The sequence below is a fragment of the Leptodactylus fuscus genome, chromosome 1 (assembly GCF_031893055.1).
Source record: "Leptodactylus fuscus isolate aLepFus1 chromosome 1, aLepFus1.hap2, whole genome shotgun sequence".
In the NCBI taxonomy this organism is placed as follows: Eukaryota; Metazoa; Chordata; class Amphibia; order Anura; family Leptodactylidae; genus Leptodactylus; species Leptodactylus fuscus.
In genome coordinates this window covers 125444656-125516744 of record NC_134265.1, presented here as the reverse complement: position 1 = coordinate 125516744, position 72089 = coordinate 125444656, and the positions used below count along the sequence as shown (strand labels likewise).

At 43.6% G+C, this 72089-nt stretch overlaps 2 protein-coding genes across 2 annotated transcripts in view; one reads left to right on the top strand and one right to left on the bottom strand.

Annotated features, from left to right (window-relative positions):
* Nucleotides 1-7358, top strand: part of RASL10A (RAS like family 10 member A) — a 7405-nt gene extending 47 nt beyond the window's left edge. Inside the window, exons 1-4 of the mRNA XM_075263004.1 lie at nt 1-36; nt 885-1203; nt 1650-1771; nt 6725-7358. The exon at nt 1-36 is cut by the window's left edge and continues 47 nt beyond it. Coding sequence (XP_075119105.1) covers nt 976-1203; nt 1650-1771; nt 6725-6986 — 612 coding nt within the window. The 5' untranslated portion in view covers nt 1-36; nt 885-975 and the 3' untranslated portion in view covers nt 6987-7358. The remainder of the gene's footprint in view (nt 37-884; nt 1204-1649; nt 1772-6724) is intronic.
* Nucleotides 7359-41413: 34055 nt separating this feature from the next.
* On the bottom strand, nt 41414-69848 carry GAS2L1 (growth arrest specific 2 like 1). Its single transcript, XM_075276591.1, has 6 exons — nt 69179-69848; nt 67537-68191; nt 65691-65798; nt 62601-62697; nt 61630-61876; nt 41414-42845 (listed from the first exon to the last, which is right to left on the bottom strand). The coding sequence occupies exons 2-6, from the start codon at nt 68158-68160 to the stop codon at nt 41789-41791; spliced, it is 2133 nt and encodes a 710-aa protein (XP_075132692.1). The 5' UTR covers nt 68161-68191; nt 69179-69848; the 3' UTR covers nt 41414-41788.
* Between the last annotated feature and the right edge of the window lie 2241 nt (nt 69849-72089).

Genomic DNA, 72089 nt, shown 5'->3' with positions numbered 1-72089 from the left:
TTGCGTCTGAGATTCTGCTGCAAGTGGACGCAAAGGGTAAGTCCGGCCGGTGCACAGGACAGCCGGGGTGAAAGGGCTGTGAGGTCATGGTGTGCTGTGTGATATGTCATTGATCTCATGTCACATAAAACCTGCAGCATCTCCTCCATTCACCTGAAGGTGACCTTGCCCGGTGGCGCTGTAATCTGCTTACCTGTCTGCAGCCAGCTTAGTAAAGTCTTCCCTCTGCCTTGCTGCTTGTGTTCTCTCTATATGACTCTCTACAGTCTTCCATGCTGCTTGTGTTCTCTCTATATGACTCTCTATAGTCTTCCATGCTGCTTGTGTTCTCTCTATAGTCTTCCATGCTGCTTGTGTTCTCTCTATATGACTCTCTATAGTCTTCCATGCTGCTTGTGTTCTCTCTATAGTCTTCCATGCTGCTTGTGTTCTCTCTATATGACTCTCTATAGTCTTCCATGCTGCTTGTGTTCTCTCTATAGTCTTCCATGCTGCTTGTGTTCTCTCTATATGACTCTCTATAGTCTTCCATGCTGCTTGTGTTCTTTCTATATGACTCTCTATAGTCTGCCATGCTGCTTGTGTTCTCTCTATATGACTCTCTATAGTCTTCCATGCTGCCTTGTGTTCTCGCTATAGTTGTATGTGTGGTGGTTTCTCACAATCCCTATGTGACTACATCTGGTTAAGGATATAGGTGACATACAGCAGTGATCATGGGGTTAGTCACTGTCAGTAACCTCTGTACAGCCCACCTTTTTCCAGCCTGACATAGAACAATAGACCAAACAATAGGCTTTTGTATGTTGCAATATTTTGTATTCCATATAGTCATTTTTTGTCCCACGTGGATCTTTGTGTCATTTTGCACTTTACCATTTCAGATCTCAGAATGAGAATGCCACTTATCTTCATGATGCTAAGGTAATAGCGGCCTATGGCGTGAGGGGATTTCTGATGGAAATGTGTATGTAAATGAAAGATCAGATGGTGCAGACAGTGCAGGTGGCAGTACTGGGGGCACCTGGAGTAGGGAAAACCGCCATCATCCGGCAGTTTGTAGCCCAGGAGTTCAGGGACGAATACACTCCAACAGAGAGCAGACAGCTGTACCGAGCCTCTGCTGTGCTGAGCGAGAGGATGTATGAGCTCCAAATCCTGGATTTACCCAACCTGCTCAGATACCCAGGCTCTGCAGGACAGGTGAGAACTGCCAGACTTCAACTCAATCCTAAAATTGTCCATACAGTGCATTCTTTCTGACAATTACATGAACATGTCTTCCCCTAATCTTATCACAAGTATTATTACAGTTGTGTTATTAAGGATATGCAAACATCACTTCATGCATAAAAAAATACACTACAAAATATAAAATATACCATTCATATACAATTTAGCAACGTATGTAGGACTATTTCTCGTGAGGTATGTCATATGAAATTACTGCACATTTAGGTACAACCTAGTTTTTCATAAATAAGAGCCCATCAGGGGAGAAGCAGAGAGGCCATGTGGAAATATTTGACAGTCAATACATTTTAATGGAGTATGGAAATATACACAACAGGCTGTCACTGTATCTTACCATGGAGGAAGAAAATACCTTCAGCTCTAATATTTATTTTTCCTACTTATCTCTTTTCCAGGAGTGGTTAGATCCGCGATTTCGAGGTCTCCGGAACAGCAGAGTTTTCATTCTGGTCTTTGATATCTGTAACCCTGAGAGTTTCCACCATGTGAAGCAGTTAAGGCAGCAAATCATAGACAGGTCAGATTCTCATTACAATACAATGAGCAACATTTATGACAAATCGTGTCAGTGGAAAATATGGGTGTATATATAGATGTAAACTGCACATTGTCATTGTGGCCTATGGCTATCTGGAATACACAGTGAATCACATGTCTCCTGCTCATAAAAGCTGAAAGAGCAGTAAGGCCGGGTTCATATAAAGCAGTTTTGAGGATTTTTTTTTTACAATTTTTTGCTAAAACAAGGAGTATATCCACAAGATATTCCTGATTTGCTTGTGTCCAGGAATTGTTTTATATGCAATTCCCAATGTATATAATGACCACTTGAATGAGCTTTACTCAAATTTTCTAGTGAAAATTATTACGATTAAATTTTTCATGGTCCCATATTTAAGGCCATCGTGTATTGTACAGTGATGTTAAAGGAATCGCCACTTGTCCAGCTGTTCTCTTCTCTGACAACAGCTTTTGCTGAGGAAATCTTTGTCCCCTTACAAGTTTCCTTTAATGTATGTAAGCGCAGAATTACATTGAACCCACTGATATTTACTATATAGAACAACAGGACGGAAACATATGTTCAGACAGGACAACCCTATTCAAAAGCAAAGCAACAGGGGAGGGTATCAACAATTACTCTATTACATTATGTCATGCTCATAGCTAGAATTACTGCTTTTGGATGCCCATCCTCAGATCTTCCCTTGAAAGATGCACTGTAAAAATCCTCAAAATGAACCTTGAGAACAGATTCCATTCACTGGTCTGAACCACACTAGAATGTAGACTTAGCACTATGTGTAGCAGGTGGAGATAAACTTTCAGGAGAAGGACTTAACAGGATTTTCTAGTTTCAGCTATTTATGGCATACCCACATAATATGCCATAAATGACTTATACATGTAGGTACCACCTCTAAGACCTAGAATAGAAAGTTAGGCACCCCGCCTTATGGTCTCTGTGGATGGAGTAGTGGTGGTGCACTTGAATCAGCTGATATGTAAAACTAAAAATATTACTAAAATATTTCATGGTCCCATATTACGAACCAGGGGCGTAACTATTGGGGTAGCAGCAGTAGCAGCTGTCACAGGGCCTGGGACATTAGGGGCTCGACAACAGCCGCTACCGCTGTGTTTTTTTTTTTCTTAATAGGTTGTTACGGGCCCTATTTACTTACCGATACTGGCAGGGCCCCAGTATAATGATCGGAGGCCCGGCAGAGGTAAGAGAACATGAAAAAAACAGGGTTACTTACCTCTCCGGGGTCTAGACAGGCTTCGAGCCCACTTCTCTGACTTCCCTGACGTCACATGACCCAGGCCTGCGTCCCGGGTTATCTGACGTCCCGGACATCATTGAAGGTGGCCTACACCACTGAGGACTGCAGCGGAGATGGGGGATAGGTAAGTAACAGTGGTTTTTATGTTGGTTTTCCCCCTCGGTCTCCAATTATTATACTCTGGGGTCTGTGAATTTCTATAAAAACAATATCAGATCAGTATTGATTCAACTCTCAGCACCCCAAATGAACAGCTCTTCTCTTGAAGAGTCCACAGCATCCGTGCTCACATTGTATGCTCTTCATTGTTTACAAGCATGCAATCTATAGCTGCTGCTATGCAGACCGCATGCCGAACAGTATGCAACACTCGTACAACCCGGCAGTCCCTTTAAACAGCTGTTTATGTCTATATCTACGCGTACGCCAAGAGTCAGACCTCCACTGATTCAATATTGATGACCTATTCTGAGGATTGATCATCAAAATTCTGAATCTAGAATACCCCCATGTACATATGGAAAATATTGTCCCAAAAATCCATTCTAAATACAGTATGTGGAGCCAAGAGGAGGCAGGGACTACTAGCATCATAGATCACTATACTACAAGGTGTCTGGATCTCTGGAACAAATTCAGTCCGGGAAATGCATGATTTTCCAGACAATATTTAGCCATGTGCATGGGGCCTTAATGACAGGACAGGGTCCGAACATCTATTAGTTTTGATTTCGGATTATGATAAACAGATAAAGTTCAGGGTGATAAATTGTTTAATGAAGATAATCCGCACATAGTTCAGAATACTTTTGCATTGCTCGATACTCAGGAAGAGAAGCTGCGAACAACAATATAATACATTGATCACAATCTGCCTTTTACACTGGCCAATGCAAAGCACATGGGAGAAATCTCATTGAATGTCAACAGCAACAGCATATTCCTATTTACAGAGGGCAATGTGTTTCTAACAATCCAGAATCTTTTATACTGCATCTGCTCATTTGTGAGTTATAATAATAATAATAATACATTTTATTTATATAGTGCCAACATATTCCGCAGCACTGTACAATTTGTAGGGTTCAAATACAGACAGAAAGATACATTACAAAGAAAATCATTTCACACAATGGGACTGAGGACCCTGCTCGCAAGAGCTTACAATCTATGAGTTGACCAGGAATGGGCGTTCCTCTGAACACTTGAAGCCTGATGTCATATTCTAATGCAGACCTGGGCAAAGTCCGGCCCCCAGGCCATATCCGGCCCTCTGACTTATTCAGTCCGGCCCGCACAGCTTTGACTAGGGGGCGTGTCTTAGTGCCGGCCGAAGATGGAGATGTGGAGCGTGTCATAAAGTACTGAGAGATGTAAGGTGAGCTGCAGGAGGGAGAGAGAGAGGGTGTGTGCCTGTCTATATGTGTGCCTGTCTATATGTGTGTCTGTCTATATGTGTGCCTGTCTATATGTGTGTCTGTCTATGTGTCTGTCCTTATGTGTGTCTGTCCGTATGTGTGCCTGTCCGTATGTGTGCCTGTCCGTATGTGTGCCTGTCTATATGTGTGTCTGTCTGTTTGTCTATATATGTGTGAGTGTGTCTATATGTGTCTGTCTATCTGTGTGTGTGTCTCAGTAACCTAGGGGCAGAGATGGAAGCGGAATGTTATACTAGGGCAGAGATGGCAGATGGAGGGGGGGACATGAAACTGGGGGAGAGATGGAGGGGGGGGGGACATGAAATGGGGAAAATAAAGGGGGATATGAAACTGAGGGAGAAATGGAGGGGGGGGGACATGAAACTGGTGGTAGATGAAGAGGGCACTTAGGCTGGGGGGACATTAAACCATGGAGGTAGGTGGAGGGGGACCTGTCTGCCTCTAGTTGCCCCCAGTTTAATGTCACCCTCCAGCTACCCCTACGGTTTAATGTCTGCTTCCAGCTTCCCGATTTTAATATCCCCCTCTAGTTGCCCTCAGTTTCATGTCCCACTCCAGCTGTCAATTTATTGCCCCCCTCCAACTACCCCACTGTTTAATGTCCCCCTCCAGCTGCTCCAGTTTCGTGTCCCCTCTAGTTTCCCCCAGTTTATACTGAGGCACCAGGTGAGGGACTTAATACTGTGGGGCTGTTGGAGGGGACATTATAATGTGGGGACATATAATGTACGGGTGACTGTAGGAGGATTATATTGTGTGGGGGGGCATGGAAAGATGATTGGGAATGGGCGGAGTCAACATAGAAGTGGGTGGAGCTAAATTTGCCGTGGCGCTGCCCTCTAGCATAGTTTCAATTTCTTATACGGCCCCATGGGAAAATTAATTGCCCACCCCTGTTCTAATGGTCTGTTCACATTTGTCTGCCTTCTAGTCTTTGTGGAGGGAAATTTATCATAAAAGTAACCCTGGTCAGATGCAAAATGCGCTCAACTTTGCAATATTTTGTTTCTGGCAAAGAAATTGGCCTTACAAATGATATATTTTTGAAGGTATCTTGAGAAGATTACCATTCATTTGAGCGATTAGAGGGCTAACAGGGATTGATTTGTCTATATGGCCCATTCATTTTGCATACTAGTGGTTTCTAGAGATCACCCACTTCAGAAATCCAATACTCTCACATGTATATGTGACATTGTGGACCACTTTGAGTGGGTTTCTCAGGGTAGCTGAATTTTCAAGAAAAATTGATATATGTGCAAGGTCTTGCTGGGCAGTCTGTTCTATGACTATATAAGCCTTTATATGTGGTGCCCCATTAGTTTTTCTGCTGAAAATAATCACATTATGGACACAGCACATTTTACATTTGTCTCTGAGACTGTAGGTGTATATACTAAAGAGCAGTCTGCCTCTCTCCCCTAACTATTACTACTAATACTGGTTTATGTACATGTAATTCTATCAGGAATAGCTATACAATAGCAAAGAATAGCTTAAGTGAGCATGATATGGGAACACTGACCTGCAAATACAGCGCAAATACATGCAGGCATAATGCAGCCTATAAGAACCCTGACAAAGGAAAGTAGCACAGTCCGGAAAGCTGCTTGGTGTCTTTGAATAATATCCAATCTGTATTCACATAAGCTTCAGAAGTAAATAGAAGTACATAAGTAGATTTTACGTACATTGTAAGATGTGAGATGTTGCAGAAAGTTCAGTTTCACCAGTTTGAAGATGTGTCTGGAGGGCTGCGAAGAGAATTGGCCCCTCCCATCTGAATTCACATTGTAAGGGAAGTTCACATGATGTAACGTTGAGCATGATCTGGCACGTATACACGAGCGGCTGCAAAATCACGGGCGCAAAATAACGTGGCGTATACGCTCCTAACTCCCATTGAAATCAATGGGAGCATTTTGAGCGCGTCATCTGCCGGCAGGTGTATACGTGCCAGATCACGCTCGAGGTTACATCGTGTGAACTTACCCTTATGAGACCAGATTCTCCCCCTCCACTCATTGTGAAGACACCTTGCTTATCTAATGTATCTATGTACAAGACTTCACAACAAGCAAGGCGTGAACTGCAAGTTAGTTAGAAGGAAGACACATGGTGGTAGTCTGACAAGTTAGTGCCTTTTTAAGAGGCATTTGTACTTGGGTCCACTGTCTGTCTTCTGTATTGTCTTTGCTTATGAGAAATAATTTCACACCAGTGTTTGTGTTTGGCATCCTGCAGCACCAGCAAAACCCCTCTTATTGTGGTGGTTGGAAACAAGAGAGACCAGCAGAAACATCGCTTCGCACCTCGTCATGTTCTGTCTATGTTAGTAAAGAAGAGCTGGAAATGTGGGTACTTGGAATGTTCAGCCCGAAACAACTGGCACATCCTGTTACTTTTCAAGGAACTTCTCATCAGCACCACAACAAGAAGCAGGAGTCATACACCCAGCATCTGCCTGCAGGGTGCGCTTCACAGAGAGCGATGCAGTGTAATGTGAGAATCATATAGAAGTGGCGTCACCGCTTGTACAGTACAGCAACTGTCAACCAGCTGTCATGACAATTTAAAGGGGTTTTCCAAAATATCTTTAGGATGGACCTTCAGTGTATGACTGATGGATGTTGTATGAACGGTGACAATACAAGTGTAGATGTGCCTGTACTAACATATCCATCAGGTGTAGCTATGCCTGTACTGCTGCTCCACCATGGTAGTTATCTTGAATAGGCTGAGCGGCAGTGCAGGCAGAGCCACACTTGTATGGATGTTGCATGCTGGGTAATTATTCTAAGGATAGATTATCAATGCTATAACTTGTTAACCCCCTTTAAATGATACTTGCCCCTGTCTGACTAGTGCAAAATGTTCAATACAGTTTAAAAGGTTATAAACTTTTTACTTCATACAGTAAGTCAATAGTACATGGTAAGAATTTTTGTAATATATTTATTAAAGAAAAATCTTTTTTCATTTATTTCCCTCATCCTGCCCCTGCTCTGATCACTATCTCTGAATTATGAATCAGTTCCATACATGAAAGTCTGTATACAGAAGGACCAGACCAACAGAGAACAAAGCCGAGCAATAACCCAAGCTCCAGCTGTGTTGTGAGATAAAACACTTGCTGGAAACTATAGCTGGGCCTCATTGTCTCTCTGCCCTCTAGAACCCTCTTTTAACTTGTTCTCATCCTCCCTTCTCCTTCATAGACTTCTACTGCCTGCAGTTATAAGCTAATAGACTTCTATTTATGTATTTGATCAGTGGCAGGGGAGGGAAATAAGTCCATAAGGGCGGGTTCACACCAGCGCCTGATCTCCGTTTTGCAGGTTTCCGTTTTCTGTTGGCAGAAGACGGAAACCCGGCATTCAGTGTCCACCGGTGAGCGTCTTCTGCTTTCTGCGGTGAAACTGCTTTTTTTAAACCGGAAACAAAGTCCTGTATGTCCGACTTTGTATCCGGTTACAAATATCCGGTTTTGCTGCAGAGAGCAGAAGACGCTCACGGGCCTGTCGGTTTCCGTCTCCTGTCCAGTTTCTCGGGCAGGACACTGGCAGGCAGGAACCTGCAAAACGGAGATCGGGCGCTGGTGTGAACCCGCCCTAACTAGGAATATTCTTCAAATACATTACAAAGTTTGTAACCTTGACATAGACTATTGATTTCTGAAATTAAAATAAAAAAGGGTTTACTTACACTCCATTCAGATCATGTATTTCTACATGGACAAAGTCAGATTCAAACAGACAGCCATGTTCTTACGTAGACATCACTGTTTAAAAAAAATTGATTGTTTCTGACCATTTTGTTTTTGAAAGACACAAAAGCGTAGCATACCATAGTTTTGTGTCCCGCAAAAAAAGTGGACAGAAACGGATCAGGTTTTTTTACATTATTGTCTTTGTAAATGGATAACCATCCATTTAGATCCATTTGCGTCTGTTTTTGCTTCCTTTAAATGGACCTGCTAAATGGATGTAAAATCTTGATCTGAATGGAGCCTTACTCTTTAACTTGGCGTATACATTACAGTACTTTAACATTGACTGAGCCCAACACTTTTGTGGGATCAGTCAACAACAGTCCAATGTAAATGAGGGCATCCTAATAGTATTCTGTCTATCTTTCTCAAATGAAACAAACATGTAGGCTCAGGCAAGCCAGGCCTTAACTCTATATCGTCCTGCTAATCTGTGTCAGAAAAGTGAAAACAGTGGATTTGTAATTGTCACCATTGCCCAACAAGGCCACTTTCTCTGAGGTCGCTTTCTTACATGAAGGCCAATGTTGACACAAGGTGGTATCCTAAATTCTCCGCTCAGCCTTATGTCCTATGAGGATTCTATAGTATGTCAAACACAAACATTACCTTGTCTATGACAACCTTTGTACAGCAAATGCAAAAAAGTCTCCCTCACCACCTGTCATGTCACAGAGCAATAAAAGGGCTTCTCCATTAATAAAAGTCTTATCATATTAATTTTATTAGTAGCAGACATGAAACCTTATGATGAAACTCTTGTATTGTAGGTCTAGTTTACATGTATGAGTCTTCATTTACTAGAAACATATTTGTTTAGTGCGATTCTGCTGCATACCCCATGGAATAGTGGAGGAGTGGGTGAGGTTCATATATGCAGAGTGTTGGTTTTCTTTCACTGGTGTATACCGATTCATGTTCCACTACAAGTCTTACCAGCAATATTCGAAGTAATAAATGTATAATAATAAAACAAGTTTTCTTTAGTATTTATTGTCTGTTGTTTTTAGTATTTATTGTCTATTGTCTGGTAAGGGGGCGTTCACACTAGCACCCCTGTCCGTCCACCTTTTTTCTGTCCTAATACTTGGAGAAAATGGATTTTTAAAGTGTTCTATCTTTCTCAAATGATGGGATGACGACTTACCCGCGGTCAGTTTTAAAACCCATTCATTTGAATAGGTTTTTAAAGCAAACCGCTGGTGTCCGTATGTAGCCTTTCCGCGGTGAAACTTTTTTTCGCACGGACACAAAGTCGTAAATGCAGGACTTTGTGTCCGTCCAAAAAAAAAAAAAACAATTTCCAGGCGGAGAGGCTGCACGCGGACATCGGCGGTTTGCTTTAAAAGCCTATTCAAATGAATGTGTTTTAAAACTGACCACCAGCAAGTGTCGTCCCCTATCCATTTTCTCCAGGGATTAGGACGGAAACACGGCGGACGGACAAGGGCACAAGGATGAATGCCCCCAAGTCTGTCTGCCTATCTTTTTATATATATTTTTTTTTTTCTTTTTGGATTCCATTTGAAGAAGACATATAAAGTTGGCATACTTTTGGATAAGGAGATACCTCAGATTTCATTCTGTACAATGTTAGGTAAACAGCACCTTAACATTTAAAGAAATACTGCAAATTCCCAATACCCTGTGCAATATCTAGTGTAATACCTTAGTGGACAGCTCTTGATGTCTTTGATATCACGTACCACCCTCTTAGGTTACGCAATAGGCATAACATACTGTAGCAATGGTGCCTGGATTGTTCTGTTAAGGTTTTTAGCTGGACACGTTCCTACAACACCATTGTTGTGCCAGTCTGTGGATCTATAACAACAGGTTTTGTAGTAATATATAAACTGCCCTGGATTAGAAAAGCATGGCTTTCTTCCAGAAATAGCATCCCGCCTGTTCATTGGCTGTGTAAGGTATAGACACTCTGCCCTGTTACAGTGGGACTGAGATGCAATGCCAGAAACTACTTGTGGACAGGGGAAGCACTGTTTGTGCAAGAGAATAAGTCAGGTTATCTAGTCTTGTATAGAGATGAGCGAACAGTGTTCTATCGAACTCATGTTCGATCGGATATTAGGCTGTTCGGCATGTTCGAATCGAATCGAACACCGCGTGGTAAAGTGCGCCATTACTCGATTCCCCTCCCACCTTCCCTGGCGCCTTTTTTGCTCCAATAACAGCGCAGGGTAGGTGGGACAGGAACTACGACACCGGTGACGTTGAAAAAAGTAGGCAAAACCCATTGGCTGCCGAAAACATGTGACCTCTAATTTAAAAGAACAGCGACGCCCAGCTTCGCGTCATTCTGAGCTTGCAATTCACCGAGGACGGAGGTTTCCGTCCAGCTAGCTAGGGCTTAGATTCTGGGTAGGCAGGGACAGGCTAGGATAGGAAGGAGAAGACAACCAACAGCTCTTGTAAGAGCTAAATTCCAGGGAGAAGCTTGTCAGTGTAACGTGGCACTGACGGGCTCAATCGCCGCAACCCAGCTTTCCCAGGATCCTGAATGGAATACACTGTCAGTGTATTCCCGTATACCCGATATATACCCCGATACCCGTTCCAACGGTGTGCCCCCCCACCTTCACCCCAGAAATACCCTGCAAGTCCCCTAGCAATAGAATTGGGGCTATATACACCCACAATTTTTACTACTGGTATACAGTGCCATTGTCTGACTGGGAATTCAAAGAATATATTGGGAATACAAATACCCTCATTTCTTGCTACTGCCATATAGTGCCAGTTTCTGACTGGTAATTCAAAGAATATATTGGGGTTACGTGCACCCACAATTTTTACTACTGGTATACAGTGCCATTGTCTGACTGGGAATTCAAAGAGTATATTGGGAATACAAATACCCTCATTTCTTGCTACTGCCATATAGTGCCAGTTTCTGACTGGTAATTCAAAGAATATATTGGGGTTACGTGCACCCACAATTTTTACTACTGGTATACAGTGCCATTGTCTGACTGGGAATTCAAAGAATATATTGGGAATACAAATACCCTCATTTCTTGCTACTGCCATATAGTGCCAGTGTCTGACTGGGAATTCAAAGAATATATTGGGGTTACGTGCACCCACAATTTTTACTACTGGTATACAGTGCCATTGTCTGACTGGGAATTCAAAGAATATATTGGGAATACAAATACCCTCATTTCTTGCTACTGCCATATAGTGCCAGTGTCTGACTGGGAATTCAAAGAATATATTGGGGTTACGTGCACCCACAATTTTTACTACTGGTATACAGTGCCATTGTCTGACTGGGAATTCAAAGAATATATTGGGAATACAAATACCCTCATTTCTTGCTACTGCCATATAGTGCCAGTGTCTGACTGGGAATTCAAAGAATATATTGGGGTTACGTGCACCCACAATTTTTACTACTGGTATACAGTGCCATTGTCTGACTGGGAATTCAAAGAATATATTGGGAATACAAATACCCTCATTTCTTGCTACTGCCATATAGTGCCAGTGTCTGACTGGGAATTCAAAGAATATATTGGGGTTACGTGCACCCACAATTTTTACTACTGGTATACAGTGCCATTGTCTGACTGGGAATTCAAAGAATATATTGGGAATACAAATACCCTCATTTCTTGCTACTGCCATATAGTGCCAGTGTCTGACTGGGAATTCAAAGAATATATTGGGGTTACGTGCACCCACAATTTTTACTACTGGTATACAGTGCCATTGTCTGACTGGGAATTCAAAGAATATATTGGGAATACAAATACCCTCATTTCTTGCTACTGCCATATAGTGCCAGTGTCTGACTGGGAATTCAAAGAATATATTGGGGTTACGTGCACCCACAATTTTTACTACTGGTATACAGTGCCATTGTCTGACTGGGAATTCAAAGAATATATTGGGAATACAAATACCCTCATTTCTTGCTACTGCCATATAGTGCCAGTGTCTGACTGGGAATTCAAAGAATATATTGGGGTTACGTGCACCCACAATTTTTACTACTGGTATACAGTGCCATTGTCTGACTGGGAATTCAAAGAATATATTGGGAATACAAATACCCTCATTTCTTGCTACTGCCATATAGTGCCAGTGTCTGACTGGGAATTCAAAGAATATATTGGGGTTACGTGCACCCACAATTTTTACTACTGGTATACAGTGCCATTGTCTGACTGGGAATTCAAAGAATATATTGGGAATACAAATACCCTCATTTCTTGCTACTGCCATATAGTGCCAGTGTCTGACTGGGAATTCAAAGAATATATTGGGGTTACGTGCACCCACAATTTTTACTACTGGTATACAGTGCCAATTTCTAACTAGGAATTCAAAATGCGCAAGGCTCCCGGAAAGGGACGTGGACGAGGCCGTGGGCGAGGTCGGGGGAATGGTTCTGGGGAGCAAGGTAGCAGTGAAGCCACAGGGCGTCCCGTGCCTACTCCTGTGGGGCAGCAAGCATTGCGCCACTCCACAGTGCCAGGGTTGCTTGCCACATTAACTAAACTGCAGGGTACAAACCTTAGTAGGCCCGAGAACCAGGAACAGGTCTTGCAATGGCTGTCAGAGAACGCTTACAGCACATTGTCCAGCAGCCAGTCAGACTCTGCCTCCTCTCCTCCTATTACCCAACAGTCTTGTCTTCCTTCCTCCCAAAATTCCGAAGCTTTACAGAACAATAACCCAAACTGTCCCTGCTCCCCAGAGCTGTTCTCCGCTCCTTTCATTGTCCCTCAACCTGCCTCTCCACGTCACGATTCCACGAACCTAACAGAGGAGCATCTGTGTCCAGATGCTCAAACACTAGAGTCTCCTCCATCTCCGTTCGATTTGGTGGTGGATGACCAGCAACCCACCCTCATCGACGATGATGTGACGCAGTTGCCGTCAGGGCATCCAGTTGACTGGCGCATTGTGCGGGAGGAGGAGATGAGACAGGAGTTGGAAGAGGAAGTGGTGGATGATGAGGACACTGACCCGACCTGGACAGGGGGGATGTCAAGCGGGGAAAGTAGTGTGGATGTTGAGGCAGGTGCAGCACCAAAAAGGGTAGCTAGAGGCAGAGGCAGAGGTCAGCAGCTTAGGCGAAGCCAGGCCACACCCGGAATCTCCCAAGATGTTCCAGTTCGTACCCAGCCCCGAAAAACTCCCACCTCGAGGGCACGTTTCTCGAAGGTGTGGAGTTTTTTCAAGGAATGCGCCGAGGACAGATATAGTGTTGTCTGCACAATTTGCCTCTCGAAATTGATTAGGGGCTCTGAGAAGAGCAACCTGTCCACCACTTCAATGCGCCGTCATTTGGAATCCAAGCACTGGAATCAGTGGCAGGCAGCAACGGCAGGACAAAGGCCGCCTGCCGTTCACGCCACTGCCACTGCCTCTGCCTCTGCCTCTGCCACTGCCACTGCTGACTGTGCTGGCGATGCACTCCAGAGGACGAGCCAGGACACCACTTCATCTGCCTCCGCCACTTTGTTGACTTCTACCTCATCCTCCCCTGGTCCTGTCTTATCTCCTTCTCCTGCACCATCAAAGGCACCATCAGGCGTTTCTTTACAACAACCCACCATCTCTCAGACATTGGAGCGGCGGCAGAAATACACTGCTAACCACCCACACGCGCAAGCCTTGAACGCCAACATCGCTAAACTGCTGGCCCAGGAGATGTTGGCGTTCCGGCTTGTTGAAACTCCCGCCTTCCTGGACCTAATGGCAACTGCGGCACCTCGCTATGCCGTCCCTAGCCGTCACTACTTCTCCCGGTGTGCCGTCCCCGCCTTGCACCAGCACGTGTCACTCAACATCAGGCGGGCCCTTAGTTCCGCGCTTTGCACAAAGGTCCACTTGACCACCGACGCGTGGACAAGTGCATGCGGACAGGGACGCTACATTTCACTGACGGCACACTGGGTGAATGTAGTTGAGGCTGGGACTGCTTCCCAAACTGGCCCGGTGTACCTCGTCTCCCCGCCTAACATTCCTGGCAGGGACACGAGAAGAACACCCCCCTCCTCCTCCTCCTCTACCGCCTCCTCCTCCGCCACCGCCTCCTCCTCCGCCACCGCCTCCTCCTCCGCTGTTAGATTGACCCCAGCTACGAGTTGGAAACGTTGCAGCACTGGCGTTGGTAGACGTCAGCAGGCTGTGCTGAAGCTGATCAGCTTGGGGGACAGACAGCACACTGCCTCCGAGGTGAGGGATGCCCTCCTCGATGAGACGGCAATATGGTTTGAGCCGCTGCACCTGGGCCCAGGCATGGTCGTTTGTGATAACGGCCGGAACCTGGTAGCAGCTCTGGAGCTTGCCGGACTCCAACATGTTCCATGCCTGGCCCACGTCTTCAACCTAGTGGTGCAACGTTTCCTAAAGAGCTACCCCAATGTTCCAGAGCTACTGGTGAAAGTGCGGCGCATGTGCGCCCACTTTCGCAAGTCGACAGTAGCCGCTGCTAGCTTAAAATCTCTCCAGCAACGCCTGCATGTGCCACAACACCGGCTTTTGTGCGACGTCCCCACACGCTGGAACTCAACGTTTCAGATGTTGAATAGAGTGGTTGAGCAGCAGAGACCTTTGATGGAATACCAGCTACAAAACCCTAGGGTGCCACAAAGTCAGCTGCCTCAGTTTCACATCCATGAGTGGCCATGGATGAGAGACCTTTGTGACATCCTACGGGTCTTTGAGGAGTCCACAAGGAGGGTGAGCTCTGAGGATGCGATGGTGAGCCTTACAATCCCGCTCTTGTGTGTTCTGAGAGAATCCCTGATTGACATCAGGGATAACTCAGATCACACAGAGGAGTTAGGGATAGCATCCGATCCGTCACAGCTGGAGAGTAGGTCCACACATCTGTCCGCTTCACTGCGTTTAATGGAGGAGGAGGAGGAGGAGGAGGAGGAGGAAGAAGAGTTGTCCGATGATGTGATGGTGATACAGGAGGCTTCCGGGCAACTTCGAATCGTCCCATTGTTGCAGCGCGGATGGGTAGACATGGAGGATGAGGAGGAAATGGAGATTGAACTTTCCGGTGGGGCCAGAGGAGTCATGCCAACTAACACTGTGGCAGACATGGCTGAGTTCATGTTGGGGTGCTTTACAACCGACAAGCGTATTGTCAAAATCATGGAGGACAACCAGTACTGGATCTTTGCTATCCTTGACCCCCGGTATAAAAACAACATCTCGTCTTTTATTCCGGTAGAGGGGAGGGCCAATCGCATCAATGCTTGCCACAGGCAATTGGTGCAGAATATGATGGAGATGTTTCCAGCATGTGACAGTGGCGGCAGGGAGGGCAGTTCCTCCAGTAGGCAACCAAGTTCTCACCGGTCCACACAAACGAGGGGCACACTGTCTAAGGTCTGGGACACCTTGATGGCACCCCCTCGCCAAAGTGCCGCCACGGAGGGTCCTAGTGTCACCAGGCGTGAGAAGTATAGGCGCATGTTGCGGGAATACCTTTCCGACCACAGCCCTGTCCTCTCCGACCCCTCTGCGCCCTACACGTATTGGGTGTCGAAGTTGGACCTGTGGCTTGAACTTGCCCTATATGCCTTGGAGGTGCTGTCCTGTCCTGCCGCCAGCGTCCTATCTGAGAGGGTGTTCAGTGCAGCCGGTGGCATCATCACTGACAAGCGCACCCGTCTGTCAGCTGAGAGTGCCGACCGGCTCACTTTGATAAAAATGAACCACCACTGGGTAGAGCCGTCATTTTTGTGCCCACCTGTGTAAAGCACCCCAACATGAAACTCCATGTCTGTACTCAACCTCTCCAATTCCTCCGCATCCTCATACTCATCCACCATAAGCGTTGCACAATTCTGCTAATACTAGGCTCCCTCCAACATGATTTCCCCCAACTCTGCTGGTTAGAGGCTCCCTCCACCCTGATTTCCACCAACTCTGCTGGTTAGAGGCTCCCTCCACCCTGCTTTCCCACAACTCTGCTGGTTAGAGGCTCCTTCCACCATGAATTTGCCCAAACTGGGCTGTTTAGAGGCTCCCTCCACCATGAATTGGTCCAAACTGGGCTGGTTAGAGGCTCCCTCCACCATTAATTGGTCCAAACTGGGCTGGTTAGAGGCTCCCTCCACAATTAATTGGTCCAAACTGGGCTAATTAGAGGCTCCCTCCACCATGAATTGGTCCAAACTGGGTTTTTTAGAGGCTCCCTCCACCATGAATTGGTCCAAACTGGGCTGGTTAGAGGCTCCCTCCACCATTAATTGGTCCAAACTCTGCTGGTTAGAGGCTCCCTCCACAATTAATTGGTCCAAACTGGGCTAATTAGAGGCTCCCTCCACCATGAATTGGTCCAAACTGGGTTTTTTAGAGGCTCCCTCCACCATGAATTTGCCCAAACTGGGCTGTTTAGAGGCTCCCTCCACCATGAATTGGTCCAAACTGGGCTGGTTAGAGGCTCCCTCCACCATGAATTTCCCAAAACTTGGCTGTTTAGAGGCTCCCTCCACCATTAATTGGTCCAAACTGGGCTGGTTAGAGGCTCCCTCCACCATGAATTGGTCCAAACTGGGCTGGTTAGAGGCTCCCTCCACCATTAATTGGTCCAAACTAGGCTGGTTAGAGGCTCCCTCCACCATGAATTTGCCCAAACTGGGCTGTTTAGAGGCTCCCTCCACCATGAATTGGTCCAAACTGGGCTGGTTAGAGGCTCCCTCCACCATGAATTTCCCAAAACTTGGCTGTTTAGAGGCTCCCTCCACCATTAATTGGTCCAAACTGGGCTGGTTAGAGGCTCCCTCCACCATGAATTGGTCCAAACTGGGCTGGTTAGAGGCTCCCTCCACCATTAATTGGTCCAAACTGGGCTGGTTAGAGGCTCCCTCCACCATGAATTTGCCCAAACTGGGCTGGTTAGAGGCTCCCTCCACCATGAATTGGTCCAAACTGGGCTGGTTAGAGGCTCCCTCCACCATGAATTTGCCCAAACTGGGCTGTTTAGAGGCTCCCTCCACCATTAATTGGTCCAAACTGGGCTGGTTAGAGGCTCCCTCCACCATGAATTTGCCCAAACTGGGCTGTTTAGAGGCTCCCTCCACCATGAATTGGTCCAAACTGGGTTTTTTAGAGGCTCCCTCCACCATGAATTGGTCCAAACTGGGCTGGTTAGAGGCTCCCTCCACCATGAATTTCCCAAAACTTGGCTGTTTAGAGGCTCCCTCCACCATGAATTGGTCCAAACTGGGCTGGTTAGAGGCTCCCTCCACCATTAATTGGTCCAAACTGGGCTGGTTAGAGGCTCCCTCCACCATGAATTTGCCCAAACTGGGCTGGTTAGAGGCTCCCTCCACCATGAATTTGCCCAAACTGGGCTGTTTAGAGGCTCCCTCCACCATTAATTGGTCCAAACTGGGCTGGTTAGAGGCTCCCTCCACCATGAATTTGCCCAAACTGGGCTGTTTAGAGGCTCCCTCCACCATGAATTTGCCCAAACTGGGCTGTTTAGAGGCTCCCTCCACCATTAATTGGTCCAAACTGGGCTGGTTAGAGGCTCCCTCCACCATGAATTTGCCCAAACTGGGCTGTTTAGAGGCTCCCTCCACCATGAATTGGTCCAAACTGGGTTTTTTAGAAGCTCCCTCCACCATGAATTGGTCCAAACTGGGCTGGTTAGAGGCTCCCTCCACCATGAATTTCCCAAAACTTGGCTGTTTAGAGGCTCCCTCCACCATGAATTGGTCCAAACTGGGCTGGTTAGAGGCTCCCTCCACCATTAATTGGTCCAAACTGGGCTGGTTAGAGGCTCCCTCCACCATGAATTTGCCCAAACTGGGCTGTTTAGAGGCTCCCTCCACCATGAATTTGCCCAAACTGGGCTGGTTAGAGGCTCCCTCCACCATGAATTGGTCCAAACGGGTTTTTAGAGGCTCCCTTCACCATGAATTGGTCCAAACTTGGCTGTTTAGAGGCTCCCTCCACCATGAATTGGTCCAAACTGGGGTGGTTAGAGGCTCCCTCCACCATTAATTGGTCCAAACTGGGCTGGTTAGAGGCTCCCTCCACCATGAATTTGCCCAAACTGGGCTGTTTAGAGGCTCCCTCCACCATGAATTTGCCCAAACTGGGCTGTTTAGAGGCTCCCTCCACCATGAATTTGCCCAAACTGGGCTGTTTAGAGGCTCCCTCCACCATTAATTGGTCCAAACTGGGCTGGTTAGAGGCTCCCTCCACCATGAATTTGCCCAAACTGGGCTGTTTAGAGGCTCCCTCCACCATGAATTGGTCCAAACTGGGTTTTTTAGAGGCTCCCTCCACCATGAATTGGTCCAAACTGGGCTGGTTAGAGGCTCCCTCCACCATGAATTTCCCAAAACTTGGCTGTTTAGAGGCTCCCTCCACCATGAATTGGTCCAAACTGGGCTGGTTAGAGGCTCCCTCCACCATGAATTTGCCCAAACTGGGCTGTTTAGAGGCTCCCTCCACCATGAATTTGCCCAAACTGGGCTGGTTAGAGGCTCCCTCCACCATGAATTGGTCCAAACTGGGTTTTTTAGAGGCTCCCTCCACCATGAATTTGCCCAAACTGGGCTGGTTAGAGGCTCCCTCCACCATGAATTGGTCCAAACTGGGGTTTTTAGAGGCTCCCTCCACCATGAATTTGCCCAAACTCTGCTGGTTAGAGGCTCAATCCACCCTGATTTTCAAAACAAATGTTGGTGCCAACCTCAACTTACTACAAGGGCCAAATTCACTGCTGGTGACAAGCTCTCCTCACTGCAAGTGCCAAATACACATGTTTCAAGGTGTTTTCCTACTGTCAGAGAGGTGGTATTGAGTGTGTAAAGTGTGTAGTTGTTAGGCTGTGATGTTGGGGTAATAGAGGGTCTTTGGTGTGTTAGATGCCCCCAGACATGCTTCCCCTGCTGTCCCAGTGTCATTCCAGAGGTGTTGGCATCATTTCCTGGGGTGTCATAGTGGACTTGGTGACCCTCCAGACACGGATTTGGGTTTCCCCCTTAACGAGTATCTGTTCCCCATAGACTATAATGGGGTTCGAAACCCGTTCGAACACACGAACATTGAGCGGCTGTTCGAATCGAATTTCGAACCTCGAACATTTTAGTGTTCGCTCATCTCTAGTCTTGTACAATCCTTTAAGGAAAAATTATAGCTGGGAATATGGAATATAAACCTTCTATAGTCCATTTTATAGAAATGGCTTCCTGATGATGAAGTTCATTGTACATTGGCATAGAGTATAGATGCCAGTTTATCAGACAACACTCCTGCATGATGTTTCTTCACCAAAAAGTGTAGCTGGGGAATATGCTCCAGATGATTGTTGTGAACTGGTGGAAGACCCCCCCCTATTCGCCAGATCTAGCGCCCAGTGACTTCTTTCTCTTTTTCTCGGCTCAAGGAACACCTCCGGGGCAAGAAATTTGACGACGATAGTGACGTGATAACCACTGTTGGGGATTTTTTTGAGGGTCAAGATCAAGAATTTTTTTCTAAGGGAATTCTAAGTTTAGAAAAGAGATGGACTAAATGTATAGACTTGTTAGGAGACTAACAAATTATTATTTTTACTATATTCATTGTGTTTATTATTGATTATCATTACTTTTGGATCACCCCTCGTATTATTGGCTCTTATGACTGTCTATCAATCTTTATGAATAAGCTTCTGTTATGATTGGATGTAATAGTCGATGAGCCGCTAGTGATGTCATCAGAGGTTTCATACACCTCAGTCATCACTATTTCTCTTCATTCTAAGTCCCACATTCCCTGAAGGTGACGGGGAACGCTTTAACTATTAGTATTTTAATGACTAACTAAGCCTAGCTTCTTCACTCCTGTGTACCTCCATGTGTAACTCAGGAGTGAACCTACCCCTTTTGCCGCCCAAGGCGAACGACAGAAAGCCGCCCCCCCCCCTGGAGGAGGGGGCGGAGCGGAGGGGGGCGTGGTGGAGAGAAGGGGGTGGGGCGAAGCAAAAGGGTGGGGCTTAGCGGCGTTCGCAGGCAGAGAGCAGGCATGGAGAGGACCTGCTCTCTGCCTGAGCGTGAGGGGAGGCCGCTGGAGCAGCGCTGCTTCAGCGGCCTCCCCAATCCACCGCTCGGTGCTAAGCCAGTCCAGGACAGCTTGTCCTGGACTGGCTTAGGTAAGCAAAACTGCCGCCCTCCCTGGGGCCCTGACATAGCGCCGCCTGAAGCGGTTGCTTCAGGTCGCCTCATGGGTGGCGCGGCGCTGGTGTAACCACAGATACTCATTGGAGAACACTACAGATTGTCTTCCTCAGAGGAAGTTCTCCTTTAGTGTGCCTTAGCCTAGTCATCTCCTTTAACCATGAGGTGAGCTGATGTTGGCACTGTAAATTTTTTGTTTTCAGTAGAATAAATGAAATATAGGACTTGTCGCGGGTACTGCCCTTGGGCCTACATATGTGGTAGGTGAGTTTTTGTAGGTGAAAAAGTTGTGTATTTTGGAGAATAAGTTGTGTACATTGTATATATTGTATATTGGTGGCTTGGATGTTTGGGATTGTAGCTAGGTGTGGTGGGGGAATCTTGGTCATTTGGACTGACAAGCCTAGTTCACTGGACATTGGCAGAGGACGATGATGATGGGGATCAGGCTTCACTTTGTATTTATTAAGTCAGGGGTTAGTCGTATATTTTTGTATTACTGTTGATGTATTGTTATATTATATTTTTAAACAATGTATATCATTCGGTGCCCTTCACAGCACCTGTATTTCTACTAGGCCTCAGATCACCGGGCTCCTAAATATATGTTACATATATAAAATATATGTTAAATATTATTACGGTACTTCAATATATTTTGATGTTCGCTAGAATTCATGTAGCGTCAAAATGGAGGATTCCTGTTGTCAGAAGTCATCAGATGAGTTGATACCATTATGCTGTTTGAGAAGATTAAAACTACCATTAGTGGGTGTTCCTTTAGACCCTCTTATTTATCTCCTTAATCTTCCCCCAAGGCATTTAGGTAAGAAAATGTCTAAGTTATTTCTTTACTTTTGCACAGCGGCTAAGACGCTTATCGCCCTTCTCTGGAGGAGAGTTCAGTCTCCCACAGCTTCTGAGTTGATAGCATGGATGAAAGATGTAGCAGCTTAGAACATCTGACCGTCTCCCTCAGTCATAAGATGCAATCTGGTCTTATTGGGATGCCTATTGTATTACACATGGTCTCTGAAGTCTACCTCTCCTCCCATGTGTGCGTTCCCCACCTTGTTTATTGTGTTTTCTTTGTTATCTCTTTTTTTTTGTTGCATTGATTTTTATGACTTCCTCCATTAGCCATATGTTATGGCGTATTTTGTTATGTTATTATCGTGTTACAAAATCTCTTACTAAAAACTACAGTTAAAAAAACAACAACAACAACAACAAAAGCTACCATGGATTAACAGTGCATATGCTCCTGGTCTGTCATATTGTTTGAAATAATAACCCCTGAGAGGAGTAACTTTGTTTTTACACTCCTCCCCCATGGTATAATTCATAGTGCAGGAAGCTTTTTTTATGTTGTTGTTTTTTTTAATGAACCATTTACTGCTTGTGTAGTTTCTTTTCTCTGTATCCTGTGTTCATACTTGACTTGCAGTGTATTTAATTGTATTCTTACCTGTATGTTCAGTGCATATCTTTGTCACATATGCTGGCATCTTTGCACAAGTATAGACTACTTTGGTAATTCTTTAACCCCTTCCCACCGATGGCACTTTTTGACTTCCTGACCAAGCTCGATTTTTCAAAACTGACATGTGTCACTTTATGTGGCAATAACTTTGGAACGCTTTAACTTACCAAAGTGATTTTGAGATTGTTTTTTCGTAACGCATTGTACTTCATGTTAGTGGTAAATTTTGGTAGATATGTTTTGTGTTTAAATATGAAAAAATAGGAAATTTGGTGAAAATTTTGAAAAATATGCATTTTATGAAGTCTGAAATTATGTGTATTGCATACAGATAGTCAGACCGCCAAAATTATATCATAAATCTCATGTCCCAGATCTCTGCTTTATGTCGGCATCAAACTTTAGTCACCCTTTTATTTTTTACGGACATTAGAAGGTTTACAAGTGAAACAACAATATTCAAAATTTTCAAGAAATTTCCAAAACCCATTTTTAAGGGACTAATCCAGTTATGAAGGGGTTTTGAAAGACCCTTGTATTAAAACCCCCCCATAAATCACCCCATTTTCAAAACTGCACCCCTTAAATAAGCCAAAACAACATATACCTAGTAATTTAACCCTATAAGTGCTTAACAGGAATTAATACAAAATGGAGGTGAAATTTACACATTTGATTTTATTTTACTAATATTTTCGTTTAGCCCCAGAATTTGCACATTCACAAGGGGTTAAAGGAGAAAATGCATCCCACAATTTGTTATGCAAGTTCTCCCGACTACCATAGTACCCCACTTGTGGGTGTAAACTAATATATGGATGCACAGCGAGACGCAGAAGGGAAGGCGCACCAAGGAGCTTTTAGAGGGCAGATCTGGCTGTGATCAGTTTCAGGAACCATGTCGCATTTACAAAGCCCTTGAGGTGTCAAACAGTGGAAACCTCTAGAAAGCGACCCCCCATTTTGAAAACCGCACCCCTCAAAGAATTTATCAAGTAATGTAGTAGCATTAGTAACCCCGAAGTGAATGTGTAAGCTGTGCAGAGTAAATTGGGTACATCAAATCCCATTCTATTTTCCCCCTAGCTCCTATGCCACGGACGGGGAAGAGGAGCATTCTGGGGGATCAGCGCTGGTGTATTCTCTCTCATAAGCTCTAAATTTGGGGTGTCCCCTGAAAACGCTCGCACAGCTTATACATTTCCTTCTAGTCGCAGCCACTTACATCCTAATGATTTGGCAACTTTTAGGGTTGTTGTCTTCACGTTGTACAAGCTAGATTTTTATTTTTATTTTCTGGCAATGTGGCCATATGAGGGCTTGGTGTTTGCGGTATTAGATGTGCTTTTCAATGCCACCATTTTGGGGCCTGTAACTTATTGACTACATTATATTAACTCTTTCTGGGTGGGATGTAAAAGGAAACATCAATTCTGGCATTGCTTTTTAGCATTTTTTTTCCCCATGCAGCATACACTATAAGTAACATGTTACCTTTATTCTGCGGGTTGGTAAGGTTACGGCAATACCTCATTTATATTATTTTTTACTGCTTTGCTATTTATGCAGAATAAAATTCAATTTAGGGAAAAAAACAATTTTGGTTTTCATCTGACCATTTGATTACTTTTTATTGAACATTTTGTAAGGGAAAGGTGGTGAATAATCATTATTTTGTGCGGGTTTTCTACGGGGTTTTTTACGCCGTTCGGGTTAAATAATGTTTAAATTTTATTGTTCAGGATATTACGGACACGGTGATACCAAATATGTAATGTTTTTTTCTTTTTTTCTTTATTTTACATAATAAAACATTTTATATGGGGAAAAAGGGATTTTTGGGGCTTTATTTATTTATAATTTATTTTAAACTTATTTAAAGAGGACCTTTCACCATATCCGGGCACAGGCAGTGTTATATACTGCCGGAAAGCTGACGGTGCGCTGAATTCAGCGCACTGTCGGCTTTCCCGATCTGTGCCCGGTGTGAAGAGCTTATGGTCCGGTCCATTAGCCAGAGACGTCCTTCTGCCTCGCGGCGCCTATCGCGCTGTGCTGTGGAGCGGGGAGGAACGCCCCCTCCATCTGCTCACAGCGCTCGTCCATAGACGAGTATTATCAGGAGAGGGAGGGGGCGTTCCTCCCCGCTCCACAGCACAGTTTTTGTGCTGAAAAAGCCTCCCTCGGCTTATACTCGAGTCAGCAAAAAAAAATTTATTTTTTTTTAGGGGGGGGGGGGGGGGTCTATGACCAGCCACAATATCAATGTATAGAATCTCCCATTAAATAGTGCAAAAGAAAAAAAAGATTTTAAAAAAATAAAAGTTCTTAATCTCTTCTTTCCCTAGAATACATACAAAAGTTGAAAATGACTGTGAAACACAAACACATTAGGTATCCCTGTGTCTGACAGTGCCCGGTCTACTGAATACAGGGTATCTGCAGTGCTCCTGTTCCGTTGGGAAGGAGTTAATAGGAGCACTGCAGATACCCTATATTCAGCCAGACTGAATTCCAAGTGGAGGAAGAGAAAACAGTCCTCAAGCTCAGCGATGGGGCAGACAGACAACCATAACACCCCCTCCCCTTCCCCAGCACCCAAAAACTCCGACCATTTTAATTTTTGAAATTTTCCAGTAGCTGCTGCATTTCCCCCCTAGGCTTATACTCAAGTCAATAAGTTTTCCCATTTTTTTTTTGTGGTAAAATTAGGGGCCTTGGCTTATATTCGGGTCGGCTTATACTCGAGTATATACGGTAGGTTAGAAATTGCCTTTGACCATAATGTGCCTTTATGTAGTTAAACATCCCTACTATTATATAATGCATTTATAATACAGATATCACCATTTCCATAACAATCCATACAATAAAACTGAAAAATTATACTATGTAACAAATTTTTATTTTTGTTTTGTCTTTGTTTTAATAATGTTATTTTCTGATTATTTAGAGCTGAAAAGAATATTAAACGCTAATTTAAAGGGGCTCTATCAGCAAAATCATGCTGATAGAGCCCCACATATGTGTGCATAGCCTTTAAAAAAGCTATTCAGGCATCGGTAATGTTATATTAAACTACCCCCCCCCCCCCCCCCCCCGTTTTTAAAAAAATAACCTAAAAAAGAATGTGCTCTACTTACGGATCGTGCACGCTGGGCGGGCATTCAGGGTGTGTCTTCATCTTCTTCCCCGCCTCTTCTTCCTCCGATGTCCTCTGGTCCCGTCTTCTTCCAGCACTCGCTCGCGGACACTGATATGAAAAACCGGCCTGGGCGCATGCGCAGTAGCATGCGGCTTCTACTACGGCTACTGCGAATGCGCCCTGGCTATCACTGGCCGTTCGCGAGCGCTGGAGGAAGACGGTACCGGAGGACATCGGAGGAAGAAGAGGCGGGGAAGAAGATGAAGACACACCCAGAATGCCCGCCCAGGGTGCACGTTCGGTAAGTAGAGCGCATTCTTTTTTAGGTTATTATTTTAAAACGGGGGGGTAGTTTAATATAACTTTTAAGATGCCTGAATAGCCTTTTTAAAGGCTATGCACGCATATGTGGGGCTCTATCAGCATGATTTTGCTGATAGAGCCCCTTTAAACTCATAAACTTTGCTTTTGGTACCAGGACATCAATATTTTTAAATCATATATTTTAATTAACAAGCATATCATATGTCTAGATGTTGGTGAAATATTCTAGACTGTTCTGAAAACTTCTAACGTCTACATCATTCTAGCCATGTCTAGATGGTGGTAGAATATTCTAGACGTCTGCCTGTTTATTATATAAGCTTGTCTGCTGGACAGTAGTACTTATTGTAACTGCAGTTACAGTGTTGTCCAAAAGTATTGGCACCCCTGCAATTCTGTCAGATAATACTCAGTTTCTTCCAGAAAATGATTGCAATCACAAACTCTTTGGTATTAATATCTTCATTTATTTTGCTTGCAATGAAAAAACACAAAAGAGAATGAAAAAAAAAGTCAAATCATTGAACATTTTACACAAAACTCCAAAAATGGGCCGGACAAAAGTATTTGCACCCTCAGCCTAATACTTGGTAGCACAACCTTTAGACAAAATAACTGCGAACAACCGCTTCCAGTAACCATCAATGAGTTTCTTACAATGCTCTGCTGGAATTTTAGACCATTCTTCTTTGGCAAACTGCTCCAGGTCCCTGAGATGTGAAGGGGGCCTTCTCCAAACTGCCATTTTGAGATCTCTCCACAGGTGTTCTATGGGATTCAGGTCTGGACTCATTGCTGGCCACTTTAGAAGTCTCCAGTGCTTTCTCTCAAACCATTTTCTAGTGCTTTTTGAAGTGTGTTTTGGGTCATTGTCCTGCTGGAAGACCCATGACCTCTGAGGGAGACCCAGCTTTCTCACACTGGGCCCTACATTATGCTGCAAAATTTGTTGGTAGTCTTCAGACTTCATAATGCCATGCACACGGTCAAGCAGTCCAGTGCCAGAGGCAGCAAAGCAACCCCAAAACATCATGGAACCTCCGCCATATTTGACTGTAGAGACCGTGTTCTTTTCTTTGAAGGCCTCTTTTTTTCCTGTAAACTCTATGTTGATGCCTTTTCCCAAAAAGCTCTACTTTTGTCTCATCTAACCAGAGAACATTCTTCCAAAATGTTTTTGGCTTTCTCAGGTAAGTTTTGGCAAACTCCAGCCTGGTTTTTTTTATGTTTCTGGGTAAGAAGTGGGGTCTTCCTGGGTATCCTACCATACAGTCCCTTTTCATTCAGACACCGACGGATAGTACGGGTTGACACTGTTGTACCCTTGGACTGCAGGGCAGCTTGAACTTGTTTGGATGTTAGTTGAGGTTCTTTATCCACCATCCGCACAATCTTGCGTTGAAATCTCTCGTCAATTTTTCTTTTCCGTCCACATCTAGGGAGGTTAGCCACAGTGCCATGGGCTTTAAACTTCTTGATGACACTGTGCACGGTAGACACAGGAACATTCAGGTCTTTGGAGATGGACTTGTAGCCTTGAGATTGCCCATGCTTCCTCACAATTTTGCTTCTCAAGTCCTCAGACAGTTCTTTGGTCTTCTTTCTTTTCTCCATGCTCAATGTGGTACACACATGGACACAGGACAGAGGTTGAGTCAACTTAAATCAATTTCAATTGGCTGCAAGTGTGATTTAGTTATTGCCACCACCTGTTAGGTGCCTCAGGTAAGTAACAGGTGCTGTTAATTACACAACTTAGAGAAGCATCACATGATTTTTCAAACAGTGAGTTAGTATAGTATAGTGTGATAGTGGATAGTGATATAGTGTTAGAGTAAGTGCAGCAACTGAATAGGACTGAGAAATATAGTGTATAGTTAGATGCAGAGATGCATCAAGAGGCTGAAAGCATTCTGCTGATTTGTTTTGCTACATATGTAGCAAATTCATCAAGACACAATGAGAACATCGGTCAGGATGTGTGAAGCCTATGAGGTATACTTCAGAGTACAGGTTGGGGACCAGTACAAACCCTGGGCACCTCACTACAGTTGTGAAAACTCCAAAAGAACACTTGAGGGATGATTCCGAGGGCAATGAAGAACCATGAAGTTTGCTATTCCAAGAATTTAGCGAGAGCCTACCGACCACTCAACCAACTGCTACTTTTGCATGGTCGATCCTTCCAAACGTCGAAGCAACAAGAACATTTGGGGACTTGTTCGAGAAAGTGACTTACAGTATAATCATAAATCTAGAAAGCAAACACACTTTTAAGTTTAATATCTCGACTCTTACAGTCCTGTATAATGACATTATTTTTCTATGACATTTTGTTATTGCATATGAAGCTATACAGCTGAATATAGTTGTTATTTTTACTAATATCAGACATTTTTATTGTTTTCGATGCCTGGTCATAAAAACAAAGTTGATTAATAATAAATTGTATTTTCTGTAATGCCAGCCTATGCACGGTTAGGAAATAACATTTGATGAACAAGGACAAAAACTCTGTTACATAGTGTTATTTAACCTGCATGGAGAATGTTGGGGGGAAAAAACATTGGAAGTAATGATTTTTCATTATCTTGCCTTACAAATGCTATAAAAAGTGACCAAAAAGTCACATGTACCTCAAAACAGTTCCAATAAACAGCACAGGTCATCCCACATAAAATAAGCCCTATTCAACTCTGTCAATCGAAAACTAAAAATGTCACGCATCGCAGAAGATAGTGATAATGGATCTATGCTCCCAAATTGGTTATTGTTCTACAAAATTAGTAACACATAACAAAATCCTATTAATATTATAAATGTGAAAGTTTGTGAGTTTGTGGGTTTGTGCGTTTGGATGTTTGCATGTTCGGATGTTTGTTCCTCAATCACGGAAAAACCGCTGCACCGATTTGGCTGAAATTTTCCACAAACATAGTCATTACACTCGATTAAACAATAGGCTACTTTTCATCACAATAGCGCACATACGTTTGTGCCAGGACCCCCACAAAACCCAAACTCACACCACTATCTCTGCAATCTCACACACTTTGGACCATAGCAAGCCACAAAATTCATATTGCCCTCTACAGCCTCGTCCCTAACCCCACACAATCACATATACATATACTTTACCACTTTGCCCCTCACCCTAACGATACTCCAGGAGGCTCTCTTTAACGCTCCGGAGCAGCCATGTTTGCCGACCCCCACCACTCTGACAATCCGCGACACCGCCCACACATGTCAATACCCCTAGGCGGTCTAATAAATGCAAAAAACAAAGTTTAAAAAAAGTAAAAAAAAAAAAAAAAAAAATAATAAAAAGGATTAAAAATTCAAATCACCCCCCTTTCCCTAGAACACATATAACAGTAGTTAAAAACTGTGAAACATATACATGTTAGGTATCCCCGCGTCCTAAATCGCCCCCTCTACAAAGCTATACAAATATTTTTCCTGTTCGGTAAACGCTGTAGCGGGAAAAATGGTCAAAAGGGCCAAACCGCCATTTTTTCACTGTTTTGATTCTGCTAAAAATTTGAATAAAAAGTGATCAAAGCAATAACATTTCCCGAAAATGGTAGAACTACAAAGTACACCCGGTCCCGCAAAAAAAGACGCCCTATACATCCCCGTACACGCACGTATAAAAAAAAGTTACAGCTGTCGGAATATGGCGACTTTTCAAAAAATAATTTTTTAACACAGTTTTGGATTTTTTTTAAGGGGTCAAAATGTAAATAAAACCATATAAATTTGGTATCCCCAGAATCGTAACGAAACACAGAATACAGGGGACATGTCATTTTGGTTGCACAGTGAACGCCGTAAAACCAAAGCCCGTAAGAAAGTCGCAGAAATGCATTTTTTCTTCAAATCCACCCCATTCTGAATTTTTTCCCTGCTTCCCAGTACATTATATAGAATAAATAATGGTGACATCATGAAGAAAAATTTGTCCCAGGAAAAATTAAGACCTCATATGGCTCTGTGAGCGGAGAAATAAAAAAGTTATGGGGTTTAGAAGGAGGGGAGTCAAAAACAAAAATCAAAAAATGCCATCGGCGGGAAAGGGTTAACTTCAAATACTTCTGTCCCAAAGTCACTATGTAATGTTTCTCACAACACCGTATATATAGCAGCTCAAATACAAATTAACTTCAACACAAAAGTCTCACGTATTCTCTGAATTACAGAAAAAACAAGATACAAAGTTACATTTCATATCCCATACCTTATACACAGTACGAAAACCTTACCCGCGCCTGTATTTACCCACTTCTACAATCACCGCAGACGAAGTCGCGGGTACAAGCTAGTATATATATATATATATATATATACCGTATATACTCGAGTATAAGCCGACCCGAATATAAACCAAGACCCCTAATTTTACCACAAAAACTGGGAAAACTTATTGACTCGAGTATAAGCCGAGGTGGGGGGGAATCCACCATTGCAGATCAAAAGTCTGGTCATGTGCATTGCAGCTTAGTAACTCCATGGGGATCATAATAATAGCAGTTAACCCCATCATGTCCCTCATATTAACCCCCTGTGGGCCTCACGTAAGAGTTACTGATATGTGAGACATATGGAGGGAATAATTAGGTATCTTCTTAATTAAGGTCCTTCATTAGTCCCCCTCATGTGTCTCACATATTAGTAACCCTTATATGGGGCACACAGGGGTTAATATGAGGGACATGATGGGGATAACTGCTATTAATGTGAGGCACATGGAGTTACTGAAACTAAATGAATAACCCCAAATGCCTGACATTAATAGGCAGAGTAACTAAAGGAAAGTACCTGTGTGTGTCACTTTACTGTAGCTTCCTCTCCTTCATACAACAGAGATCTTCCATAAGACACAATGAATCCTGGCCACTCATCTGCAGGGTAGATGCTAAATCCCAGTGTGCTAAAGGACCTCTGATGACGTCATGACCATGTAATCGGACTCTGGTGTGGATGGAGCTACTAGGATTTAGGGTAGTTCACACGTGAACTGCCCGCGCGGGTTTTGACACAGAGAGAGACGCGCCGAGCCGCGCCTCTGTCTGGTCAAAACCCGCCTGCTGCGACCATCGCGGTCGCGGCTTTCCCCTCCGCTGTCGGCTCAAATGAATGAGCCGACATAGGAGGGTGTTGCCGGGGGCGGAAGCCGCGCGGCTTAGCCCGCGTGGCTTCCGCCTGAAGAAAGGACATGTTGCTTCTTTTCTCCGCTAGCGGCAGCCCGCCGCTAGTGGAGAAAAGAAGCCTGGCGGTCTGCATAGACCACCATTGTAAAGGGGAGGTTTTAGATGCGAAATCCTCTGTCAAAAACCTCCCCTTTGCTCACGTGTGAACGAGCCCTTAGACTCAACCTTATCTGCAGATGTTACATACCAGTGGCTACAGGATCTTTGAAGACATTACAGTTACGTGACCTCATGACAAGCCAATCACAGAGCAGTAGCACTAAAGGACCTCCCCCCTTCCAGGTCCTTCCAGTTTTCTGTGCTCCATGGACCCTGACTCGTGTATAAGCCGAGGAGAGCTTTTTCAGCATGAAAAATGTGCTGAAAAGGTCAGCTTATACTCGAGTATATACGGTATATAAATTAGGTATTGCCATAATATTACCAATCCGTAAAATAAAGGTAACATGTTACTTATGCGGTATGGTTTGTGGAAAAGTAATTAAAAGGTAAATAGCTATGCCAGATTTTTTTTTTTTGTTTTAAATCCACTAAGAAAAGATAACATTTAGCCAATAAGTTATACACACCCAAAAATGGTGTCATTACACCAAACTGCTGTTTGAGCACAGCCAGGCACAGAAGGGAAGGAGTGCCATTTGGTTTTGGAGCACAGACTTAGACTGTTTGGTTTTTGAATAACATGACACTTTTGCAGACCTCCTGAAACTGCAGTAAAGTGGAATTTCCTGACATGTGACCCTATTTTGGAAACTACACCTCTAAAGGATTTTATCCAGGGGTACAGTAAAATTTTTAACCCCTAGGTGTTGAATTAATATATCCTATTAATATTATAAAAGTTTGTGTGTTTGGATGTTTGTTACTCAATCACGCAAAACCCGCTCGACCGATTTGGCTGAAAGTTTCCACAAACATAGTTAATACACCCAATTGCGCAATAGGCTACTTTTCGTCACAATAGCGCACATACGTTTGTGCCAGGACCCCCACAAAACCCAAACTCACACCACCATCTCTGCAATCTCACACACTTTGGACCATAGCAAGCCACAAAATTCATATTGCCCTCTGCAGCCTAGCCCCTAACCCCACACAATCACATATATATATATACTTTACCACTTTGCCCCTCACCCTAACGATACTCCAGGAGGCTCTCTTTAACACTCCGGAGCAGCCATGTTTGCCGACCCCCACCACTCTGACAATCCGCGACACCGCCCACCCATGTCAATACCCCTAGGCGGTCTAATAAATGCAAAAAACAAAGTTTAAAAAAAGTAAAAAAAAATAAAAAAAATAATAAAAAGGATTAAAAATTCAAATCACCCCCCTTTCCCTAGAACACATATAAAAGTAGTTAAAAACTGTGAAACACATACATATTAGGTATCCCCGCGTCCGAAATCGCCCGCTCTACAAAGCTATACAAATATTTTTCCTGTTCGGTAAACGCCGTAGCGGGAAAAATGGTCAAAAGTGCCAAACCGCCGTTTTTTCACTGTTTTGATTCTGATAAAAATTTGAATAAAAAGTGATCAAAGCAATAACATTTCCCAAAATGGTAGCACTAAAAAGTACACCCGACCCCGTAAAAAAAAGACGCCCTATACATTCCCGTACATGGACGTATAAAAAAGTTACGGCTGTCGGAATATGACGACTTTTCAAAAAAAAAAAATTTTAACACAGTTTTGGATTTTTTTAAGGGGTCAAAATGTAAATAAAACCATATAAATTTGGTATCTCCAGCATCGTAATGAAACACAGAATACAGGGGACATGTCATTTTGGTTGCACAGTGAACGCTGTAAAACCAAAGCCCGTAAGAAAGTCGCAGAAATGCATTTTTTCGTCAAATCCACCCCATTCAGAATTTTTTTCCTGCTTCCCAGTACATTATATAGAATAAATAATGGTAGCATCATGAAGAAAAATTTGTCCCAGGAAAAATTAAGACCTCATATGACTCTGGGAGCGGAGAAATAAAAAAGTTATGGGGTTTAGAAGGAGGGGAGTCAAAAACGAAAAACAAAAATCAAAAAATGCCATCAGCGGGAAAGGGTTAACTTCAAATACTTCTGTCCCAAAGTCACTATGTAAAGTTTCTCACAACACCGTATAGCAGCTCAAATACAAATTAACTTCAACACAAAAGTCTCACGTATTCTCTGAATTATAGCAAAAACAAGATACAAAGTTACATTTCATATCCCATACCTTATACACACTACGAAAACCTTACCCGCGCCTGTATATACCCACTTCTACAATCACCGCAGACGAAGTCGCGGGTACCAGCTAGTTATCCATAAATGAATACGCAGCTGATGGTGAAAGGTGAAAATGGCGATATTTCCAGGAATATGTAATTTCAGTGCATAAAATGTTGTGCTCAGTTTGTATCAGAGACGAACGCTCCAAAATTTGTAGTGCTCGGGGTAACTGCTTAATAGTTTTTGGAGCATGACAAACTGGGCACAACATATAAGGCACTGAAATGACATCTCTGGAAAAATAAAAATTTACAATTTTCATTAACATGAAGTATATGATACTCTCTCAGGGCTCTCATGACACTTAGCCTCTGAGCTCTTCGGCATCACTTTGTTTCCCCCTGGAGGCGGTGCTGGAGAGTTCTCTCGCAGCATTGGGGACGCCCCCAGTGCTGTTTGAGCACTGGGGCCCACCCTCAGTGCTGCGAGAAAACTCATTTGCATACCGACAAAAAAATGGGATTTATACCGAACGGCGGTGCGGAGAAGACATCTAAAGGTAGGAGAAGGATAGCGCTTCCTAAGGCTATTCCTACATGTTAGTCACAAAAAATTGTGTTTTAATGATAGGATCCCTTTAAGCCACCAGCCCAAGCAGTAACACTATTCCCATCCCTACACCACTACCAAAGGCAGAGAGTGAATGTGGCTCAGCAAAGGGGGAAACAAAGTGATGCTGAAGGGCTCAGAGGCTAAGTGTCATGAGAGCCCCCCTAAGTACCACTCTACTCCCTAGGCTCCACCACCCAGTGGTAGAGAGGTTTAGCAGGAGAATGAAGAACGGGTAGGGGGACTTCTGTGCAGCTGCAGTACATGCAGAATACATAAGGCTTAGTTCATACGTAAATTACATGTGGCTTATTTTGGCACCGGAAAAAAACGCTTCCTAATTAGGAAGCTTTTTTGGACCTTGTCGCGCTTTTAGGAGCTTTTTTTTTTGTAAAAACAGCTTCAAAAAAAGCCAGGCTGTTTTCCCCTCCCGTAAAGTAAATGGGCTGTTTCAGTCGGGTTTTTTTTGCAAAAAAAAGGCTAGGCTTTTTGCAAAAAAAAAAAAAAAAAATGCTAGCAGTCTACATAGACCACTATTGTAAAGGGGCTGATTTTGAAGCGAAATCCGCTGTCAAAATCAGCCTCTTTGTCCCCGTGTGAACTAGCCATTAAGAAGCATAGTTAGAGGTTTTGTGGACAGGCATGAACAAGCTTCGGTACAGCTTTCCCCTGAAGACATGCTAATGTTATCTATAGAGTCAGAAATTCTGAGTAACATCATTTACTAAGATAGAAAATTATAATATTCCCATGTTAACTGCAGACTGTAGTGTCAGGAGTCTTACATAATAATCTCAATTTCAGTCATTGCTTTATATAGAAGACAAAATTGTAATCTTAAAGTCATGCACTATCAATGTAATGTCAAAATATAGAATACACAATAATTTTTGGTAGAATCAACAATACATTTGACAAGAACAATTAGGAAATATATAACATCTAATACTAGAACAATAAAAAGAACAGGGTGCCGAGCTGACCCTAGTGTAGTATTTTAGGAGAAGGGAATGTACAATACATATAGGCAAAAAATGGCCTCTCACCTTATCAGGTTGTGTGGATCACAACAACCTATATGCATAAACACATGTGACATTCAAAAAGGGTAGAAGCTGGAGTACCGTCAGAAGGACGTGGAGAATTCAGCACATACGGACCAAGCTCTTTGGAAGAGACATACAGAGGCAGCGCTTACCCAAACGAGACTTTATTATATACCAGCACAACGCGTTTCGGGCTCCTTGGGCCCTTTCTCAAGTGCAACAAATTTCCAGGTCCCGTCAGCTTGGTCCGTATGTGCCTAATACTAGAACAGACACTCATAATAGGGTGCTTATGCCCAAGGGAGACTATGCATACAAGCAATGTGACAAAATGCAATATACAAAAATACATTATAAAATATGACATTACGTGTCATTTGTCACATCTCTTAGGCCAGGCTTACATTTTTGCATACATATTATTATGCCAATCACCTTATTCTTAATGTATATGATGGCATTCAGGGTTGTTATGTGTTTTTAATTGTTCTTTATATGTCTAATTCATTTACTTACAGAAATGGCAAAGTGCAGTCCTGACCAATTTCCATTAGCACACTAATTATATATCTTTGTCAATTAACAAAATTAATGAATAAACAAGAGAGAAATCAAATATTTGGTCTTATCCCCCTTTGTATAACGAGCCTTGGAAGTGATATTGTGAAAAAAATCTTTGAATAAAAAGACCACTTGTCTAGGACGAACTTCTTGCAATTTAGATAATCGGCTACCCACGTATGTTGTGAGAGAGTTAACATGATGTTTCACCCAATTAAGAGATTAGGAGACCTCTGGTATCGCTGTGCGGCTCCCTGGTGCCGTATTGATGGTTTAAGTAGGCAGTCGTCAATGAGTTGTTGGTTTGGGTTCTAAGCAGGGGACCCTGAAGGAGATGGATCTGATGGGACAGGGCTAGTAAAATGGCCCTTAGTACCAGAAGATTGATCTTCAGTGAGGCCTTCTAGGAGGAAGGAAGGAGAACTCAACCAATAAGTTAGCCAAAAACAGCTCTTGGAGCTCAAGCATTGTCAAATTTTGGCAAGCCAGGTCTCCTTGACAAACAGCTTTTCCCCACCTGAGGAGTCTTGAGTAGAGCAGACATTCAGGTAGAGGAGGGCTTGGAAATCTTGGAACAGGAATGCTATGCAGGTCTGCCTTTTTAAAAGAGCTTTTTGGAATGGAAATGCTGAGAAGACTACCTGCCAGAGCAGGATGAGTAGCTGCGAAAGGATAGAAAGTGCTTAGGGCTAGGAGCACTGGGGAAAGGGAGAGCTTTTTTTTTCCCTTCGGTAGCCTCAGAGATAAGTTTCTCATGGCCTCTGCCAATGAGCGGTCCCCGTTTATCTCAGTGACAACTACCTTTTTAGGGAAGGATTCCACATTTCACACCCAAATTCAAATGGTACTACAGATGGCTACTGGAGACACAATGGTCTGGGAAAGGAAACGTGACATCTATCTATTTAGTGGGGGGGTGGCTGGATGGAGGCATTTCTTCTTCATCTGATCTCTAAGGTGGATGACGTTTTTTTTTTTTATTTATTATTTAGCTTACTTGTATAGCGCGCCATCATATTCTGCAGTGCTTTTCAAACACTGTCTGTTACTTTCCCATATAGGGCTCACAATCTAAATTCCCTATCAGTAGGTCTTTGGAGTGTGAGAGGAAATCGGTGTACACAGAGAAAATCCACCAAAAAAACCCTCCAAAAAACCCTTTCCTTGCAGATGTGGTGTTTGACAGGATTCAAACCCAGGGCTCCAGAGCTGCAAGGTTTTGGAAATCACAGCATGGCCTCAGCGGTTATTTTATCACTGTGTGGGAATGGGATTTGCTAGAATTCTATCCACTACAGTGACAGTATAGATGAGGCCCCATGTTGCAGAAATAAACCGTTGCATTTTACACTAGCAGCAAAGTGAATGAGATGTACACTTTGCAGAAAAGCAATGTCAATTTTACCTGCTGAACGGTTGCGTTTTCCCTATAGCTTTAATAAGAAAAGAAAAACTGCAGATTAAGAATCCATGAAAACGCTGCAAAAAAAAAAAAATCACAATATATGTTTTGGCTGCATTCTGCAACGTGGGATTGTAGATGGTCATGAGTCAGGACACAAAAAACACCACTAAAGTTTCCCAAAATCTTTAATCAGCAGCAAGAATAATCATTACAGTAGACATTTCTGTTTAACATACCTGTCAACACTCATTCCTGGACACACATCTGTGCACACACTTTATGAGGATTCTGTGCACTCACACAAACAGAAACTTCCCTCTCTTCTGCTCTAAAGCCTGATCTCCAATACAGTCGCTCAACATTTCACTATTCATTCTTGACATATATCATACCTGGAATTTAATTTCACCAGAAAGGAATCAGGGTGGGGACAATGCGGATATGTCACACCTAAGCTACACCTGCAGAGGCTCAGAGATGCCTAATTTAGGATTAGTATCTGATACCTTCAGTCAAGTTCATTCCTGTTTGGTCAAAGCTGGCCAAGTGCACAGTGAATACTACAATAGATTATCTAGCAAAGAAGGGTTAAAAAGCACCAAAATTACATACATGTATATTACACAAAGTAAAACATCAACTCTTATAAAAGCATTCTGCAAACAGTCAAGTCAATGGCTTAATTTATCAGAAGGAACACTTTTCGGTAAGGATTTCTTGTCAGTTTCAAGCTGGCCAACAGGTGCCATTGTTATATGTGGAAGAGCAAAATATTGTTCATGTGCTCCAAAGCAAATAGACATGTATTTCCAACAAGGCAAGGAAGTTCACACAGCAGGAATTACAGGAGGATGGACATGATGGTAAGACCAACATTCCTTTCAGCAGGTAAACTGTTAAGTATAATTCTACATGTCCTCTTTGTCACCAAGAAAACATCTCAAATACATTGAAACTCATTGCTTTGAAGCGGAGTAAAATATTAAAATATTGCATTACTAGAAAAAGAAAGATGCTTTGTTCAAAACTAAATATTTTCTATCTTACACCTCTCTGGATCTTACTTTGGTCTGCTGCATCTATAATAAACACAATAACTTCAGAAGCCTGGTGCTTGCTCTGTGAGAATGGCGCAGAGCCTGGTGCATAGCCTGTGACAGTGACGAGGAGCCTGGTGCACAGCCTGTGACAATGACACGGAGCATGGCTGACAGACATCATTCTGGTTGCTTTAGATTAATGAAAAATGTCTGCAAGATTCGGCCTGACAACCCACATCAGTGTGGAAGGAGTGAAAGGTGCTGAGCAGGAGGTATGACCTCTGTCAGCAGAAGATCAGTTGTGATGTTACCAGTGGTTGTCACAAGTATATAAATATCAGATAATGCAGCAAACTGTCTCGTACCTTGAAATGACCAGAAACTACTCTAAGTACACTTATTTATTACACCTCAAATTAAAATCGGCTACCCCATGGAAATATACAGATCCCGTATAACCTATAAAATCCCATATCCCTTATTGCTCCAAATACATTCCATCTTTCAAGTGCTTTGCATAATATCTATGTCCCATCAGGTCTACCAAAAGTATAAGCCAGGTTCACACTAGTACATACATGTTAAAATGTTCCGATGGACATTAGGTTGGTACACCCTTGCCTAAACTGTGTACTCGACTAGACTTCCCAATAAAACAAGATTATTTTAATCTGAGTTAATATCCTCCAAACATTACGAGTAGTTCCTTCAATGACATAAAGTCCTTGAATTTTAGCTAAACAGAAGAATCCAGTTGCTGAACTCCTATCTCTTATCTTCTTAATTCTACAAATTGCCTATCTATAAAATCCATTGACTAGTAATATTCTCTCTACAACAGCAAGTACTAAACCTGTCATGGTTGGTTTCAGGTGGCTACACTGGTAAGAAGAGCATCAACATGGAAGACCCACTAGAAAAATAAGTAGCGATGAAACATCTGGGTTTTGTTATACCTCTAATATTTGGATGCCTGTTTATTATAATCACCTGGAACACCCTGGATGAACCTATCAATGTAATGCTATAATAAAACTTGGTACCACCTCACTTAACATAGTCTTATTGAAGGTGGCCAAGATATCTCCCTGACAAGATTCTACTCTGCAACATCAGTTATATAAGGTAACATAGTGGGTCGAACATAGACCCATCTGTAGACTATGGGCTCGTTCACATCTGTGCCCGATCTCAGTCTGCTGGGTTTCCATCTTCTACAGACAGAAGACGGAAACCCGATAGACAGTGACCAGCCGTGAGCGCCGGTGAGCATTTTGTGCTCTCTGCGGCAAAACAGGTTTTTTTTTTTTTTTTTTTTTTTTTAACTGGAGACAAAGTACTGCATGTCCAACTTTGCGTTCGGTTAAAAAAAACCTGTTTCGCCGTGGAGAGCAGAAAACGCTCACCGGTGCTCACGGCCGGACAGTTTCCAAACCCATTCAAATGAATGGGTTTGAAAAATGAAAGCAGGTTTCTGTCTCCTGTCCAGTTTCGGGCAGGAAACGTAAACTTGCATAACGGAGGCCGGGGCGCAGATGTGAACCTGGCCTATGTTGTTTTGATCAGTACAATGCATGGTACTGGATAGATGCCTTAGAAGTTGTTGCTACTGGATCTTAAGCAATGCTTTTTAGAGGAAATTAAAAAAATAAAAATAAAAAATTTGCACCAGAGCTGAACCTAAAGCATCTTTCTCGGGGACCAGCACCCTGCTCTGTATTGACAGGGGGCGAGAACCCCAAAACAGCGTTGTCTACAGGTGGATGACATGAGCGACTTCCCCCCTCCCTCTCCCCAAACAGGGTCCCAGAACCAGGACCCATCTCAGCAACATTTGTCATCAGACTTAGTGGTAGAATTCAGTTTAAGCTACAACATAGCCAAATATATTTACAGAATAAAGAAAAAAAACAGGTCAGAATTTTATTCTTAAAATACATTAGACATTCTTCCTGCTATTTGGACCCCACTTCCTGAGAGATTAGGTGAAAGTATTTGATAATGTATAGTCCTGTTCCTTAGTAGTACACAGTAAATACTTGCCTAGCTGCATTATATACTTCCTAGTGACATAAATTGAATGTAACAACAATGTAAAGTCACGGTCTGACTCCTGACATTGTATTTGGGCAGTACCTGTGCTAGCTACTAGTGCAATGGCATTTACTAGTGTTATAACACAGCCTAGCATTTCTTTCACCTGTATGCTGGAGGATATCGTAGACAGATCGTCTCTCCATCTTCACTACTGAGCTCTAAACCTGTAATGCGCTGGAGAGTATAGGCACAAGGAGAGAAAGCTTTCTTGGCAGTATAAGCATAGGGCAGCGGAGTGCTCAGACTAGCGGTCAGCAAATATCAGTCATCCTAACATGCTTTGACATTATTGGAACGTGTTACATTGGTAAAAACAATTACAAGGAAGTTTTAATTTTTCTTGCTGACTAATAGTAGCCATAAGCCTCAAAGAAAAGGTAAGAACTGGGCCCACCAAAGCTGGGATCAATGAGGCAGGCCAGAACTGCATAACTGAATATTCTGGTTTCAGAAAATAAAGTTTACTCATAGAATAATGAAAAGTTGTAAATTTTTTTTAAATGCTTTTTTCCCACATCTCTGATTATAGTCGCTGAATGGGAACCATCATGGTCTAGTAAAGCTGGCCATACACTCCAGATAGCAGTCAGCCAAAGGCTTGTTTGACTGACAGCTATTCCTCCTGAATCCTAAGGGTAAGTTTACATGGAGTTTTTTGGACCGGAACCTGAGGCGGAGAAAAATGGTGAGGAATTTGGTGTGGAATTTGAGCACTGAAAATTCCACACCAAATTCGTCACCATTTTCCTCCGTGTGAATGGACCCTAATACACAGGTATGCTCAGCAATGTGTATGTGATCTCAGTAGGATGAGGGAAAGAGGAATCTCTGGCAGCAGCTTACCCCTTTGAAAGCAGATGAACCCCCAAGTTGACTCCCCCCAAACATCTTCAATTTGGATCCAGTCAAGGCTTGGATAGTCTGAAGGCTCACACTAGATGATCTACCGCTTCCACTGAATTCAGAGTGTTCATAATAAACAAAGTGTATAGACAACTTAAAGATATAGAATCCGGATCTTTACTTCCAATCTGTTCTGGTCTTGTAACGATCACACAGATCACAGAATACAGTAGTAAATTGATGACTTCACACTAGGAATAAGCTTCATTTGAGGAAACCAAAATATATCTTAATCATATTAAACAAAAAATTTCTGTGTTGCTCAGAGCAACAAATCAGATGCAGAGTCTGGCTTAAAAATAGAAGTAGGGCATTAAGGGCTTGTTCTTTTTAATTAAAAAAAAATAAAATAAAATAAATTTAAAAAAAACTTCTGTTTCTGCGATTCCTGGGTAAGCCATGGGAATAAATCACTAAGCATCTATCCATCCACCCTGTACTTCTTACCTAGGAACCATAGATACTAACTGAAAAAGGTCATTGACCGAAACGTCTTATAGTACACGATACAACTCCCCTGGTTGTGGATATCTTCTATAAGATTATGTAGTGATTAATTCCATGTCTTTGGAGTGCTGAGGATTCTTTCTACATTGTGACTGTGACCTTCAATGGCTTGTCCAGGGCAATGTACCTGTGTGCAGGGCATGTCTACACTACATGGGTCATATTTTCAGTCGCAGACATATTTGGAACATATCTGGCACATGTGAATTCACCTCTAATGAGGATTAGATAGGCTCCAATTATATTATCTTTTTAAGTAAGTTAGAAAAAGATATGTTTGTAACTCCATGACAATACCGGTCTGTGTTCATGTACCACATTTGACATGAACAAAATGACTACGGCCGTAAAACCCTGAACATGGCCGATATACAGAATGAAATATTGGACATATAAGAATTCAGCCAGTGCAGACTTTTTTTTAAAAATTGCTATTTTTAAGGCTAAACAAGCCATCAGGACGCTAAAAAAATATGTAAATATCTAAAACCTGAATATTATAGATGTCTCCCACCCAGTAGTAAGTTGTAGGATTGTAATAACAGGAGCTACAACCTTTCCCTGCCGTGCAAATGCTCAGTATTGCTGTATAATAGCAGTCACCTGAAAATGCACATGCTGCAATATTATATAATGATAATCATCTAGGAGTGAGCAAATCTGATTGTACAGCCATTCATATGCAGACTGAAAGGTCATCCTTGATATGGATTTATGACAAGACATGCCCGCTTTCAGAAGTTGTCCAATACTAACTCCTCACTATAGCAGTTTTATAGCTGGATCTGAGTATTAGTAATCCATTCTCATCCCCTGCTCACCCACAGGGATTATCTGCTTGTACTCCAGAATCAGTGAAGAACACAGCTTGTAGAGATCGCCAAGAACGACGGGTAGGTGCAGATTTAGGTGGAGAATTTGCAGTTCTATAGTGAAGTGGAGTGGGTATGCGAGATGGTGATTTATCTGGTTGTGTATCTGCTCGTGGCCGAATCTTTGGCCGCAGTTTAAGTTTATAGATAGAAGGAATTCTGTCTGGTCGTTTTAATGTTTTCTTGGGTCTCAACACCACTTCACTGGATGCTGCATCACCTTCAGGGACTACCGAGGTCTCTTCTGGTTCTGCCTCTTCCTGTAGATCTTCTGCAGCAGGTGGGCAAGAACTATCATCTGAAGAGCTTGACAGGGCTGGAAGTCTCCTCCATGTAGATGTAGGAAGAGTTGTAATATTCCCATCTGCATTCTGCTCTCTTCCACCTCCAGTAATGTAAAAGTTGAGTGAGGAAGAAGATGAACTAGAGGAACAGTATGCAGAGTCTATAGCAGCTGGTTCATTAGAAGGTGGACTAAGTAACAGGGATGCCCCTTGGGCTCCCCCAGGATGTTCAGATGCCCCGAGGAGTCGAGAATTTTCCAAGAATTCTTTCTCAAGACTACGATAAATTTGTTGCTCCTGACGAACATCCAAAGGTACAGGTGCATACCCCAACTGTCTCCGTGCATGAGATTTTGGAGGTTCTGTTTGAGTGCGACTGTTAGGTGGTTTAGAGGTCACAGGAGTTGTCCATGAATGTTGTCCATCTTTATCCCGTGAAATAAGCAAAACAGCTCTCTTGTTAGCTGGAGGTCCTTGGCTTCGGGCCCGTCGAGTCGAAGGGCCAGTGGGACCTTGAACTCTGCCACGTTCAGGCATTACAGGCTGAGATGCCTGTGATCGCCTGGGCATTGGGCCTCTGTCCTGAGACTGACTACGTGTTATAGAAGAGCGAAGTCCCGGTCTCAACACATCAACTGATTTTCTGCCAGCAGGGGCACTCTGAACAGAGGAGGCAGAAGAGTCACTGTCACCAGAATACCGTCGTGGACGAGGAGGCCTGAAACAGAAAGAATGATAAATAATGGGATAACACAAAGGGTAAAATTCAGCTAAATAGAAGGTGGGAATAAAATTGTGGAAAGAATAAGAAAATCATGACTATGTTAGCATTAAGACGGCTCATAAGAGGTAGAGTGTATACAATATGTGATGATGTATATCAGATATTAATTCTTGTGTATATATAACAAACAATTAAATAAGGAAATAAGCATGCAATATCACACTCAGTGCTACAGTCACAAACAGCACCACCCTAAAATCAAACACATCACTATAGCAAAATTCCTTTAACCCAGTACCTTATAGGCTGACACATTCTGGTTTGTTTCCATTACTGCAAAAACCAAGGGTGAGGCCATATTGGACAGCACTGTGGTGGTTCCATAGAAACCTAAAAAGTTGTGTAGCTGCACAATTTTACCAGAAAACATCTGTTTCACCCACAACACATTACGTGGTCACATGCCCTTCAATATTGTAATCAAGTGATGCAGCACCATAGAAGCTGGAAAATATCTTTAGGCTACATCCATAAAGCATATAAAAAGCAGCGGGTTAGCCACTGACAAAGTTACTGACGGCTGAATTGCTGTGTCGTATAGCATTGGTAAAAGGGGATTAGTAGACACTTACTAAAATAAATGAGGGGTGCATGCCCCAAGTAGCTTTTTCACAAAAAGTCCACAGTTTCCTCTGTGGACTTTCTGTCCCTATTATAGCTATATGAAAAAATGCCAGCACATTCAAAAACGGTCACATTTTCCATTATAGAAATGAGACAGTTTTTGAATTAGCCACTTTCCCGCTGCATATATTATTCTGCAATGTGTTACACTATGTGGGGACCCCCCACCTAACAGACAGATTTTGTGGGGTTTCTCCTTTCTGGCTAATAAAAGAAAATGCCAAGCATTGGACACAACTATTTCCATGCATATGCTCTAATACGGCATATGGTAAGGGAAAGTCTAATGCAAAAAAGTCCTTTTAAAAAGTTCTGCATCTGCTGGATTAAAGGAATTTTACTTGTCTAGTAGAAAGCACAACTGTAAATAAAATTAAAGCAAAGATGTACCATGTAATCATTACTACGACTTGAAAGAACTGGTGCGACCACTAAACCTAAAATATAGAAAAGTCCTCACAAAATAATTACAATGAACTAATTAAATGCAAAATCTGATAACTTTAAAGGACTGCACCAAAAAACTATTTTTAATAAGGCTTTTTCATCAAATTATTTGTTCTCAGTCAGCTGTGCCATACAATCTATCATTTCTAGGACACTATTTCATTTTCAAATGAAGAAATATGATCTACTTAATAAGGGTTGGTTCACATTAGCGTATGTATTCCGTCCATGAAGACCCCCCCTGGACAGAATACAATCGCATTTGAAAGCGCTGTGCTGTGCTCTCAAAGCGCACAGACCCCCTAGACCAGGGGTCCTCAAACTGCGGCCCGAGGGCCACATGCGGCCCGCCAAGCACTTCTGTCTGGCCCCGCCGACAACGCCGGCAGGCGTGCATTTATAATGAAGCTCCTGGGGAGCTCGGACCAGGCCATGGAGCGCACTTCACTTTACCTATTGGAGGGCACCGCTCCCGATGTCTGTGCGACCTGCTCTGCCTCCGGCCCACTGTTTAAAAAGTTTGAGGACCCCTGCCCTAGACTATAATGGAGTCCATGTGCTTGCCACGCACTGCCCACATGAATGATTCAGTCTAAGGTGTCCGTGCACTTTGACAGCACAGGACTTGCAAGTACAAAATTATTCCATCCAGGGGGGGGTGTCTCCATGCGGACTGTAACCGGACGGAATACATACGCTAGTGTGAACCAGGGGTTAGCGCAATCACAGAACATCTTTCACTTGTGTTCTGCTCTGGAAAATGATAGCTGTGCTGTGATAGGTTGCTATTGGGGTTTTTTTTTTTTTTTTAAATGTAGATTGTGAGCCCCACATAGAGCTCACAATGAACATTTTTCCCTATCAGCATGTCTTTGGAGTATGGGATGGAAATCCATGCAAACACGGGGAGAACATACAAACTCCTTGCAGATGGTTTTATGCCCTTGGCGGGATTTGAACACCAGGACTCCAGTGCTGCAAGGCTGCAGTGCTAACCACTGAGCCACCGTGTGGCCCCAGGTTTTTCTATAATTCTGATAGCTGCCATCACAATTTGGAGTCCGTGCACTGCTGGTGCTTGTACAATATTCAAGTTGTTGTAGCAATGCAAAAGCCAGTTGAAGATAGTGCTGTCCCTTGGCAAGTCTTTGGAGACTAAAGTCCAAGCAGCCGGGCTTTGACTACAGTAGAACACTTGAAATCCAGTCACAGAAAAGGCAGAAGAGAAGAACTAATGCTGGAAATGGGACACAGTTATGACTGTGCAGGTGGGGGACACTGGGTTGATGTATATGCCGGGTGGGACAGTACTCTTACAAAGCAGTGGTATGTACCAATGTCCCGTGTAGAAGTTCCTATGTGATCACCGCAATATAAGAGATAGTGGCATATTTACAGAGTGCCCCCCTCTCCCTGACCTCTACATGTTAATTGATCCTTGCCCTGCTTTGCACAAAAATCCATATAAAACTTTACTTTTAATACATAAACTACCTTACCTTGATGAAACAGGTTTGTTTTATTTGGATTAATCTTTTTGTTTCTTTCTACTAATATGTAATAAAAGTGAAGTTTTATACTTTATGACTGTGCTGGAGTTTTATAAGGACTTTATGCAGTCAATATCCAGAAGAGCTGCTGAATATTCCCTTGGGTGGTGAGCCGAAAGTTTTCTTGTTGACCCCTGCCCTGAGTCAGAGGCTGCCTCCTCATTCCTCAACAATGCAGGGTGAGTGATGACTGAACCTCTGCACTTTTTATGTGAGTAAGTGGCCCTATCTACAGTTATAAAGCAATCTAACCCCTTCCCAGTCAAATCAGCAAGCTTCAGGAAAAATAAAATAACCGAAAGGTCACAAATACACATTTGGCTTTTCACACCATTTGGAAATCTCAAACATATCTCAGACAGATGTCAACTAAACAGTAGTTGTTTATGCTTCCATAATGTATACCACATTTTAATGGGTTTATCTGTATAGAATAGGACAGTCAGTAGCACTGTACATTTTTTTATACGGTATACTATTTTGCATACTACCTAAAAGAGGCTCTAACAATATGGCCTCTGTCAGTATAATGGGAACCTGTCAATAAGTGTTGTTTGCTTATACACTTTGATCAAAATGTATACTAAGGACTAGAGATGAGCGAACACTAAAATGTTCGAGGTTCGAAATTCGATTCGAACAGCCGCTCAATGTTCGTGTGTTCGAACGGGTTTCGAACCCCATTATAGTCTATGGGGAACAGATACTCGTTAAGGGGGAAACCCAAATCCGTGTCTGGAGGGTCACCAAGTCCACTATGACACCCCAGGAAATGATGCCAACACCTCTGGAATGACACTGGGACAGCAGGGGAAGCATGTCTGGGGGCATCTAACACACCAAAGACCCTCTATTACCCCAACATCACAGCCTAACAACTACACACTTTACACACTCAATACCACCTCTCTGACAGTAGGAAAACACCTTGAAACATGTGTATTTGGCACTTGCAGTGAGGAGAGCTTGTCACCAGCAGTGAATTTGGCCCTTGTAGTAAGTTGAGGTTGGCACCAACATTTGTTTTGAAAATCAGGGTGGATTGAGCCTCTAACCAGCAGAGTTTGGGCAAATTCATGGTGGAGGGAGCCTCTAAAAACCCCAGTTTGGACCAATTCATGGTGGAGGGAGACTCTAAAAACCCCAGTTTGGACCAATTCATGGTGGAGGGAGACTCTAAAAACCCCAGTTTGGACCAATTCATGGTGGAGGGAGCCTCTAAAAACCCCAGTTTGGACAAATTCATGGTGGAGGGAGCCTCTAACCAGCCCAGTTTGGACCAATTAATGGTGGAGGGAGCCTCTAAACAGCCAAGTTTTGGGAAATTCATGGTGGAGGGAGCCTCTAACCAGCCCAGTTTGGACCAATTCATGGTGGAGGGAGCCTGTAACCAGCCCAGTTTGGACCAATTCATGGTGGAGGGAGCCTCTAAACAGCCCAGTTTGGGCAAATTCATGGTGGAGGGAGCCTCTAAAAAACCCAGTTTGGACCAATTCATGGTGGAGGGAGCCTCTAATTAGCCCAGTTTGGACCAATTAATTGTGGAGGGAGCCTCTAACCAGCCCAGTTTGGACCAATTAATGGTGGAGGGAGCCTCTAACCACCCCAGTTTGGGCAAATTCATGGTGGAGGGAGCCTCTAACCAGCCCAGTTTGGACCAATTAATGGTGGAGGGAGCCTCTAAACAGCCAAGTTTTGGGAAATTCATGGTGGAGGGAGCCTGTAACCAGCCCAGTTTGGACCAATTCATGGTGGAGGGAGCCTCTAAAAAACCCAGTTTGGGCAAATTCATGGTGGAGGGAGCCTCTAAACAGCCCAGTTTGGGCAAATTCATGGTGGAGGGAGCCTCTAAACAGCCCAGTTTGGGCAAATTCATGGTGGAGGGAGCCTCTAACCAGCCCAGTTTGGACCAATTAATGGTGGAGGGAGCCTCTAAACAGCCAAGTTTTGGGAAATTCATGGTGGAGGGAGCCTCTAACCAGCCCAGTTTGGACCAATTCATGGTGGAGGGAGCCTCTAAACAGCCCAGTTTGGGCAAATTCATGGTGGAGGGAGCCTCTAAACAGCCCAGTTTGGGCAAATTCATGGTGGAGGGAGCCTCTAACCAGCCCAGTTTGGACCAATTAATGGTGGAGGGAGCCTCTAAACAGCCAAGTTTTGGGAAATTCATGGTGGAGGGAGCCTCTAAAAAACCCAGTTTGGACCAATTCATGGTGGAGGGAGCCTCTAATTAGCCCAGTTTGGACCAATTAATTGTGGAGGGAGCCTCTAACCAGCCCAGTTTGGACCAATTAATGGTGGAGGGAGCCTCTAACCACCCCAGTTTGGGCAAATTCATGGTGGAGGGAGCCTCTAACCAGCCCAGTTTGGACCAATTAATGGTGGAGGGAGCCTCTAAACAGCCAAGTTTTGGGAAATTCATGGTGGAGGGAGCCTCTAACCAGCCCAGTTTGGACCAATTCATGGTGGAGGGAGCCTCTAAACAGCCAAGTTTTGGGAAATTCATGGTGGAGGGAGCCTCTAAAAAACCCAGTTTGGACCAATTCATGGTGGAGGGAGCCTCTAATTAGCCCAGTTTGGACCAATTAATTGTGGAGGGAGCCTCTAACCAGCCCAGTTTGGACCAATTAATGGTGGAGGGAGCCTCTAACCAGCCCAGTTTGGACCAATTAATGGTGGAGGGAGCCTCTAACCAGCCCAGTTTGGACCAATTAATGGTGGAGGGAGCCTCTAACCAGCCCAGTTTGGACCAATTAATGGTGGAGGGAGCCTCTAACCAGCCCAGTTTGGACCAATTCATGGTGGAGGGAGCCTCTAAACAGCCCAGTTTGGGCAAATTCATGGTGGAGGGAGCCTCTAAAAAACCCAGTTTGGACCAATTCATGGTGGAGGGAGCCTCTAATTAGCCCAGTTTGGACCAATTAATTGTGGAGGGAGCCTCTAACCAGCCCAGTTTGGACCAATTAATGGTGGAGGGAGCCTCTAACCACCCCAGTTTGGGCAAATTCATGGTGGAGGGAGCCTCTAACCAGCCCAGTTTGGACCAATTAATGGTGGAGGGAGCCTCTAAACAGCCAAGTTTTGGGAAATTCATGGTGGAGGGAGCCTCTAACCAGCCCAGTTTGGGCAAATTCATGGTGGAGGGAGCCTCTAACCAGCCCAGTTTGGACCAATTAATGGTGGAGGGAGCCTCTAACCAGCCCAGTTTGGACCAATTAATGGTGGAGGGAGCCTCTAAACAGCCAAGTTTTGGGAAATTCATGGTGGAGGGAGCCTCTAACCAGCCCAGTTTGGACCAATTCATGGTGGAGGGAGCCTCTAAACAGCCCAGTTTGGGCAAATTCATGGTGGAGGGAGCCTCTAAAAAACCCAGTTTGGACCAATTCATGGTGGAGGGAGCCTCTAATTAGCCCAGTTTGGACCAATTAATTGTGGAGGGAGCCTCTAACCAGCCCAGTTTGGACCAATTAATGGTGGAGGGAGCCTCTAACCACCCCAGTTTGGACCAATTCATGGTGGAGGGAGCCTCTAACCAGCCCAGTTTGGACCAATTAATGGTGGAGGGAGCCTCTAAACAGCCAAGTTTTGGGAAATTCATGGTGGAGGGAGCCTCTAACCAGCCCAGTTTGGACCAATTCATGGTGGAGGGAGCCTCTAAACAGCCCAGTTTGGGCAAATTCATGGTGGAGGGAGCCTCTAACCAGCCCAGTTTGGACCAATTAATGGTGGAGGGAGCCTCTAAACAGCCAAGTTTTGGGAAATTCATGGTGGAGGGAGCCTCTAACCAGCCCAGTTTGGACCAATTCATGGTGGAGGGAGCCTCTAAACAGCCAAGTTTTGGGAAATTCATGGTGGAGGGAGCCTCTAAAAAACCCAGTTTGGACCAATTCATGGTGGAGGGAGCCTCTAATTAGCCCAGTTTGGACCAATTAATTGTGGAGGGAGCCTCTAACCAGCCCAGTTTGGACCAATTAATGGTGGAGGGAGCCTCTAACCACCCCAGTTTGGGCAAATTCATGGTGGAGGGAGCCTCTAACCAGCCCAGTTTGGACCAATTAATGGTGGAGGGAGCCTCTAAACAGCCAAGTTTTGGGAAATTCATGGTGGAGGGAGCCTCTAACCAGCCCAGTTTGGACCAATTCATGGTGGAGGGAGCCTCTAAAAACCCCAGTTTGGACCAATTCATGGTGGAGGGAGCCTCTAAACAGCCCAGTTTGGGCAAATTCATGGTGGAGGGAGCCTCTAAACAGCCAAGTTTTGGGAAATTCATGGTGGAGGGAGCCTCTAACCAGCCCAGTTTGGACCAATTCATGGTGGAGGGAGCCTCTAAAAACCCCAGTTTGGACCAATTCATGGTGGAGGGAGCCTCTAAACAGCCCAGTTTGGGCAAATTCATGGTGGAGGGAGCCTCTAACCAGCAGAGTTGGTGGAAATCAGGGTGGAGGGAGCCTCTAACCAGCAGAGTTGGGGGAAATCAGGGTGGAGGGAGCCTAGTATTAGCAGAATTGTGCAACGCTTATGGTGGATGAGTATGAGGATGCGGAGGAATTGGAGAGGTTGAGTACAGACATGGAGTTTCATGTTGGGGTGCTTTACACAGGTGGGCACAAAAATGACGGCTCTACCCAGTGGTGGTTCATTTTTATCAAAGTGAGCCGGTCGGCACTCTCAGCTGACAGACGGGTGCGCTTGTCAGTGATGATGCCACCGGCTGCACTGAACACCCTCTCAGATAGGACGCTGGCGGCAGGACAGGACAGCACCTCCAAGGCATATAGGGCAAGTTCAAGCCACAGGTCCAACTTCGACACCCAATACGTGTAGGGCGCAGAGGGGTCGGAGAGGACAGGGCTGTGGTCGGAAAGGTATTCCCGCAACATGCGCCTATACTTCTCACGCCTGGTGACACTAGGACCCTCCGTGGCGGCACTTTGGCGAGGGGGTGCCATCAAGGTGTCCCAGACCTTAGACAGTGTGCCCCTCGTTTGTGTGGACCGGTGAGAACTTGGTTGCCTACTGGAGGAACTGCCCTCCCTGCCGCCAACGTCACATGCTGGAAACATCTCCATCATATTCTGCACCAATTGCCTGTGGCAAGCATTGATGCGATTGGCCCTCCCCTCTACCGGAATAAAAGACGAGATGTTGTTTTTATACCGGGGGTCAAGGATAGCAAAGATCCAGTACTGGTTGTCCTCCATGATTTTGACAATACGCTTGTCGGTTGTAAAGCACCCCAACATGAACTCAGCCATGTCTGCCACAGTGTTAGTTGGCATGACTCCTCTGGCCCCACCGGAAAGTTCAATCTCCATTTCCTCCTCATCCTCCATGTCTACCCATCCGCGCTGCAACAATGGGACGATTCGAAGTTGCCCGGAAGCCTCCTGTATCACCATCACATCATCGGACAACTCTTCTTCCTCCTCCTCCTCCTCCTCCATTAAACGCAGTGAAGCGGACAGATGTGTGGACCTACTCTCCAGCTGTGACGGATCGGATGCTATCCCTAACTCCTCTGTGTGATCTGAGTTATCCCTGATGTCAATCAGGGATTCTCTCAGAACACACAAGAGCGGGATTGTAAGGCTCACCATCGCATCCTCAGAGCTCACCCTCCTTGTGGACTCCTCAAAGACCCGTAGGATGTCACAAAGGTCTCTCATCCATGGCCACTCATGGATGTGAAACTGAGGCAGCTGACTTTGTGGCACCCTAGGGTTTTGTAGCTGGTATTCCATCAAAGGTCTCTGCTGCTCAACCACTCTATTCAACATCTGAAACGTTGAGTTCCAGCGTGTGGGGACGTCGCACAAAAGCCGGTGTTGTGGCACATGCAGGCGTTGCTGGAGAGATTTTAAGCTAGCAGCGGCTACTGTCGACTTGCGAAAGTGGGCGCACATGCGCCGCACTTTCACCAGTAGCTCTGGAACATTGGGGTAGCTCTTTAGGAAACGTTGCACCACTAGGTTGAAGACGTGGGCCAGGCATGGAACATGTTGGAGTCCGGCAAGCTCCAGAGCTGCTACCAGGTTCCGGCCGTTATCACAAACGACCATGCCTGGGCCCAGGTGCAGCGGCTCAAACCATATTGCCGTCTCATCGAGGAGGGCATCCCTCACCTCGGAGGCAGTGTGCTGTCTGTCCCCCAAGCTGATCAGCTTCAGCACAGCCTGCTGACGTCTACCAACGCCAGTGCTGCAACGTTTCCAACTCGTAGCTAGGGTCAATCTAACAGCGGAGGAGGAGGCGGTGGCGGAGGAGGAGGCGGTGGCGGAGGAGGAGGCGGTAGAGGAGGAGGAGGAGGGGGGTGTTCTTCTCGTGTCCCTGCCAGGAATGTTAGGCGGGGAGACGAGGTACACCGGGCCAGTTTGGGAAGCAGTCCCAGCCTCAACTACATTCACCCAGTGTGCCGTCAGTGAAATGTAGCGTCCCTGTCCGCATGCACTTGTCCACGCGTCGGTGGTCAAGTGGACCTTTGTGCAAAGCGCGGAACTAAGGGCCCGCCTGATGTTGAGTGACACGTGCTGGTGCAAGGCGGGGACGGCACACCGGGAGAAGTAGTGACGGCTAGGGACGGCATAGCGAGGTGCCGCAGTTGCCATCAGGTCCAGGAAGGCGGGAGTTTCAACAAGCCGGAACGCCAACATCTCCTGGGCCAGCAGTTTAGCGATGTTGGCGTTCAAGGCTTGCGCGTGTGGGTGGTTAGCAGTGTATTTCTGCCGCCGCTCCAATGTCTGAGAGATGGTGGGTTGTTGTAAAGAAACGCCTGATGGTGCCTTTGATGGTGCAGGAGAAGGAGATAAGACAGGACCAGGGGAGGATGAGGTAGAAGTCAACAAAGTGGCGGAGGCAGATGAAGTGGTGTCCTGGCTCGTCCTCTGGAGTGCATCGCCAGCACAGTCAGCAGTGGCAGTGGCAGAGGCAGAGGCAGTGGCAGTGGCGTGAACGGCAGGCGGCCTTTGTCCTGCCGTTGCTGCCTGCCACTGATTCCAGTGCTTGGATTCCAAATGACGGCGCATTGAAGTGGTGGACAGGTTGCTCTTCTCAGAGCCCCTAATCAATTTCGAGAGGCAAATTGTGCAGACAACACTATATCTGTCCTCGGCGCATTCCTTGAAAAAACTCCACACCTTCGAGAAACGTGCCCTCGAGGTGGGAGTTTTTCGGGGCTGGGTACGAACTGGAACATCTTGGGAGATTCCGGGTGTGGCCTGGCTTCACCTAAGCTGCTGACCTCTGCCTCTGCCTCTAGCTACCCTTTTTGGTGCTGCACCTGCCTCAACATCCACACTACTTTCCCCGCTTGACATCCCCCCTGTCCAGGTCGGGTCAGTGTCCTCATCATCCACCACTTCCTCTTCCAACTCCTGTCTCATCTCCTCCTCCCGCACAATGCGCCGGTCAACTGGATGCCCTGACGGCAACTGCGTCACATCATCGTCGATGAGGGTGGGTTGCTGGTCATCCACCACCAAATCGAACGGAGATGGAGGAGACTCTAGTGTTTGAGCATCTGGATACAGATGCTCCTCTGTTAGGTTCGTGGAATCATGACGTGGAGAGGCAGGTTGAGGGACAATGAAAGGAGCGGAGAACAGCTCTGGGGAGCAGGGACAGTTTGGGTTATTGTTCTGTAAAGCTTCGGAATTTTGGGAGGAAGGAAGACAAGACTGTTGGGTAATAGGAGGAGAGGAGGCAGAGTCTGACTGGCTGCTGGACAATGTGCTGTAAGCGTTCTCTGACAGCCATTGCAAGACCTGTTCCTGGTTCTCGGGCCTACTAAGGTTTGTACCCTGCAGTTTAGTTAATGTGGCAAGCAACCCTGGCACTGTGGAGTGGCGCAATGCTTGCTGCCCCACAGGAGTAGGCACGGGACGCCCTGTGGCTTCACTGCTACCTTGCTCCCCAGAACCATTCCCCCGACCTCGCCCACGGCCTCGTCCACGTCCCTTTCCGGGAGCCTTGCGCATTTTGAATTCCTAGTTAGAAATTGGCACTGTATACCAGTAGTAAAAATTGTGGGTGCACGTAACCCCAATATATTCTTTGAATTCCCAGTCAGAAACTGGCACTATATGGCAGTAGCAAGAAATGAGGGTATTTGTATTCCCAATATACTCTTTGAATTCCCAGTCAGACAATGGCACTGTATACCAGTAGTAAAAATTGTGGGTGCACGTAACCCCAATATATTCTTTGAATTCCCAGTCAGAAACTGGCACTATATGGCAGTAGCAAGAAATGAGGGTATTTATAACCCCAATATATTCTTTGAATTCCCAGTCAGACAATGGCACTGTATACCAGTAGTAAAAATTGTGGGTGCACGTAACCCCAATATATTCTTTGAATTCCCAGTCAGAAACTGGCACTATATGGCAGTAGCAAGAAATGAGGGTATTTGTATTCCCAATATACTCTTTGAATTCCCAGTCAGACAATGGCACTGTATACCAGTAGTAAAAATTGTGGGTGCACGTAACCCCAATATATTCTTTGAATTCCCAGTCAGAAACTGGCACTATATGGCAGTAGCAAGAAATGAGGGTATTTATAACCCCAATATATTCTTTGAATTCCCAGTCAGACAATGGCACTGTATACCAGTAGTAAAAATTGTGGGTGCACGTAACCCCAATATATTCTTTGAATTCCCAGTCAGAAACTGGCACTATATGGCAGTAGCAAGAAATGAGGGTATTTGTATTCCCAATATACTCTTTGAATTCCCAGTCAGACAATGGCACTGTATACCAGTAGTAAAAATTGTGGGTGCACGTAACCCCAATATATTCTTTGAATTCCCAGTCAGAAACTGGCACTATATGGCAGTAGCAAGAAATGAGGGTATTTATAACCCCAATATATTCTTTGAATTCCCAGTCAGACAATGGCACTGTATACCAGTAGTAAAAATTGTGGGTGCACGTAACCCCAATATATTCTTTGAATTCCCAGTCAGAAACTGGCACTATATGGCAGTAGCAAGAAATGAGGGTATTTGTATTCCCAATATACTCTTTGAATTCCCAGTCAGACAATGGCACTGTATACCAGTAGTAAAAATTGTGGGTGCACGTAACCCCAATATATTCTTTGAATTCCCAGTCAGAAACTGGCACTATATGGCAGTAGCAAGAAATGAGGGTATTTATAACCCCAATATATTCTTTGAATTCCCAGTCAGACAATGGCACTGTATACCAGTAGTAAAAATTGTGGGTGCACGTAACCCCAATATATTCTTTGAATTCCCAGTCAGAAACTGGCACTATATGGCAGTAGCAAGAAATGAGGGTATTTGTATTCCCAATATACTCTTTGAATTCCCAGTCAGACAATGGCACTGTATACCAGTAGTAAAAATTGTGGGTGCACGTAACCCCAATATATTCTTTGAATTCCCAGTCAGAAACTGGCACTATATGGCAGTAGCAAGAAATGAGGGTATTTATAACCCCAATATATTCTTTGAATTCCCAGTCAGACAATGGCACTGTATACCAGTAGTAAAAATTGTGGGTGCACGTAACCCCAATATATTCTTTGAATTACCAGTCAGAAACTGGCACTATATGGCAGTAGCAAGAAATGAGGGTATTTATAACCCCAATATATTCTTTGAATTCCCAGTCAGACAATGGCACTGTATACCAGTAGTAAAAATTGTGGGTGCACGTAACCCCAATATATTCTTTGAATTACCAGTCAGAAACTGGCACTATATGGCAGTAGCAAGAAATGAGGGTATTTATAACCCCAATATATTCTTTGAATTCCCAGTCAGACAATGGCACTGTATACCAGTAGTAAAAATTGTGGGTGCACGTAACCCCAATATATTCTTTGAATTCCCAGTCAGAAACTGGCACTATATGGCAGTAGCAAGAAATGAGGGTATTTGTATTCCCAATATACTCTTTGAATTCCCAGTCAGACAATGGCACTGTATACCAGTAGTAAAAATTGTGGGTGCACGTAACCCCAATATATTCTTTGAATTACCAGTCAGAAACTGGCACTATATGGCAGTAGCAAGAAATGAGGGTATTTATAACCCCAATATATTCTTTGAATTCCCAGTCAGACAATGGCACTGTATACCAGTAGTAAAAATTGTGGGTGCACGTAACCCCAATATATTCTTTGAATTACCAGTCAGAAACTGGCACTATATGGCAGTAGCAAGAAATGAGGGTATTTATAACCCCAATATATTCTTTGAATTCCCAGTCAGACAATGGCACTGTATACCAGTAGTAAAAATTGTGGGTGCACGTAACCCCAATATATTCTTTGAATTCCCAGTCAGAAACTGGCACTATATGGCAGTAGCAAGAAATGAGGGTATTTGTATTCCCAATATACTCTTTGAATTCCCAGTCAGACAATGGCACTGTATACCAGTAGTAAAAATTGTGGGTGCACGTAACCCCAATATATTCTTTGAATTCCCAGTCAGAAACTGGCACTATATGGCAGTAGCAAGAAATGAGGGTATTTATAACCCCAATATATTCTTTGAATTCCCAGTCAGACAATGGCACTGTATACCAGTAGTAAAAATTGTGGGTGCACGTAACCCCAATATATTCTTTGAATTCCCAGTCAGAAACTGGCACTATATGGCAGTAGCAAGAAATGAGGGTATTTGTATTCCCAATATACTCTTTGAATTCCCAGTCAGACAATGGCACTGTATACCAGTAGTAAAAATTGTGGGTGCACGTAACCCCAATATATTCTTTGAATTCCCAGTCAGAAACTGGCACTATATGGCAGTAGCAAGAAATGAGGGTATTTATAACCCCAATATATTCTTTGAATTCCCAGTCAGACAATGGCACTGTATACCAGTAGTAAAAATTGTGGGTGCACGTAACCCCAATATATTCTTTGAATTACCAGTCAGAAACTGGCACTATATGGCAGTAGCAAGAAATGAGGGTATTTATAACCCCAATATATTCTTTGAATTCCCAGTCAGACAATGGCACTGTATACCAGTAGTAAAAATTGTGGGTGCACGTAACCCCAATATATTCTTTGAATTACCAGTCAGAAACTGGCACTATATGGCAGTAGCAAGAAATGAGGGTATTTATAACCCCAATATATTCTTTGAATTCCCAGTCAGACAATGGCACTGTATACCAGTAGTAAAAATTGTGGGTGCACGTAACCCCAATATATTCTTTGAATTACCAGTCAGAAACTGGCACTATATGGCAGTAGCAAGAAATGAGGGTATTTATAACCCCAATATATTCTTTGAATTCCCAGTCAGACAATGGCACTGTATACCAGTAGTAAAAATTGTGGGTGCACGTAACCCCAATATATTCTTTGAATTCCCAGTCAGAAACTGGCACTATATGGCAGTAGCAAGAAATGAGGGTATTTGTATTCCCAATATACTCTTTGAATTCCCAGTCAGACAATGGCACTGTATACCAGTAGTAAAAATTGTGGGTGCACGTAACCCCAATATATTCTTTGAATTCCCAGTCAGAAACTGGCACTATATGGCAGTAGCAAGAAATGAGGGTATTTATAACCCCAATATATTCTTTGAATTCCCAGTCAGACAATGGCACTGTATACCAGTAGTAAAAATTGTGGGTGCACGTAACCCCAATATATTCTTTGAATTCCCAGTCAGAGACTGGCACTATATGGCAGTAGCAAGAAATGAGGGTATTTGTATTCCCAATATACTCTTTGAATTCCCAGTCAGACAATGGCACTGTATACCAGTAGTAAAAATTGTGGGTGCACGTAACCCCAATATATTCTTTGAATTCCCAGTCAGACACTGGCACTATATGGCAGTAGCAAGAAATGAGGGTATTTGTATTCCCAATATATTCTTTGAATTCCCAGTCAGACAATGGCACTGTATACCAGTAGTAAAAATTGTGGGTGCACGTAACCCCAATATATTCTTTGAATTACCAGTCAGAAACTGGCACTATATGGCAGTAGCAAGAAATGAGGGTATTTGTATTCCCAATATATTCTTTGAATTCCCAGTCAGACAATGGCACTGTATACCAGTAGTAAAAATTGTGGGTGTATATAGCCCCAATTCTATTGCTAGGGGACTTGCAGGGTATTTCTGGGGTGAAGGTGGGGGGGCACACCGTTGGAACGGGTATCGGGGTATATATCGGGTATACGGGAATACACTGACAGTGTATTCCATTCAGGATCCTGGGAAAGCTGGGTTGCGGCGATTGAGCCCGTCAGTGCCACGTTACACTGACAAGCTTCTCCCTGGAATTTAGCTCTTACAAGAGCTGTTGGTTGTCTTCTCCTTCCTATCCTAGCCTGTCCCTGCCTACCCAGAATCTAAGCCCTAGCTAGCTGGACGGAAACCTCCGTCCTCGGTGAATTGCAAGCTCAGAATGACGCGAAGCTGGGCGTCGCTGTTCTTTTAAATTAGAGGTCACATGTTTTCGGCAGCCAATGGGTTTTGCCTACTTTTTTCAACGTCACCGGTGTCGTAGTTCCTGTCCCACCTACCCAGCGCTGTTATTGGAGCAAAAAAGGCGCCAGGGAAGGTGGGAGGGGAATCGAGTAATGGCGCACTTTACCACGCGGTGTTCGATTCGATTCGAACATGCCGAACAGCCTAATATCCGATCGAACATGAGTTCGATAGAACACTGTTCGCTCATCTCTACTAAGGACCTCATATGTTCAGTTTTGTAAATTTTGCTAAGAAGCATATGATCAAAGTAGGACATTGGGATATGTAGTCCGGTCCAAGTTATTTTAAATGATAGAATGTATAACATGTCTACAGTTCTCATACACATGACTAAAGCCTGCAGCGTAAAGTGGCCTGCAATAGGGGGATTTAAACCCATTGCACGTCAATTACTGCTGCGTGTTTTTCCCTTGGCATTGAATGTTTGCCATGGTGAGCAAAGGCTCATTATTCCACATTATTTTAGGGGTTTTTTTTTTCACCCTGACAGCTTTCAAGGGAATAAACTGCTGAAAGCCACACAGGTTGGGTCCATCTGCAACTGACCCATCCATGGCAAAAGACATGGTTTTTGCCATTGCTTTCAACCACAATTTACATTGCAGTTAGCCTGGTGTTAACCTGTTTGCAATGGTTAAAAACCTCAGCTAAACAAGCAGTAATCATAAGCAAACCCTGCAGTATAAGATCAGGGCCATTTTAATACTATTGTGGGCCCTGTTCAAAAATTTCCTAAGTGGGCCCCCCATAATACCCACATCTCAGTGCCCAAATACAAAAAAAAAAAAAAAAGTGGTACTCACCTGACCTTTGTCCAATGGTGCTACATGCAAGCTCTGGCTGTAATGAAATCTTCAGCTTGGTGCTCATCGCGCCTCTGTGCAGCAGACAATAGCTGATAACTCTGTCCTCCACCATTGAATTCAACTTTATCTAACTCCAAACTAGGCAAATAAAGGTTGATGCGCCGTTTACCCTGCGTTTAAAGCGGCCATTGTGCAAGACACTCTGCTGTTTAATTCCTACAGCGTGTAGATGGGATTTCTTTAAAGCCCGTCAACTACACTGTTACCGTAGATGTAACTGACTAACTGAAGGCAATTCAGCTGGGTTACCCACTGCAATCCCATCCAGTGTGTCCCCAGCCTTTATTTATTTTATTATTTATATACCTAGATAACTTAATTGCAGTGTATGTGAGGCCTAGGAAAGTTTCTGAAAAGTGAAGTTCAGAGTGAAATGCAGTCACGCACAAGTTATTATATAAAGTTATATTTAGTGAGATTTTATATATTTGTCACACTAGTCTTTCAATGAAGAAAACTAAAAATAAGTACAGTCAAAAGGCAGTTCATGATCCTTTTCACTGTCGGTGACCTTGACTTCTAAAGTCAGCTGACTTTCCTTAAGACTTCATGCAGCTAACAAAGGATGTTGTGTCTATTCTGTTTACTTGAAATCAGATTTCTTACAGGGTAGCTCCTCCCAAGAAGCCTGCATCATTTGATGGAAAAAAGACAAAAAACCCTTTACCGTAGGCACTTATATTCAATAAAAGAAATATTAGTTCTTGGAACAATAAAGCCTGTGCTACACTGGGACTTTTGTAGCGTTAGTAATTGATTTACAACTCAATCTGTTTACTTGGGAGCAGCCATAGCTGAATAGTTACGACCAATATAAAAAGTAAAAGTGTAGCGCAGGCCAGGGTAAACTTTGGACAGAATAAACTTTGTCTACAACACAACTATCTATGGACAAAATGGCTACAAGCAAAGAAACGTTCACATCTGAATTCTTCTTTTCTGTCTTCCGTTCAGGAACCCATGAACAGTAAAGATTGATCTGACTAATGACATACACCAATGGAGCCTGACAGATCCCACTTATTATGGGGTCCAATAGGTGTTTGTTATTTGTCTGGTAAAATGATGGGTAACATAAGTCCTGTATATGCACTTTTAGCCCACAATTTTAGATGGACTCTGAGATGAAGCTGACCATACAGATGTGAACATACCCTGGTACAAATGTAAATGTGTGCATCTTCAGACACATTTATGTCAACTTTAATTTGGTATAGTTTGAACCTAACTTTTACATAAAATATTTTGGCACAATGTGATGTACACAGTCGCCTTTTAAACCATTTGTAAAGGGTTGAGGGTGTCAAAAAGATCTGTTCATTTTGGCGTATTCATTTAATAAATACAGCTTAAAACAAAATGCAACTTTTTTTTTTTTTTATTACAAAATGCGCTACATTGTGCTGCACAATAAGCAGAATTCAGATGAAGCCAAATAAATGCAGGTTATTAAGTCACTTGGAACTCCAATGTCACTTAACAGTTAATCTAGGAATATCTAGCTGCATTAGGTGTGTATGTAACCTTAGCCTCAGGCTTCTTTCACATGGATGAACTAAAAGTAGTTCATGTATGACGTGATCACTGCAGGTAAACCACCTCTGAGCCACTTGCAAGAGGTGTCACAGCAATCCCTGGAATAATCTGTGTAATCTGCTAACCTTCCATGCACAGAATGAAACCACTATCCATCTGCTGTGCATTCTCAGTCATGGTGTATATGACAGAGATTGGCTGTATTTAAGACCCTCTTAACTTACAAATTCTGCATCCTTAAAGCAAGAACTGTAAAAATTGTAAATGCCTAGGAATAACCCAGCCTTGATGTAGTAGATGACAAAAATTTGACAGTAGAAGACAAAATAAAGAACTTAATAGCAGATAGAAATTGCCGTCATTCGTCTCTAGACATCAGAATAGAATATGAACTGTATGTCTGGAGTGCTACACGCTGAGTTACGAAAACACAATGTCTACGTCCAACATTAGAATAAAGCCTTCTGCTGTTGGTTTCTAGAGGAGTGGACAGCAAAACACTGCAGTGATGAATCATGTATTCCTATTTGGCAGCCTGACACATGAACCAGAGTTGGCCTGATCCATGTGAATGCATAGTGCCCACTGTACAGTCTAGAAAAGGAACTATAACGGTCATAGCAAAAATGGACTAGGCAGGACTCCTCGATGAGAAGCCAGCATATGATACTGTACAGAAATGTGCTTTACAGCTTGGTAAAGGCCATTCCCTGTATCAGAATGGCAATGCCCCAGTTTCCTAGTTTAAGTTTAGTGCAGAAGCAAATCCTAAATTCTCTACATCTTATATTTGTTATCAGAACGAGCACTTGTGTTTCAGTTTTTAAAGGGGATGATAAGTTTCAAAAAATGACATCAAATGGTCACAGACTGGCTTTTATCCAAGTTCATCATTCATGTGATACATCTGAAAATCACTGGAATTTGCCACAGTTTCACTCACAATGTTTTGATTGTTTATGTAGTGGTGCAGTTTTCCACTTGTGTGAATGTACCCTCAATAAGGAAGTAATTATATATTTACCTACCAAATGCTGAATATATCTAGGCAGAATAACATGAATAGTAAGACTACAGATAAACCAAACTGCATATGAATTTTCAAATTGCAAGAAATCAATTTTATACTCCTTAGTGATTAGATTTTGTACACAATGAATGCCAAGTGATAGAAATGTTTTATGAGCAATAATACGTACCTGAAGGAGTTAATCCCAGGCATTCCCGGGCGATCTTTCTGAGACACTGTCATCTTGGAGCTGCTGTTCAGAGAGGCAGCTGGACCTGGAGTAGATCGCCGTGGAGTGTTTGCCTCTGGGTTCTGAAGGTTTCTAGGCAAACCCTCAGAATAACGTCCACGGGAAGGGCTGGAAGTGCGAGCAGGATCAAGGTTAGTTCCACGTTGTGGGGAAAACGTTATTGGGCGTGAAGCTGGAGCACGATGAGCTGTAGATGGTGATAAGACTTTAGTTCAATAAATTATAAAATGGAGTCTGATCAGTTAATTCAATGCATTAAAAAAGGCATTTATATAGATCAGTGGTTCTTAACCAGGGTTCGATCGAACCCTAGGCCATATGCACGGTTCATTTTGTGTACCAGTAAAAAAACATATACCTATGTCTTGAATTTGGAAATAAATCATATTTGATTTATCACTAAAGAAGGGTTCGGTGAATGTGCATATGAAACTGGTGGGTTCGGTACCTCAAACAAGGTTAAGAACCACTGATCTAGAGTATGAAGAGAACATTCAGATTGCTGGTCTGGTTCTGTCATCCCTTTGGCTGACAGTATATGGTATTCCTGTTCTTTAGTCTGTTTAATATAAAATCAAATTGCAAATATGTAGCAAGCAATGTCGTACAAAAATAGATGCAGCAAGTGAGAATTCACCCTATACATGTCATGCTGTTAGCTCTTTCACTGATTTCCAGTGAAGGATAGTTCATCTTATAAGACAACTAATAGTTGAATATGCACTACAGCAATACAATAAGAACATTAAACACTGAAACACATGTAAATAATCTTTTCTACAACCAAGTATTCCTGGAGTTTGTTTCACTGTAGAGAGGTCGTGACATGTTACATAAATCAGAATTACTAGACTTCTAGAACAATTTCTTATTAATTAAATAGACCAATAAGTCACTATAGATACACTTACAAGCAAATTGGCATCTGCAGGGATCATGTTTGTCTAGATAATGTTCCAGAGTATCCCATCCTCCCCCAACACGCACCATAACATGATTCCGTAGAACCTGTAATAAATGAACATATTTAATTGATATGGTTTTACAGCATCTTCACTGGTCTGATGCACCCTGCCATATATAATTCTGGAGCATAATTTCTTAGCGCTCTGCAATGTGCAGGTCCTCTGTTATATTCTGTTACAATCACTGTCCTGTCTGACACAGTCTATTCAGTGCGAAAATAGTCAGGCTGTGTAGGGACACATCCCTTTCACAACAGGAATGGTAACACCCAGGAATAAGTAGGAATAACAGAGGAACATAATAGAGGAGGTTGGGTGAAAAATAAGAATTAAGCCAAAATATGACACATTCCTTCTCGCAGTCTTGTTGCAGGTGCGGAGGATGACATGAGGGAACTGGCGGAGGCATTATAAGTGAAGAAGAACAATTGTGCACAACAAGGACCCCAGGAAGCAGATCATTAACAATGCTTGACACAAAATAGTTTTCAGTTATGGCTGGAGATTAAGGGTAAGGAGCTCTAGTCATAAAAGATATATTGAAACATCAGAAACCCCCCCTGAAAACTGCTGTTAGGCATAGACAAGACACAATGAAATTCTGTAAGAATGGCTACCAAAAGAGACCAAACATTACTAATGGATGAAGTCAGAGAAGAGAGCATGAGATGACTTCTCATGATTCCTTAATAATTCAAGTTCCTGTTCATGTTTCACGTTTACTCAGTCACCAGTCCCATTGTCAGTACTCAATGAAGGGAGACTGAATTCATTAACCTATCCACTACAGAAGTAAAGTCTGCCCAGATCTCAATAGAAAGGACTACAGAAAATGAAAATGACAAACTATGCAGCACATAATAGGTTAAAAGTCTGCTTCTTCCCAGCTGGAACAGAAGAAAACACACTGTAAGGTTACAAATGTGGCAGATCTGAAGCATCTTTTTACAGCTGATTCTGTATGAAAAAGCAGGAGCCAAATACTATATAATACATGTTAGATCATATGTCACAGGTTTCAAATTGGTAGAATTACTAAAATCTTGCAGAATAATGGTATGTTCACACTGTGCATATTAGCCTCACTGAGCTGGATTTTCTCCACTGCATATCTTCACTGCAGATTTTCATCTATCCAATGGGAAGGTTGAAATCCTAACCAAAACCAGAATTACAGCACTTCTAGCTCCATCTGCTTCAACTGAACGGAAGTTTCTTTATGTACATGTCATACATTTATATCTGCTAAACTCTTATGCCCTGTTCACATCTGCTTTTGTACTCCGTCCGGGCAGAATCTGTATTGAGACCCCCGAATGGAATACAAATATAATTGCAAGCGCTGTGCAGTAAAAGCACACGGTTCCCATAGACTATAATGGGGTCCGTGTGCTTGCCGCGCACGAATCATGTCCGCATGACCCCATTATAGTCTATGGACCCCATTATACTCTATGGGGTCCGGGTGCTTTTACAGCACTGTGCTTGCAATCAGGTTTGTATTGCGTTCAGGGTGTCTCCCTGTGGAGTCTCCCCAGACAGAATACAAAAGCAGATGTGAACAGGGCTTTACATGTCACCATTCATTGCTTGCTAGGGAATCCAAATCTTAAAGAGAGTTGGGAACCAGAAAAATCTATAAGGCTAAGGCCCCATGTAGCAAACCGCAGCTAACAAAAACACTGGAGAAAAAAAAAAATAGTTTTCCCCCTAAAATATATAGTTATCAGAAATATGAAAATGAGGCTCACAAGTAATAGAGCGTGCCAGAGCCTCTGGTTTTGAAGCCTTAATACCCTTGCAGCACCAATGGCAGTTTTTATTTTATTAAAATAATAATAATAATAATAAATAATAATAATATCATAATAAAAAAGAAATGATGCCTCTATTGGACTATCCAAAAGGTACTATGGTGCCCGGCATATTACTGTTCCTATGACAGCCAGGAGCTGTCAGTAAAGAAAAAAAATTCAAAAAACACACAACATTAAAAATTTCAGATTCTTTTTAGGCTAAGGCCCCACATTGGGGGCCACAGCAGAAAAAAAAAAAATGCTACCGGAAGAACTGCGGCAACAATGCACTGCAGTTTTTCCCAAATGTGTTTTCACAGTTTTTGTTTCCATTATACCTATAGAGAAACCTCCGGAGTTTTTATAGGTACAATTGACATGCTGTGGTTTCCAAAACTGTTGCGTGTCCACTGTGCGCATTTTTCTGCAATATGTGGATGTAATTCACTACACTTTGCAGTGACTGTAACACACTGTAGCTTATACCACGTGAGACCCCAGAGCACATTTCAATGATAAACAACATACCTCTATTATGTATGCCACGTTTGTAGATTTGGAGAAAAACGACTTTGATGTCTCATGTACATGAGGCAGTTGGTGCATTGGGGCGGCCTTCAGCAATCTGGATCACTGCTATTACACTCAGACCACTACCATCTCCTGCCTGCATCACCCAATGCAGTAACAGTTTATCCTCCCACTGCTATGATATCATCCATTCTATATGCACCAATTGCTACACAAGTGACATACATAACAAAGGCATGTTATTTATCACTGTAATGTGCTCTGTAACACTTTTGTGTCGATTCAATATATTTGAGGGAGGTCGGAGACTCCCTTTAAAAAGGGAAGTCTTTTCAAATCAAGGTGATTTGTGTAATTTATACAGAATTACTTGCATATACTAGATATATGATCTGATTTAAAGAGAATCTGTCACCAAAACCCAGCATATCTACCCTGCCCCGCAAATTGATTCAAGTGATCCTATGCCCTAACGTTTCCCCCCTTGGGTTATCCACTCTGTTGCCAAAGAGCTCATTTTCATATTGACAAGACCGGCAACATCTCAGTAACAGAAGCATTGATTCACAAGGGGAAAACATGGTTTCATACAAGTGACCCGAACCTGTCGCTCTGCTGGGATGGGCTGACATGATGGCTACTGGTGACAAACTCTCTTTAAAGGGAATTTTTTGCAGAAAAATGCATCAAAAATTATTAAATATTTTACCCGCACAAAGATGAGAGTATTACTGTCTCCAACTTGGTATTTTCCTTCTGAGACTTTTATCATTGGAAACTGTGAAGGACAACTACAGCAACCAAGGATCTCCCGAACCTATGAAGTAAAACACAGAAATTACAGAATATTAACATGTCCCAAAACAAAGTGTCCTGTCTGAATGAGTCCTTAGTAGAGATGAGCGAGTAGTATTCAATCGAATAGTTGAACATTGAGGTCCACTCTAACCAAATTTCGAATATTTCACTACCCGCTCATCTCTACTGGGTAGGTTTTTTTTAATGCCTACGTTGTTCTAGTTCCTGTCCCACCTCTCCTGCATAGTTATTAGTGTAAAAAAAAAAAAAAAAAAAAAAGGGGCCAGCGCAGGTGGGAGGGGAATCGAATTTTTACTGCTTTGCCGTGTGGTATTCAACCGAATACGAGTATTTCAAATACCATAGTATTCGATCGAATACCTACATGATCGAATACTACTCGCTCATCTTTAGTCCTTATAGGCAGGAGGTGAAGTAATAACAGAAATTATTGGTTTTATTTATATAGTTCACCCGCCATGACAGCATTACATTTATTGAACACTGGAATATAAAGACTGCAAAGAGAATTTCTCAGGATATGATGTCATCTCTATCAGTTACGTATTATTCACTATGTCTCATCCTCAGTTACTCAGATGGCTATTAGGATGAACTGTATTACCTCAGATGAACAAAGCAGCACACAGTGAGATTTTCAGTATACCAAGTGTATGCCGAGATGAGACATGACTCACTTCTCAGCAATAGAAGTGCACACTTATTTTAGGAGAGTTTTTTTTTTTTTGCAGAGTGAAAACTAGGACATTACGTACGTGAAGCTTTCCACAGGAAATCTCAGTCACTTTGGAGATATACAAACACAGAGAAAGTCTACCCCTGTGAAAGGTAGTGACAGGAAAGACTTGTCATGGCATCACTTCCTTCACACAGGCGGTGGCTGGTGCGTCTGTAAGGCTATCATTATATTCACAATGGCAACTAATGGATCGTCATACTAAGAGCTGACAAATTCAGAAACTATTTAGAAATCTTAAGCCGGGAGGATGAGATTGTATTAATAGAAACTACTACGTATGAACTGATCCGACTGGATGAAGACACAGCAATATCCATGGCAAACTATGAAATCAATATAAAATCTCATCAAGGAATACGGAATGTTGCGCCAGCCTACTGGAATGGTAGAAATTCTCCAACCATTTACTATAGGGCCTTCAATACCCTCTGTTCTTACTGTATGCCTCAACCTGTTCTTCTAGTTCCCGCTATCTGATGACTTTTATAACTGGATTGACAACATTAACGTTATAGTTCTACTGCAATAAGTGACCTTGATAAGGCTGGCTACATGATACCTACTCCCATATCAGGTAGTTATAAATGTGAATAAACACACGTTCTGGCCATATAGCAGATGTTCGCAGATTAGAAAAACACCCATAGCTATTGAATATATTGAATATACTGTGCGGAAAGTTTTCTTAATGCAGTGTTCTTATTTTCTGTTCTAAGAAGTAAAATACTGGCCCAGCAGACAAGAGGTCACTCTTTTCTTTGGCCGCTACTAGGTGCACTAGATCTGTGGATACGCTCGGTGTGTACACACAAAGCTTTTCCGGCACACACCCCCAACAGTGTGATTAGTTTTCACTCACCATATTCTGTGGGTTTTAGACAATAACTCACTAAATAATTGGATGTGTGAGAAGGAATAAACTAAGAATAGAATTTCGGTGTAAGTAAATAACAAAAAAATAAGACCATCTATTTAGTCCTCTCATACACAAGCTCACCAATTCATCCAAGTTCTTGAGATCACATATAGTACGAGGAGGCCTAGCAGGCATTTGAGGCCGCGGATATGCTTTCTGATCTGTGTTTGGCCTGCTCCGGCTGAGTTCTTCTTCAATTTCTTCTTCCATCTGAATGAGAATTGGTGCTGGCATGCCAAAGCGTGCACCTCGACGGGCCACCTCAAGCAAGCACAAAACAAAACTCTTCTCCCCCTTCCTCAAAACCAGGTCGTTGGTCTCAAACATCAGCACCTCCGGTATACCAAGTTCCTTCCGGCACCAGGCAATGAAGTTCGATACATTGTCCCTGGCAATAAAGGAACTGGGAACAGCACCTTTAACTTGGAATGTCACCTCCTTTTGTGGTAGTCGCATGGTAGCAGCAGCCTCGGGATACTGAGCTTTAAAATCTCGAGCCAACCGGTTCAGGTTGTTAGCATGCTGACATAAGGTATAGCCAGTCTCCAAAGCTTCAAGAAATGTGCTGGCTTCCATGTCCAGGTCATAGAGCATATTGAGCCAATCGGTAAGATCCTCCTTCATGGCCTCCAGGTACTCCTCGCTGGAGCGGAACGGTCGGATGCTTTTGGAAGCAGATGACTGGATCTGGCTCTGGTCTGCCATTTCTTCTCATTCCACTCTTCTGTGCGTTGACCTGTACAGAGAAGAATCAATAGATTACCCTGCCTATTGTCAACGATTCTATTTAACTAGTAAAATTTAGATGTACTAAAATCCCTCATCCTGTTATAAAGCGTTATGTAACCAGTACTAAAACTGTAAAATATAAAAATAAATGTAAACGACCAATGTCTATCTGCAAAACCCATCCATTCCAGTACTGGATTGCACTGGTCACCCACACCTCTCATGAACAGCAAGTAGCAACTTACCAACACATTTACTCTGGGTTATACAGTTGTATTCCTATTGAGCATCATATTTATGAAGACCCCCTGCCAGTCTGACTAGGGGCGTGGCCTTACTGTAACATTGAATATGGCTGAGTCATCCGAATTGTCACATAAGTTTTCAATGACTACAAATACCCAGATATAACTTGGCGATCATTTGTTTTCCCCCATGATGGTGAATATTGGGTTTATTGTGCCCCAGGGTAGAGGACGCATAATAGTGTGCATGTTACACAGTATGAAATTCCTGCAGTGACAGGTGGCATAATAAGGCCCCATACACACGGCTCTACTGGCTTTCTGTATATGATTTACAATTGCAGATCTGTTAGAATGGAAACATACAAACCCATTCATTCTGTAGCAGATCAATGTCCGGGCTGTAAAAATCATTATATATGGACATGGTCCCATTCCTGTCCGTATTCGCCGTACAGACTGACTCATACAAGGCGTATGGCCTCTTATAGGTCTTTGTGAGGATCTGTAACTACAGATACAATAATGACTTTTTTGGTTTTTTGCAGATGACTGCTTTGGCAGACAGTAAGAACCACTATGGAAATATACATGTGGCGTTGAGGTGACCCGTTGCCAAGAGGGCTGTGGCAATAAATCTGTCAGTGTGACAGGTGGCAGGAAGAGGAGAAAGTTGTGCCATCTGAATTGTACACAAGTCGCCACCTGTACATGGTAGGCGAAGTGGGCAGAATAAAATGGCAGCTTACCTAATACACTCCGCTCTCCCTGCAGAAACTTATCAGCCCCTGGTGGTCTTCATCCCCCTCACAGCCGGTGCAGATGGGGGAGCTGCCTGCCATTGCCACACACACAAAGTGTCGCTCTCATCTCGCCTCAGAAACGTCTCTAGTAGTGCCACTTCATCTCCTTCCAAGACGTCATCCCGGCTCCTTCCAGCCCTCCCCCTGTATGGTGAGTGTGTCCCGGGCTTGTCCTCCCCTCTGCTATCTCTCTGCTGTCTGCCTTCAGTCTCGCCTTGTCTGCAGTCCGGGCAGGGCAGGACAAGCCCAGAGAGGGGCGGTGGAGAAGAGACGGCAGGACAGACAGCCTCGCCCTCTGCACAAGGTTAATCGGGCGCGGTAATCCTCATGGTCACCTGAAGGCAGCGGGCGGCAGCAGCAGCATCCCTGTCACATCGCGCTCCGTGCCCTTCCTGTCATGGACCACATGATGAGGGCAGCTCTGCTCAGCGCTCCCGCACCGCACTTCCTCCCTGCTCGGTAGTTTTACTGGAGCTCTGGGAGGGACAGTAGCATCTAGAATACAGAGGGCTCCATTACAACTTCCTGCCAGCCCGGGGTGTCCATTCATTACTGGGAGAGAGGGAGGGGGGGGACCGCATGGAGCCGGGACAAGCGGGAAGAGTGACGCTGCGCTCTCTCTGGTTGGGGGATTCCGCTAGTGCGCCCTATGTTATTACACTGCCCTGTCATAGGGCTCAATTACAGCGCGCGGAACCTGTCATTAGCTGCAGGAGCGCCCCGGCCACGGAGGGGTTAAGCAGTAACGCGGGCCCTCCAGGAATAAGCGCTGCGCCTGGCTGAATGATTAACCGTGTCAGCGCCAGAGGGAGCGGCAGTGCCCCGCTCCGAGCTCTCCGCAGCCGCCTGCCGCTTTAAGGATGATGTCAGGCCAGGCAGAGGAGGGCGAGGCCGCCTTCTTCACGTCTCCAGACTCTTTGGCCTCATTCCCAAGTTTAAATATTTTAACGTCTTGGCCAATGCGGAAAAAGAAATAATGGCTGGCCTGTTAACTCTTGCAGCGCCGAAACCCCACATATATGCAAACATATAAATGTGGATTTACTAGTTTTACCTGATTGGCAATCACTGTCCATAGAAACCTGGCAGATGCCATGCAGGCTAAAGTGACTAATATGGAGTAGATTTAGTCAGTAAAATCTGCCAGATGTCAATATAGCAACATAGACAAGTCAGTTCTACCATTATAATGTATAGGCTGGAGCTTCAGGACAATGGTTCTCATCTCTGGATACAACCAGGTCACGGCCACCTCTGTGCAGCACATCTGGGTGGACAAGAAAGGGTTATGCTTCCGCCCATACTGTGCGAGTCCCAATAGTACCTGACAAGACCCTATTAACATTTCATGAAGACGATCATGGTGGTGTTGTTTTGAAACAGAATCCCATTGACTTCAATGGGTTCGGTCTTACGTGCGCTACCCATTGAACTCAATGGGAGGCTTTTTTACCTATTGTTTTGTATCACATTGAAAGCAATAGGTAAAAAAGCCTCCCATTGAGTTCAATGGGTAGCGCACGTAAGACCGAACCCATTGAAGTCAATGGGATTCTGTTTCCCTACATGCTGTACCTATTCTTACCATCAACTGACGATGGAGGCTCAGAACAGTGTGCACAAAGCCCGAGTAACAGCGTCTGTCCGGCCTCTTCTTTCTTTGTATGGATCTGTCTTCCTGCACATTGGCTACTTAGAAGTCGTGATGTATGTACGGTATTGTATCCTCCTCCTATTTCGCTTCAATGAGACAAAGATGCAATATTCTGTACCACTGTTACTTGAAGGCACATAGATCCATGTAAAGTATGAAGTGACATAACCCCCTCACCAGCAGGGGTTGCTGAGTCACACCCCTTCCAATCTGATAGCCATAGAATAGCCTTTTTAAAGACTATGCAAGGATGTGCTTATCTAAAAATGACTTTTCCCAATGATAGAGCCCCTGTAACAGTTTTGGAGTTTGTGTCTCTGCCGACAAACTGGGAGCAATATATCACACAGTGAAATGGCGTATCTCTGGAAAAATTGTAATTCTCAGTTTTTATTATCAGCTGCTTTCATTTCTGGAAATGAAATTACTGCAAGGGTTAAAAATGCTCACTAGACCACTCGATAAATCCTGTAAAGGGTGTCGTTTACAAAATGGGGTCAGGTGTCTACAGATTTACTGGAAAAGTGTCCAAAAACCAAAATAGTGCTCCTTACGGTCAATGCCCAAGGCATTACTAACCAAGTTATCCTGGGTTCAACACAGTCATACACATGTGGGCATAAACTGCTGTTAAGATACATGGCAGGGTGCGCATGTGAAGAAGCGCTGTGTTTGTGGAGTGCGGACTTAGATTGTTGGTTTTGGTGCCCTGCCAAATTTGCAGAGACGCTAAAATTGCTCCTACAAAATGGGGTCAATTCCAATTTACTGGTTCCTCTAGGGCTCAGCAAAAAAACAACATGGCATCCATAAACTCCTTTTAAATCTATCCTCCAAAAGCTAAAAAGTTCAATGTTCTTTCCCTTCTGAGCCCTGCCCAAACAGCAGTTCACATCCTCATACGATTTTTTGTACCCAGGATAACCCACTTAATAGTTTTAGGAGAGTGTTTGTCTGATGACAAAAAGTGGGCACATCATATTGGGCACTGAAATTGCACATTTCTTTAAAAATGTATTTAAAAATGAATTTGTACATTCATTTTTGGGAAACCATCTTGGACTCTAAATGATAATACCTCTTGAAAAATTCCTTGGGGGATGTAGTTACTAAAATGAGGTCACTTTTCGGGGTTTTCCATTGTACTGGTACTTTAGGGGCTCTGCAAATGCAACATTGCACTCAAAAACTATTCCAACAAAA

Excerpts from the sequence above, each read along its gene's own strand:
- GAS2L1 (XM_075276591.1), bottom strand. The coding sequence starts at position 68,160 with ATGGCAGACCAGAGCCAGATCCAGTCATCTGCTTCCAAAAGCATCCGA. Across the intron at positions 62,698-65,690 it reads ATACTCTCATCTTTGTGCGG|GTTCTACGGAATCATGTTAT; the intron begins GTAAAATATTTA and ends CATTTATTACAG. Across the intron at positions 61,877-62,600 it reads CTGCAGATGCCAATTTGCTT|CTCATCGTGCTCCAGCTTCA; the intron begins GTAAGTGTATCT and ends CACCATCTACAG.